Source organism: Nicotiana tabacum, chromosome 4 (genome assembly GCF_000715075.1).
Source record: "Nicotiana tabacum cultivar K326 chromosome 4, ASM71507v2, whole genome shotgun sequence".
Lineage (NCBI taxonomy): Eukaryota > Viridiplantae > Streptophyta > Magnoliopsida > Solanales > Solanaceae > Nicotiana > Nicotiana tabacum.
The window spans coordinates 40,903,508-40,964,455 of NC_134083.1; the positions used below are offsets into that span (position 1 = coordinate 40,903,508).

Consider the following 60,948-nt stretch of genomic DNA (forward strand, 5'->3'; position numbering starts at 1 on the left):
AGCAATAGTTACCGTCCGAGTGCGCCTACTAGCACTAGCAGACACAATTCGGCTGTTGGATCAAGTCATCCTGCAAGTTCTGCAGATAATCATGTAAGCAGCATTTTTTCTGTTTGATTGAGTTTTACTGGTTGGATGCTTGTTCTTTTTCATCTTCAGCTCTTGATAACCACTTAAACCATGAAGGGCTCATACTGAACCAATTTTGTCAAATATCAATTTACATTGTTTACCTTTTCAAATGGATTTTGATTCTGTTCTTTTTTCCTTTTTTGATGTTTTATTTCCATATTTTGACATAATTCAGAATATTTTATTCTAACAATTTGTTTCACCTCTCATGATTTGACAGCTTTGTCCCATCTGCATAACCAATCCAAAGGACATGGCATTTGGTTGTGGACACCAGGTAAACTTGTACAGATTCTCAATTTCGTTCTCAGGTAGCAGTAGTAAAACTACATATATTGACAGAATCTCGTTTATTTGCAGACATGTTGTGAATGTGGGCAAGATCTGCAGTTGTGCCCGATCTGTCGGGACAGCATTCAAACTAGGATAAGACTTTACTGAATCACTTCTTATGGCGGAAGAATAATTTGCTGCTATTCTGAAAGCATCTGATTCTTATGTTTACTGGGAGCAGTTTCTTAAATTATATTCTTGCTGATGGATCTCAGTTTGTCAGCAGTATCTAATGTCTTTTTGTAATTAGAGATGTTACATTTCAGTATTTTGCCCTGTACATAGAATTTCTGGTTTCTATTTAAGGCTACTCATTGTTCATTGAAACTGGTACTCAATGTGCAAAGATAATTTCTGCTTTCACCTGTGTTCAATGACAAACTCAATGACTTATCGGTTGCATTGCTTGAGGAATAGTTTCACACAAATTTAGACGAATTGCTTCTAGATTGAGTAGAAAAGGGATATATGGAAGTTATCTCTTCTCTGTGCATCATTATGTCCATCATTTCTTATGTGAGATTCGACGGTTATCAAGTTTCTAAGCCTCTTTTTTTCTGTATATTTTCCTATATAAGTCATCTTGGAAGTCACAATTTTAAATTGAGGTATAAACTTTCTGGCAGAATGGATGAGTCTTGACTCTCGAGTGTGTAAACGAATGTTTGGTGCTCCCTCTCTTAGTGGATGAACACTGACACACAAAAGGTTCGTGTGGCAAGAACTACCTAACCATTTTGATAGACTACGATTAGTTGAATATTTGACTTCGATTAGTAGGATATTAGTATTTGATTGCTCATTTGCATGACTTTCTGCGTAATTCCCTATATAAACACTTCCTTCAAAACCATAATAATGCATTCAACACAAATTTCTCTTGAGCTTTTTCTCTCATGGAGCAGCACTCGCAGATTCTAGTCTACTGCTGCGTCACTGCAGCTCTTTTACTGCACTGTCTTATTTCGTGTAGAGCAAAAGATGTGTTGCCCCTCTCTGCAGGAAAAGGGACATGGAAGCTACTGCTGAACAACACGGGAGTAGTCGGTGTGCATATGGTTTTAACACATTGGAACACTGTGATACTATTTGATCGGAGTGGGTCGGGCCAATCAGGACTGCAGCTACGTCATCTGTTCAATGGAACAAGATGCGAGGGCACTCGCGATGACTTGGCAGACTCAACTTGCTATGCTCATTCTGTTGAGTGCAGCATTTCTAACAACAATGTTAGGCATTTGAATCTCATCTCTGATACTTTTTCCTCTTCTGGTTCCATCTTGTTCAATCAGGTGGCTTTGGAGGTGCTTCGCGATGAATTCACTACTTTGAGCCTTGTGAAAGTGGTGTTACTTGTGATTGGAGGGTGGGGAAGAAACACTTGTCTGAAAACCGTTGGTTTGCTTCTAGCCAAATTCTCCCCGCGGATGACAGGATCATTGTTGTTGGAGGGAGAAGGTCCTTTACGTATGAGTTTGTACCAAAGATATCGACAAATGAAAAGGCTTTTGATCTTCCTTTCTTGCATCAAATTTATAATGGAAATGAAGGTGGAAACAATCTTTATCCTATTGTTCACCTTTCTTCTGATGGCAATTTGTTCATTTTTGCCAACATGGATTCCATTCTTTTCAACTACAAGCAAAACAAAGTTGTAAAGAAATTCCCAAAGATTCATGGGTTGGGGTCAAGGAGTTATCCAAGCACAAGTTCATCAGTTATTCTTCCACTGGATCACAAAGATGGGTTCTGCAAAGTGGAGGTAATGTGATATGCGGAGGGGCAGCTTCAGCGGCGAATGCAGCTGCTTGACAAGGCAGATTCTTGACAGGTCTAAGCAGTTGCGGAAGAATGGTGATCACTGGACATAAGCATCAGTGGAAGATGGACTCTTGGCAGAAGGTTTTCTGTTCTGAAATCCACTAGAATCGCGAGAATGTATCGTTCATCAGCAGTACTTCTACCTGATGGAAGTGTACTAGTTGCTGGAAGCAATCCAAATAATCAATACATTTACAAAAATGTAAGTCACCCTACTGAACTCCGGTTACAGGCATTCGTCCCGGATTATATGGACAGGAAATATAGTCATCAAAGGCCTCATAATGTGTCCATTGATAGCAATGGCAAGGAAGGAATTGCCTATGGTGACGAATTTATGGTTCGTTTTTCGCTGGGGAGCAAGCCTAGTAAATATTTACTAGCTTTTAGTACATATGCGCCTCCGTTTACAACTCATTCCTTATCAATGAATCAAAGGTAGTTGAGACTAAGGTGCAAACATATGGTAAGGGATGAGAATGGATGGTGGAATGCTACTGTGGAAGCTCCTCCCTCTGCTAATGTTGCACCCTCTGGATTTTATTTGCTTAGTGTTGTTAATGAGGGAATTCCTAGCATTTCTGAGTGGGTTAAGTTTACGAAAGCTGCTTCAACTTGAATTAATCATCTGGTTTCCCCCTACAGTGTACTACCTCAGAGAAATGGAAAAGGACAAAGGGAAGTTATAATCCTATGGAAAATGATATATACAGGCAACCAAAGAAAACAGAAAAAAATAAACTAAGGTTTCTAATGCTGATACACCATTCAGAAATTTATTTTTGTTTTGGTTAGGAATGATTTATTCTAGTCAGTTCATGCTAATTGATCATATTACCTTCTTATTAGTCATTACTAGTTTTATTATTCATCAATGAAATATATTACTCTTCTTTGCAAGTATTATTCATGAACTTGTAAGAAATCTCCAATAGCTCCAACTACAATTATTTTAGAAATATTTATTTACTTTTCAAAAAAAAAATTATTCAGAAATATTTAAAGTGGGTTTTAACTTTAAAGGTTGACACTAGTTTGAGAAGGTGAGATTCGAAATGATATCAATCTATATATATAAAGTTGGGACGATAGGAGATGAGTTGGCCCTATTTATCTAATTTTTACTTTTTTTTGGGCTTTTATCCCTTTTTTCATATTTGTGTGCTATTTTCTTTATACAATATAATATCCGCCTATTAATGAAAGAAACGGTCCCAACAATGAATGTTACGGACCGTTACAACCTTCTCTATTCCACAATTATGGTCCATTACTACTATATGATAATGATAATATATGTTAAGAATGATAAACTAAAGATGTAGATCCATAAAGATGATAATTTGATAATGAAGAAACTCGAAGAGCAAATGAAGATCAATGAGAGGTGTTTACTTTTTTCTTCTTCAAGAGTTTTTGTTTGAATTTACGAAATAATGATAAGTTTAGTTTGCGATACCATTATTTATCTATTACTTTGATGACTCTGTGGTTGGCCAGCTTTGAAGTCTGGCAGATATGGATATTATGTTCCAAGCTCTCAAGGTAAATTTTTTGCTCTTTGTCTTTCTTTCACTTTTTATTTTGTAGTTATACGTTATATTAAGGTTTTTCCGATTTAAAATTGAAGGAAAATGTTTTATTATTAATCTCGGAAAGCTATCTACAACTATCATAAATCTCCACACAATAAAATAAGCTATTAATATCCATATTTATAATAATACGAAATCTATTTCAACTAGAAACAGGAAAGCATATTCCAATATTAATTCTAACTACAAATCATATTTAGATATGACATGAATTAAATAAATCAAATCGTAAATAATTAAGGTTTCCTACTACAACTTTGAATTAGTTTTCCAACATTCTCCCATAATTCAAAGTTGTATACTTCTGACTTTTTTGTTGTTGTTGTTGTTGTTGTTGTTGTTGTTGTTGTTGTTGTTGTTGTTGTTGTTGTTGTTGTTGTATTGGAGAATTTTTCTCCAACTTTCACTTTTGTTGAAGCACATGTCTCCAACGCTCGTTGATGTACTTTGCCACCAACTACCAATTTTGTTGAAGCACCTGTCTTCAACACCCGTTGATGTACTTTGTCACCAACATCCAATTTAATTTGTTGAAGCACCTGTCTTCAACTCTCGTTGATGCACTTTGTCACCAACACCCAATTTTTGTTGAAGCACCTGTCTTCAACTCCCGTTTATGCACTTTGTCACCAACACCCAATTTTGTAGAAGCACCTGTCTCCAACTCACATTGATGCATTTTGTCACCAATCGTTGATGCACTTTGTCATCAACACCCAATTTTGTTGAAGCACCTGTCTCCAACTCACGTTTATGCACTTTGTCACCAACCGTTCTGTTGAAGCACCTGTCTCTAACTCCCATTGATGCACTTTGTCATCAACACCCGATTTTGTTGAAGCACCTGTCTTCAACTCCCATTGATGTACTTTGTTACCAACCGTTGATGCACTTTGTCATCAACACCCAATTTTGTTGAAGCACTTGCCTTCAGCACTCGTTCATGCACTTTGTCACCAACATTCAAATTTGTTGAAGCACGTAATCAACTTCCAACTTTTTAAACCTCTCTCCAACTTTTAGAGAAGAGTTTCTTCCTCTTGTGCCATATTTGTTTGCACCTCTTTAAACTTTCTTTTTTTCTTGAATCTGTTTTGAAAATTTTCATCGAATAGTTTAATTCTATTGACAACTATCTATAATTTTGCCAACATATTTTTGGCCAGACGAGCGGCACGCATTGCCTAGTGCCGCCCGCTCACAGCAGAAGCTATTTGATTCTCTCACAAGATCGTAGAAACTCTGTTACCAATTTGAAAGAAAATATTTTATTATTAATTTCTGAAAGCTCTCTACAACTATCACAAATCTCCACGCAATAAAATAAGCTATTAATATCCCTATTTATAGTAGTATGAAACTTATTTCAACTAGAAACATGAAAGCCTATTCTTATATTAATTCTAACTACAAATCATATGTAGACATGAAATAAACTAGCAAATACCAAATCCTAAATAATTAAGGTTTCCTATTACAACTTTGAATTAATTTTTCAACAAAAATACTAATCTGCCTATGATATAGTTAATCATCAAAAAATTGCGTCACGAATGTGGGTAATAATAAATGCATAGACAAACCCGATATCAATAATCCTGTTGGTGTCTATATGTCATATGTGTTGCTAAATTCATATGATTATAAAGTTCAAAACTTACCTATGACTCTGTCGATTTACAAGATCAATCTCACTTTTCTCACCCTTGTCTTCAATCATTGTTATGTATTAGGTGCCATTTACTTTTGTCCTAGAATTTGTTTTCGTTTGTTTGTCAAATTTCTTTTAATCTTCCTGAAATAATTTTAGAAATTATCCTTGTGTACTTGCGTTTTCTATCTTATCTTTTCTTTTTGATTTTTAGGTACATTCCTCGGCCCTTTCCCGGTTTGGAATGCGAATGCTAAATGGTGTTGCTTAGAAGCTAACTCTTTCTTAATAAAAGTGTCATGCCCCAAACATGGGGAGGCATGGCTGGCACCCGGTGCCTTATTGGCACGGGCGAACCACTCAGTAACTCATGATCTTTCGACCAAGATTAGAACATGCATAGGTCGAGTTGGCTAAACCTATTTTTCTGTAACCATCATGGGCCAACATGGCCACAACTCGTAATGTATTACAATAAGTAGGAAACGTTGTATCAATGAACTATTTTTCTTAAAACATGAATATATACGGGCCATCAAGGCCTCTGACATACTGTACAAAATGAACCTTTTTCTACAAAGCCTCTAAGATTATTCGACATCAAAATATGGTCGGGACAGAGACTCGGCCTATCCATAAGTCTATAGCAAAACTCTGACACGATAATTTATAGACTCGGTTGCACTCCGAATAAAGTGGAGTCTTACCAATCCTTTGCAGAATGCTAACCTCGTCTACTATGAAAGCTTGTCAAAATGATTATCTATACCTGCAAGTATGAATGCAGCGTCCACAACAAAAAGACGTCAATACAAATAATGTACCGAGTATGTAAGGCATGTAAATCAGTATATAAAGGACATAAAAGAAACATGGAATAAAGGACTCAACCTGTAAGTCTGGATAGCTTTGTAAATCATGAAATATTTATAATATCATGCATATGCGTATAAACGTCATATCATGCATACGTATATGCGTACATAACATCATCAAGCCTCTAAAGACATCCCGTCACATCATCTCGGCCACTGTGGGCAAAATCATCAACGTATATCAGCTGATCAGGTAGTGGTGCGTATATAACGTCGTAACCTTTTTCCATACCCCATATACATATAATATACGCGTATATAACGCCATCTGGTCAGAGGTCAATATACATGTATAAATAAATGCAATGCATAATGAAGTGAGTAAATAAGATCTCTTGGAATGTCATGAGACCCATGAACAAACAATATGATAGTAGGACACACGGGGAATCAAGAACATAGGCACACCTAGTACTTCTATGAATAGAGTCATTTATGAAAGTTATGCGTTTGCTCGTTTCGTTTGTATCATATGGATCATGCCAAAAGGAAAGAAGGGACAGCCTTAACATACCCGGTCTTAACCCACTGGCTCAAGAGCTCAACTCGTATCCGCTAAAGGAAACCGACATGAGTATAATCATTATGTTCTTCGTATTCCACTTAGTCGTAGGACTTAGTATCTTTTTGTTGAGAAGGAATGTAATTTACCTTCTAGAAAACGTTGCTGCCCATATTTTCCTAAAGAAAATTTTCTCCACTTTAAGAAGTTAAGAAAATGTATATAGTGTCTCTATGTATATATATATATATATATATATATATATATATATATATATATATATATATATATATATATATATATATATATATATATATATATATATATATATATATATATATATATATATATATATATATATATATATATATATATATATATATATATATATATATATATATATATATATATATATATATATATATATATATAATACCCATTTGCTTAGTCATCCAAACCCCATTACACGTGTATAGATATAGTACACCTATCTCTTATAATCATTGTGTATGTATATATATGCCACCTAGTACATAAACCAAAGAGTCGCCATTTGGCTTAATTAAGAACCCTATTTAGTGACACGTTGGGAGGTCCATTAGGCTAATTCACAATTTCCAAATAAGCTTGTTAATTTTCCACTAAACCAATAATTCAAATAATTAATTATAGCACACCATTCACTTAAATACTAATATACTTCATATACCTTACTATCATGGTCATGTAATATAGCACTATTCCATAAATATGAGGTATTATAGCTTGGACCGTATTTCATCCCAAAATGTCAAATTTCGGCGATACTCAATTTCTTTGATTCGTTTGCCCCCTGACCTTGATAACACTTACTTATCACTTGTTTGAAATATCATAAATACTTATAACCTCAAAAATAGTCTTATCCTTGAACCTATATCAATTATCTTACGACAAATCCAACGTTCAAAAGTACGGGATGTAACATCCTTCCCCCCTTTAGAAACATTCGTCCTCGAATGTTAACTCTTAGATTTTTACGAAAATATTTGCCAGAGTCTCCTGTGTAAACTAAACTAAAACCCAACCTCTATCTGAAGTCTGGACTATTCACAACCTTTTGTACTTGAGTATCTCATATCTTCTTCACCTTTACCTTACTTACCTTTCAATTCACATCGTATCTTCTGTCGCTTTCAAACCTCCGTTCCACATAGGTAAAAATTACATTCGCGTCTTAAAGCTCTACTGTGATACCTACACCTCTGATTGATACAAAATCCGGTGAAAACTTTATACTGACTTCTTACGACTCAACTCTATGGCACGATCTGGAAATAAAAGAAGGATAACATTTCCTAAATTCCCTATAGCCTCTCAATTATAAATATGGTGCGTAACACACCCATAAGTGGGACTATACTAGGCACGCCTTTGTAGACTCCGTAGGACACGACTTGCTCTGATACCACTTTTGTCATGCCCCAAACCTGGGGAGGCGTGGCTGGCACCCGGTGCCTTACAGGCACGGACGAACCACTCTGTAACTCATGATCTTTCGACCAAAACTAGAACATGCATAGGTCGAGTTGGCTAAATCCATTCTTTCTGTAACCATCATAGGCCAACATGTCCACAACTCGTAATGTATAACTATAAGTGGGAAACGTTGTATCAATGAATCATTTTTCCTAAAACATGAATACATATGGGCCGTCAAGGCCTTTGACATACTGTACAAAATGAACCTCTGTCTACAAAGCCTCTACGATTATTCGACATCAAAATATGGTTGGGATAAAGACCCGGCCTACCCATAAGTCTATAGCAAAACTCTGACACAATGACTTATAGACTCGGCTGCACTCGGAATGAACTGGAGTCTTACCGATCCTTCGCTGAATGCTAACCTCGTCTACTATGAGGGCTCGTCAAACTGATTATCTATACCTAAAGACTGCATGGGCCAACTCTACACTGCTTCAATCTTCTTCGAATCTACCTTGATCCCCTCACTCGACACCACATGACCCAAGAAAGTGTCACGCCCCGAACCTAGGAGCGAGACAAGCACCCCGTGCCTCACCTAACCTGGCGTACCAAATTGCGACTAAGGGACTCTGAACACATAATGTCATACTTTGGCCATGGGGCCACCTTGCAAGACAATTTGCGAAGCAAAATATAAAACTGAATGGAAACTAGCACTAACTAAATATCAATATAAAGCTAGGCCGACAAGGCCGTCATAGCTACTACAGCTGACAAACCACCAATTTATACAAACCCAACATACTGCACTAACCAACAGGATATGCCTACAAGCCTCTACTGATAGATGTACTGTGATCGGAACAGGGCCCCGACCTACCCATAACATATATACAGATATACATAAGATGTACACAAAACTCTAGTCCTGGCAACTCCGAAAGACGTGGAGCTTACCGATCAGGCGGAACTCGGAAAACACCTACTGAGGAGGTCTACCCGTCTGTCTGTCTGAACCTGCACGCATGAAATGCAGCGCCCCCAAAAAAGGGACGTCAGTACGAAATAATGTACCGAGTATGTAAGGCAATAAAATAACTGAAATCTGAAACTGAACTGATAATATGATAACTGAAATTAACTGGGAGTCAAAGATGATCTGGAGATATACTTACCTGCTGATACTGACTCAACTCCTTCAATATAGTAAGTAAAATAATTGTACGGCCTTATAAGGCTCGGTATATATATAACTGCTCTGCCATAGTAGGCTCGCTCATAGGCGCTCGGCCATACTAGGCTATGTATCTCGGCCATGCTGGGCTCGCTCATAGGCGCTCGGCCACAGTAGGCTCGGTATATAACTTTCCATCTGATCAGAGGTTGCCCAATAGGGGCCTGCCCATCGATTATAGCTCGATGGTAATGAAAATACTGTAATACTGTATATATAGGCTTGCTGCTCTCTTGACTGAAAGAAGACAATACTAAAATTGAATATAGAGTCTCGATAAGGAATAATATTGTAACTTATGAGACTAGAATAGTGTGAATAAATTCATGAATATGAACTTCTCTTTTGTCTCATTACTAACACATGTAGCTACGAGATCATGCCAAAATAAAAGAAGGCTTAGCCTTAACATACCTTATCACAATCTTTCCAATCACCAAGTTGAACTCACCTCTTCGCACATTAATCTACAAGAATGATAATAATACTATCGTTAAGTTACGAAAGGTACAACTATCGCACAACGAACGACAAACCTATTTTGTATTAAAACGGGCAGCATCTCCCCTATAATATGCCCTTCCTCCAACTTCAAGATAACACCAACAATACAAGAACAGAACAATAACAACATATATACATCATTTTCCAGCCCTATATACACCATCAAATACTACAAAACAGCCCAACACACCCCAATCTCTTCGTACACAAAACGACCACCGTAGTAGTGTCAAATGACCCGAAAATGTTATGACGAACGACCAGCCAACCACCCTACATTTATATGGTGTTTATAAACCCTCTTCCTCCTCCAAAACTCCACAAAATAGTAATAAAACACGCAGCCCAACAGCAACACAAAACAGTCCACAAAACAGTCCGCTACAAGTGAATAACTTGAACTCACGGCTTCCGATCACCATCCCGTGAGTTCTTACAAGTATAGAACGACTTACCATGAATTTACAGAAGAAAAAAATGGATGAAAGAGAGCAGTAAACTCACCTTATTTGTTGGATAACTCAGCTCCTATCTTGGTTCTTCAAACTCTAAGTCTTACCTCCAATTGGAACTTGAAAGGGAGAGAAAATCAATTAGGGTTTGTGGAAAATTTTTGGGAGGATTCTTTGCAGAGCTTATGTCTGGTTATTATGCTCTATTTTAAGTCTAATATATGAAGAAAATAGGCCCTTAAAAGGCCTCTTTGGACGACCCGAAATGGCCCATTTTTGGGCTTTCATTTAAGCAAGTAGGTGACACACCTACTTGTCACCTAGCAGCTTGCGCAGTATCGCAAATATGCACATATCTCTCTACTCCGATGTCGTATTGACAAATGGTTTAATGCGTTGGAAAATAGACTCATATATCTTTAATTTGGTGGGTGGAACACCCCATAACTCTAAGTATATTGGGAGAAAATCGCAGTTACATTTGACCCAAAGTTTCAGTAAAACTTATGAATGTAACTTGTGATGACTTTCATCGACTTTTGTTCCACAACTCGCTTGACATCAAAACATAACACACGGATGTCATACAAATAATAAAAATCATAACATAATCTCCTTATCATGTTAATCACCCTAGTCTCACCCCAAAGGTACATGTTATAACATTTCCAACTTGTCGACTTTCGATGAAACATTATTTTATTTAATTGCTTTAGCTTCTGAACTGTCCAACCCTCTTTGTACTTGTTGTTCATGATCTTCAATATTTGTAACCTCAGAGGTAACATGATTAACTTACTTTATATACTTTTAAATATTATCTCATTTTTTTTGTCCTACATTAGTTTGCTTACGACGCATTTTTACATACGAAAATATAGGGTGTAACATCACTCCCCCTTGGGAACATTCGTCCTCGAATGTTTACTCTTGGAGACTTTGGAAACTTTTTCCAGAGTATCCTTCGTACACTAGGTTAAAACCAACCTGCACGTAGCCAGAAACATACTATGCATGCCACACATGGCCAATCTTTATAAATAGCAGCAATTTGCCTCACCGACCGTAAATCATAAATATTGAAAGTGAAAAATAAAAGCTTACCTGATGACCTGCTAGCCTACATAGAGCTATGTTGTAGCGTCCCATCTCGAACCATATCTTCATTTTGAAATAGGTGGGGGTATTTAGACTTCATTTCTTCCTCCGATTCCTACGTCATCTCTTCTACATTCTTGCTCCTCCATAAAACCTTTACGGAAGCTACCTCCTTATTTCGTAGATTGCGGATTTGTCGGTCTAGGATGGCAACTGGAATTTCCTCGTATGACAAGTCCTCTATAATCTGTACATCATCCGTGGGCACCACTCGGGTAGGATCACCAATGCACTTCCGTAGCATAGATACGTGAAAAACCGGATGGACAGACTCCAATTCTGAGGGCAACTCTAACTCATAAGCTAGTTGGCCCACTCTCCGAATGATCCTATAAGGCCCAATATACCGTGGGCTAAGCTTTCCTTTCTTGCCAAACCTCATCACGCCCTTCATAGGTGATACCTTTAAGAATACCCAGTCATTAATCCTGAACTCTAAGTCTCGTCGCCGCACGTCAGAATATGACTTCTGACGACTCTGAGCTGTCAACAGTCGCTCCCGGATAACCTTTACTTTCTCTATGGCCTGCTGAACCAGGTCTGGCCCATGTAACCCAGATTCTCCAACATCAAACCACCCTATAGGAGATCTGCACTTACGCCCATACAAAGCCTCGTACGGAGCCATCTGGATACTGGAGTGGTAACTGTTATTATATGCAAACTCGATAAGAGGTAGATGTTCATCCCAACTTCTTTTAAAATCCAACACACATACTCGTAACATATCCTCGAGCGTCTGAATTGTGCGCTCGGCTTGTCCATCAGTCTGTGGATGAAAAGCTGTGCTGAGATTCACCTGAGTCCCTAGACCTCTCTGAAATGACCTCCAAAAATGTGCTGTAAACTGAGCCCCACGGTCAGATATAATAGAAACTGGTACTCCGTGTAGCCGCACTATCTCCTTAATATATAACTTTGCATAATCTTCTGCTGTATATGTAGATCTGACCGGTAGGAAGTGAGCTGATTTCGTGAGCCTATCGACTATCACCCATATGGAATCGAACTTACGATTAGAATGAGGTAAACCCATGATAAAGTCCATGTTTATCGCCTCCCATTTCCATGTCGGGATCTCTATAGTCTGCATTAGCCCTCCGGGCTTCTGGTGTTCTACCTTCACTTACTGGCAACTAGTACATTGGGCGACAAACTCAGCAATGTTCTTCTTCATATCATTCCACCAGTACATATCCTTAATGTCATGATACATCTTTGTCGATCCAGGGTGGATGGAATACCATGAATAATGTGCCTCTGACATAATCCTGTCTCGTAGCCCTGCTACATCTGGAACACACAAACGACCCTTGTATCTGAGAACCCCATCTCCCTTGAGCTCTAACAATGGCTTCTTCTGCTGCGGAACTCGCTCTCTCAACTCGACCAACTCTGGGTCCTCGTACTGCCTTTCCTTGACTTCAGCTATGAGGGATGATTTTGCAGTGTTTTGGATTACAACTCCACCATCCTCAGAATCTACTAACCGAACCCCCAACGAAGCCAATTGATGAATATCTCTAGCTAATTGTCTTTTCTCGGGCTCTACATGTGCTAAGCTACCCATAGATCGGCGACTTAAGGCATCTGCTACAACATTAGCTTTCCCTGGATGGTAGAGAATGTTAACATCGTAATCTTTCAATAACTCAAGCCATCGCCTCTGTCGCAAATTCAACTCTTTCTGCTTGAAAATATATTGTAGGCTTTTATGATCAGTAAATATATCAACATGAACACCATATAAATAATGCCGCCATATCTTAAGTGCATGGACAACCGCAGCTAACTCGAGGTCGTGGGTCGGATAATTCCTCTCGTGCTTCCTCAACTGCCTTGAAGCATATGCAATTACCTTCCCATGTTGCATCAGGACACATCCTAACCCGACACCTGATGCATCACAATACACGGCATAACCCTCTAGACCCTCTGGAAGTGTTAGAACTGGAGCTGAGGTCAACTTGTTCTTAAGCTCTTGGAAACTCCGCTCACAAGCCTCTGTCCATTGAAACTTAGTTTCTTTCTGTGTCAACTTCGTCAATGGTGCCGAAAGGGAAGAAAAACCCTCTACGAACCTCCGATAGTATCCTGCTAAGCCTAGAAAGCTATGAACCTCTGTCGGAGTGGTAGGTCTAGGCCAAGATTTCACGGCCTCAATCTTCTGAGTGTCCACCTTTATCCCTTCATCTGATACAATATGCCCCAAGAATGCTACAGACTTCAACCAGAACTCACATTTAGAAAACTTAGCATACAACTTATGATCACGGAGGGTTTGGAGTACCGCTCGCAGGTGGTCCGCATGCTCATCCTCTGAACGGGAATAAACCAGAATATCATCAATAAATACTATCACGAACAGATCTAAAAATGGTCGGAATAGGCTATTCATCAAGTCCATAAATACAGCGGGTGCATTAGTCAACCCGAAGGACATGACAAGGAACTCGAAGTGGCCATATCGGGTCCTGAAGGCTGTCTTCGGAATATCTTTTTCCCGAACTCTGACCTGGTAGTACCCCGACCTCAAATCAATCTTGGAAAAGCATCTAGCTCCCTGCAACTGATCAAACAAGTCATCGATCCTTGGAAGTGGATACTTATTCTTAATAGTTACCTTGTTCAACTGCCTATAATCAATACACATCCTCAGCGAGCCGTCTTTCTTCCGCACAAATAGTACCGGTGCACCCCAAGGTGAGGTACTGGGCCTAATGTAACCTTTCTCCAGCAAATCTTTTAACTGCTCCTTCAACTCCTTCAATTCGGCAGGTGCCATTCTATACGGAGGGACGGATATTGGTTGAGTTCCTGGAAGCAAATCGATGCTAAAATCAATCTCTCGCTCTGGAGGAATACCTGGAAGCTCATCTGGAAACACATCTGCATACTCTTTGACTATGGGAATAGACTGAAGTGTAGGTATCTCAGCATCTGCATCTCTAACTCGCACAATATGATAAATGCACCCTTTTGCGATCATTTTCCTCGCCTTCAGATAGGAAATAAACCTACCTCTGGGTGTTGGTGTATTACCTACCCATTCAAGGACTGGCTCACCCGGAAAATGAAATTTGGCTACCTTTGCTCGGCAATCAACTGTGGCATAGCAAGCTGCCAACCAGTCCATGCCCATGATAGCATCAAAGTCCATCATCTCTAGCTCAACTAGGTCAGCTGAGGTCTGACGACTACAAATTATCACCGTACAACCTCGGTAAACCCGTCTAGCAATAATCGATTCTCCGACCGGTGTAGATACCGCAAAAGGATCACTTAGTATTTCAGGCACTATACCAAACTTCCTCGCGACAAATGGGGTAATATACGATAAAGTAGATCCTGGGTCTATCAAAGCATAAGCATCGTGAGAGCAAATGGTTAATATACCTGTCACAACGTCTGGTGAAGACTCCTGGTCCTGTCGACCCGCTAAAGCATAGATACGGTTCTGATTACCACTTGAACTGGAACCTCTACCTCTGCCTCGACCTCTACCAGCCGAAGACTGAGACTCACGCCTTGAAGGATGCACGGACATAGACGATTCTGTTGCTGAACTCGCTGGTTGTGCCATTCCCCCAGAATCTCTATTTGGGCAATCTCGCATCATATGCCCCGGACGCCCACATGTATAACAAGCATCAGAACCTGCTCGGCATTGACCCAAGTGTCCTCTACCACAGATGTCACACCGCGGAGGAAATGACCATGTCTGCGCAGAACCTCGTTGTCGCTGCAAACCCGACGCCCGTGAGCTCTCACCTGGTCCTGACTTAGTATAGCGGTCATACCCGTAACCCTGTAACTGAGGTGGCGGAGGCCTAGGTGGCCGTCCGAAGTACTGGGTCCTATAACTACCCTGAGATTGCTCCTGAGACCTGGGAAATCTCATCCTCTTACGTTGCCCTTGCTCAGCCCTCTCTGTACCCTGCTGCCGACGCCTACCCCTTTCTATATTTTGGGCGAATGCCTGAATCCGGGAGATATCCATACTATCCTGCAATGCAGCGGTGGCACATGCCTCGGTTAACTCTGGGGCTAACCCTGCTATAAACCTGTGAATCCTATCCCGCATAGTAGAAACTATGGATGGTGCATATCTGGCCAATGAGTCAAAACGGAGACTATACTCTCGAACACTCATATTACCCTGCTTGAGGGCTAGAAACTGATCGACTCGAGCCTGTCGGATCTCCCGCGGTAAGTACTGGTCAAGGAAAGCATCTGAAAAATTCTCCCAAATAGGTGGAGGTGTATCACGTCCCCTGGACCTCTCCCATCCCTCATACCAAAGGATGGCTATATCTCGGAGTCGAAAAGCTGCTAGCTCAACTGCCTCTTTCTCCGTGGCATGCATAACACGAAAGATCCTGTGAAGCTGATCTATGAAATCCTGCGGGTCCTCCCTCTGATCTGTCCCCGTGAACTCTGGGGGACTCAAAGCAATAAACTCTCGGACCCTTGAACTCCCAGACCCCTCAGAAGTTCCTGCATTAGCTGATGCCCTAGCATATTGCTGGGTAGCTACCAACTGTGTTAACAAATGCACCGCACTCCTTAAGTCCTGATCTGATGGAAGTGGAGGGGGAACTGGATGTGCGGTTTCCCTAGGAATCTCCGTAGTTGGTGGAGGAGCCGGTAATGGCTGAGTAGGGGTATCCCCTTGAGCCTCAGACTGGGCCCCATCTACTGGGGGTACCCTGTTGGTCCCCTCACCTACTACTGTATCTCTCCTCTGGCTAACCGTAGTCTTCCTAGTCAACGTCATCTGTGCATGCAAACACCAACACATAAGTTTAATTCAAATTTCCTATAACTCAGTTCTATAGCACGATTTAGATTTCAAAGAAGTGTAACCAACTCCTAAATGCCCTGTAGTTCCTTGCTTATATAATGTGGTGCACAACACATCTATAAACAAGACCCTACTAGACACGGCTTGTAGACTCCCTAGGACAAAACTGCTCTGATACCAAGTTTGTCACGCCCCGAACCTAGGAGCGAGACAAGCACCCCGTGCCTCACCTAACCTGGCGTACCAAATTGCGACTAAGGGACTCTGAACACATAATGTCATACTTTGGCCATGGGGCCACCTTGCAAGACAATTTGCGAAGCAAAATATAAAACTGAATGGAAACTAGCACTAACTAAATATCAATATAAAGCTAGGCCGACAAGGCCGTCATAGCTACTACAGCTGACAAACCACCAATTTATACAAACCCAACATACTGCACTAACCAACAGGATATGCCTACAAGCCTCTACTGATAGATGTACTGTGATCGGAACAGGGCCCCGACCTACCCATAACATATATACAGATATACATAAGATGTACACAAAACTCTAGTCCTGGCAACTCCGAAAGACGTGGAGCTTACCGATCAGGCGGAACTCGGAAAACACCTACTGAGGAGGTCTACCCGTCTGTCTGTCTGAACCTGCACGCATGAAATGCAGCGCCCCCAAAAAAGGGACGTCAGTACGAAATAATGTACCGAGTATGTAAGGCAATAAAATAACTGAAATCTGAAACTGAACTGATAATATGATAACTGAAATTAACTGGGAGTCAAAGATGATCTGGAGATATACTTACCTGCTGATACTGACTCAACTCCTTCAATATAGTAAGTAAAATAATTGTACGGCCTTATAAGGCTCGGTATATATATAACTGCTCTGCCATAGTAGGCTCGCTCATAGGCGCTCGGCCATACTAGGCTATGTATCTCGGCCATGCTGGGCTCGCTCATAGGCGCTCGGCCACAGTAGGCTCGGTATATAACTTTCCATCTGATCAGAGGTTGCCCAATAGGGGCCTGCCCATCGATTATAGCTCGATGGTAATGAAAATACTGTAATACTGTATATATAGGCTTGCTGCTCTCTTGACTGAAAGAAGACAATACTAAAATTGAATATAGAGTCTCGATAAGGAATAATATTGTAACTTATGAGACTAGAATAGTGTGAATAAATTCATGAATATGAACTTCTCTTTTTGTCTCATTACTAACACATGTAGCTACGAGATCATGCCAAAATAAAAGAAGGCTTAGCCTTAACATACCTTATCACAATCTTTCCAATCACCAAGTTGAACTCACCTCTTCGCACATTAATCTACAAGAATGATAATAATACTATCGTTAAGTTACGAAAGGTACAACTATCGCACAACGAACGACAAACCTATTTTGTATTAAAACGGGCAGCATCTCCCCTATAATATGCCCTTCCTCCAACTTCAAGATAACACCAACAATACAAGAACAGAACAATAACAACATATATACATCATTTTCCAGCCCTATATACACCATCAAATACTACAAAACAGCCCAACACACCCCAATCTCTTCGTACACAAAACGACCACCGTAGTAGTGTCAAACGACCCGAAAATGTTATGACGAACGACCAGCCAACCACCCTACATTTATATGGTGTTTATAAACCCCCTTCCTCCTCCAAAACTCCACAAAATAGTAATAAAACACGCAGCCCAACAGCAACACAAAACAGTCCACAAAACAGTCCGCTACAAGTGAATAACTTGAACTCACGGCTTCCGATCACCATCCCGTGAGTTCTTACAAGTATAGAACGACTTACCATGAATTTACAGAAGAAAAAAATGGATGAAAGAGAGCAGTAAACTCACCTTATTTGTTGGATAACTCAGCTCCTATCTTGGTTCTTCAAACTCTAAGTTTTACCTCCAATTGGAACTTGAAAGGGAGAGAAAATCAATTAGGGTTTGTGGGAAATTTTTGGGAGGATTCTTTGCAGAGCTTATGTCTGGTTATTATGCTCTATTTTAAGTCTAATATATGAAGAAAATAGGCCCTTAAAAGGCCTCTTTGGACGACCCGAAATGGCCCATTTTTGGGCTTTCATTTAAGCAAGTAGGTGACACACCTACTTGTCACCTAGCAGCTTGCGCAGTATCGCAAATATGCACATATCTCTCTACTCCGATGTCGTATTGACAAATGGTTTAATGCGTTGGAAAATAGACTCATATATCTTTAATTTGATGGGTGGAACACCCCATAACTCTAAGTATATTGGGAGAAAATCGCAGTTACATTTGACCCAAAGTTTCAGTAAAACTTATGAATGTAACTTGTGATGACTTTCATCGACTTTTGTTCCACAACTCGCTTGACATCAAAACATAACACACGGATGTCATACAAATAATAAAAATCATAACATAATCTCCTTATCATGTTAATCACTCTAGTCTCACCCCAAAGGTACATGTTATAACATTTCCAACTTGTCGACTTTCGATGAAACATTGTTTTATTTAATTGCTTTAGCTTCTGAACTGTCCAACCCTCTTTGTACTTGTTGTTCATGATCTTCAATATTTGTAACCTCAGAGGTAACATGATTAACTTACTTTATATACTTTTAAATATTATCTCATTTTTTTGTCCTACATTAGTTTGCTTACGATGCATTTTTACGTACGAAAATATAGGGTGTAACACACGGCATCACCCTTCAATTTGTAAGTCTGGATAGCTTTGTAAATCATGAAATATTTATAATGTCATGCATATGCGTATAAATGTCATATCATGCATATGTATATGCGTACATAACATCATCAAGCCTCTGAGGGCATCCCGTCATATCATCTCCGCCACTGTGGGCAAAATCATTAACGCATACCAGCTGATCAAGTGGTGGTACGTATATAACGCCCTAACCTTTTTCCATAACCCATATACATATAATATATGTGTATATAACGCCATCTGATCATAGGTCAATATACATGTATAAATGAATGCAATGCATAATGAAGTGAGTCAATAAGATCTCTCGGAATGTCATGAGACCCATGAACAAACGATATGATAGTAGGACACATGGAGGAATCAAGAACATAGGCACACCTAGTACTTCTATGAATAGAGTCATTTATGAAAGTTGTGCGTTTGCTCGTTTCGTTTGTATCATATGGATCATTCCAAAAGGAAAGAAGGGACAACCTTAACATACCTGGTCTTAACACACTAGCTCAAGAGCTCAACTTGTATCCGCGAAAGGAAACCGACGTGAGTATAATCATTATATTCTTCGCATTCTCCTTAGTCGTAGGATTTAGTATCTTTTTGTTGAGAAGGAATGTAATTTACCTTCTAGAAAACATTGCTGCCCATATTTTCTAAAGAAAATCTTCTCCGCTTTAAGAAGTTAAAAAAATGTATATAGTGTCTCTATGTATATATAACACTAATGTGTAGCACCTTATATATATATATATATATATATATATATATATATATATATATATATATATATATATACAAAAAGCCAACAAAGTAGTAAAATATATCTAAAAGGGGCCTTGAACCACTTACACATGTCACTAATAGAATACCCATTTACTTAGTCATCCAAACCCCATTACACGTGTATAGATATAGTACACCTATCTCTTATCATCATTTGCACTTGTGTATGTATAGATATGCCACTTAGTACATAAACCAAAGAGTCATCATTTGGCTTAATTAAAAACCCTATTTGCTGCCACGTTGGGAGGTCCATTAGGCTTATCCACAATTTCCTAATAAGCTTGTTAATTTTTTACTAAACCAATAATTCACATAATTAATTCTGGCACACAATTCACTTAAATACTAATATACTTCATATACCTTACTATCATGGTCATGTGATATAACACTATTCCATAAATACGAGGTATTATAGCTTGGACCGTATTTCATCCCAAAATGTCAAACTTCGGCGATATTCAATTTCTTCGATTCGTTTACCCCCTGACCTTGATCACACTTACTTATCACTTGTTTGAAATATCATAAATACTTATAACCTCAAAAATAGTCTTGTCCTTGAACTTATGTTAATTATCTTATGACAAATCCAACGTTCAAAAGTACGGTATGTAACATTCTTCCCCCTTTAGAAACATTCGTCCTCGAATGTTAACTCTTAGATATTTACGAAAATATTTGCTAGAGTCTCCTGTGTAAACTAAACTAAAACCAACCTCTATCTGAAGTCTGGACTATTCACAACCTTTTGTGCTTGAGTATCTCATATCTTCTTCACCTTTACCTTACTTACCTTTCAATTCACATCGTATCTTCTATCGCTTTCAAACCTCCCTTCCACATAGGTGAAAATTACATCCACGCCTTAAAGCTCTACTATGATACCTACACCTTTAGTTGATACAAAATCCGGTGGAAACTTCATACTGGCTTCTTATGACTCAGCTCTATAGCACGATCTGGAAACAAAAGAAAGGTAACATTTCCTAAAATTCCTATAGCCTCTCAATTATAAATGTGGCGCACAACACACCTATAAGTGAGACTCCACTAGGCACGGCTTTGTAGAATCCGTGCTCTAATACCACCTTTTTCATGCCCCAAACCTGGGGAGGCGTGGCGGGCACCCGGTGCCATACTGGCACGGGCGAACCACTTTGTAACTCATGATCTTTCGACCAAAACTAGAACATGCATAGGTCGAGTTGGCTAAATCCATTCTTTCTATAACCATCATGGGCTAACATGTCCACAACTCGTAATGTATAACTATAAGTGGAAAATGTTGTATCAATAAACCATTTTTCCTAAAACATGAATACATACAGGTCGTCAAGGCCTCTGACATACTGTACAAAATGAACCTCTGTCTATAAAGCCTCTAAGATTATTCCACATCAAAACATGGTCGGGACAAAGACTTGGCCTAATCATAAGTCTATAGCAAAACTCTGACATGATGACTTATAGACTCGGCTGCACTCGGAATGAAGTGGAGTCTTACCGATCCTTCGCTGAATGCTAACCTCGTCTACTATGAGGGCTCGTCAAACTGATTATCTATACCTGCAGGCATGAATGCAGCGTCCACAACAAAAGGACGTCAGTACGAATAATGTACCGAGTATGTAAGGCATGTAAATCAGTGTATAAAGGACATGAAAGAAACATATAATAAAGGGCTCAACCTGTAAGTCTGGATAGCTTTGTAAATCATGAAATATTTATAAGGTCATGCATATGCATATAAATGTCATATAATGCATATGTATATACGTACATAACATCATCAAGCCTCTGAGGGCATCCAATCATATCATCTCGGCTACTGTGGGTAAAATCATCAATGTATACCAGCTGATCAGGTAATAATGCGTATATAACGCCGTAACCTTTTCCCATACCTCATATACATGTAATATATGCGTATATAACTCCATCTGGTCATAGGTCAATATACATGTATAAATGAATGCAATGCATAATGAAGTGTGTTAATAAGATCTCTCGGAATGTCATGAGACCCATGAATAAACGATATGATAGTAGGACACATGGGAAATCAAGAACATAAGCACACATAGTACTTCTATGAATAGAGTTATTTATGAAAGTTGTGCGTTTGCTCGTTTCGTTTGTATCATATGGATTATACCAAAAGTAAAGAAGGGATAACCTTAACATACTTGGTCTTAACCCACTGGCTCAAGAGCTCAACTCGTATCCGCTAAAGGAAACCGACGTGAGTATAATCATTATGTTCTTAGCATTTCCACTTAGTCGTAGGACTTAGTATCTTTTTGTTGAGAAGGAATGTAATTTACCTTCTAGAAAACGTTGCTGCCCATATTTTCCTAAAGAAAATCTTCTCCACTTTAAGAAGTTAAGAAAATGTATATAGTGTCTCTATGTATATATAACACTAATGTGCAACACCTTCTATATATATATATATATATATATATATATATATATATATATATATATATATATGAAGCCAACAAAGTAGTAAAATATATCTTAAAAGAGGCCTTTAACCACTTACACATGTCACTAATAGAATACCCATTTGCTTAGTCTTCCAAACCTCATTACACGTGTATAGATATAGTACACCTATCTCTTATCATCATTTGAACTTGTGTATGTATAGATATGCCACCTAGTACATAAACCAAAGAGTCACCATTTGGCTTAATTGAGAACCCCATTTGCTGCCACGTTGGGAGGTCCATTAGGCTTATCCACAATTTTCTAAAAGCTTGTTAATTTCCCACTAAATCAATAATTCACATAATTAATTCTAGCACACAATTCACTTAAATAGTACTCCTCCGTTTCAATTTAGATGAGGTAGTTTGACTTGGCACAGAGTTTAAGAAAAAAAAAAGACTTTTGAAACTTGTGCTCTTAAAAATTTAAGAGGTAAACGCTTTGTGGGGCCATGACATTTGTGTGGTTATAAAAGCTTCTCATTAGGGGTAAAATGGATAAAATGAAGATTTTAAAGTTGAATTATTTCCAAATTTAGAAATGTGTCATTTATTTTGGAACAGACTAAAAAGGAAAGTATCTCATCTAATTTGAAACAGAGGGAATAATATACTTCATATACCTTACTATCATGGTCATGTGATATAGTACTGTTCCATAAATACGAGGTATTATATCTTGGACCATATTTCATCCCAAAATGTCAAACTTCGGCGATACTCAATTTCTTCGATTCGTTTACCCCCTGACCTTGATAACACTTAGTTATCGTTTGTTTGAAATATTATAAATACTTATAACCTCAAAAATAGTCTTGTCCTTGAACTTATGTCAATTATGTTACGACAAATTCAACGTTCAAATGTACGGGGTGTAACAAAAATAATAGTATAAAAATTGATATGTACTTACTTTAAAGAAAAGGAACCAATTCATATTTCGTTTGATGGAGTTTGATTTTATTTCCAGCATATTTCACATCTTATATTCAGGTTAATATTTTTGCTTTCTTAAATAAAAGAAACTTTGACGTTGTTCTAAAATTAGATTACACTCCGTTTCTGACCTTTTAGAATAACGATAATGTATTAATTCTCTTCAAATATTAGAAATTTTCTCATTCAATAAGAAGTTTCTTCAACGAACTATTCAAACATTTATTTCTATAAATTAAAGAGATCAAAATTCTTGATTCTTTTCTTACTTTACATGCTTATTAAAGAAAAATAAAAAATAGTTTCACCTATATTAATCTAGTAGAATTTGAAGAATCAAAAAGAATAAGTAAGATTTTTTGAAATATTTTACTATATATTTTAAAATGCAATAACGTGTTCTATTACTGTGCGAAGCGTGGACAAATTAACTAGTAAATGAATAAGCTTAATTGTGAGATTTATGAGAGAAAAATATTGACCTTGACAGTTATATATTGTCTCGACTTCAACTTCTAGTTTCGATCAAATTTGAAAATTATAATAAGGCGTAACAACTATCGTTCAATTTACTTATTATCATAAATATATGAGTTTTTAGTCTTACACTTGCTATATTCAAAACAAATATAGTAATGTAAGCATGTTACAAAATCGTGAAAATACTTGAGCATGTATGCCAAATTTTTTTTAATAGACGATCGTGTCTGAATTATGATTCAACTACTTAGCCCAAACGAAGAAGATGAAAAGGATAAAAATTCATGATTCCGCTACTATAGCCCATCACACTCTTGAATCTTATAGGAATTGTTCTTAAATGCCTTGTTATTTTGCTCTTAATTATGCTTTTACTTCAGTACATATGTGTCACCTGTAAATATATATATATATATATATATATATATATATATATATATATATATATATATATATATATAAAGAAATGAAACAGTATAAAACGGAAGCTAAAAACATACGAGTAATATTCTTCTGCAATATGAGGTAAATAAAAAAAAAAGCGCGAGACAGTTGGACGTTATGAGGCGGGGGTTGGGGATGGCGGCTGAGGCTAAAGATTAAAATCCCAAAAGATCTCAAAATCTAATTCCATATCCAGTATTGTTTGGTTAACATAAATAGCCCCTTAATAAAACCCATTGAATCAGTATCAACAATTTTTGAATAATGGATTCTGTAATACCATTGAGAACCACCACAGCAACGGCGGCAACTGTAGCGACGACGGTAAGACCCCGGTTCTCTATTCAACCCCTTTCCAATCCCAGACCCAACAAACCCGCATTCTCCCTGTCAGTTCCATCATCTATTTTCATGTCCCACCGAGCTCGAAATCTGCCGCAATGTTCACCCGTTCGAGCTCAACAGGTAGCCTCAATCATTGATTTAATTTTGCTATATATTCGGTTTTAATATTTTGCAAATTGCGTATTGAATTTTGGGCTTGTTAAAATTTTTAAAAAACATGTCTTTTTTCCATTATGTTATGATGTCTACATAGAGTTTAGGACCTCAAATTAATGTGTTCCCACATGCTTCTCTTTTATTTACTTCAAAGTTTTGGAATATCAACATTTCATTCTGATCGAGAGTTAACCTTTGGCAAGATTTCCATTCGTCAATTTTTATTTGCAATATTTGATAGCATTACAAGGATATATGAGAAAAGCCTTTCTTGTAAAGATCATTGTACTAAGATAAGGCATAATTGATTTAACTTGAAGGACGGATCAGCGGTGGCTTCAGAATCCACCATTCCCGAAGGAGATGCTCTCAAAATCAAGGAGTGGGAAGCAGAAAGATTCAAAGACGAAATTGCTACAAGTGAGGGTATAAGAATCAGAAGGAGGCCGCCATCAGGACCTCCTTTGCACTATGTTGGCCCTTTTGAATTTCGGCTGCAGAATGAAGGCAATACTCCACGTAACATACTTGAAGAAATTGTCTGGAACAAGGATAAGGAAGTTGCGCAGGTATCTCTTGGACTAGAGTCTCAATTGCCGCCTGAGCGTATCTATGCTATTATGTTCCTATTTCATTATATTCTACGAACTAAAAGGCGATTTTTGTTTGCCAGATGAAAGAGAAGAGACCTCTTATTGTATTGAACAAACTGCTTAGCAGTGCTCCACCTACCAGAGATTTTCTAGGAGCTCTGAAAGAATCATATTCAAGAACTGAGTTGCCTGCTCTTATTGCTGAAGTGAAGAAGGCTTCTCCAAGTAGAGGTGTTCTTCGCGAAGATTTTAATCCAGTATGTGCGTCATATCCCTTTCGTATCAATTGAGTCTATAGATCTTGTAAGCGTTTTAGTTTGACAATTGACATTACTTAGTTTCTCATACCTTCTACGTTGAGCTAAGAAATATCTGTTAGGAAACAGGGTAAAGTTCTGATTTTAAGTAAAACAATGTTGAAACACGTCGAAATATGTTATCTTTTCTTCTTTTTCTGTGAAGTAGTTCTTGATTGGTTTCACTTCGGTTGAATTATACAAGGACTCTTATGTTGAATAATTGTATTCTACAGAACTATATGTAGTTACTACGAAATGTGTTAATGATTTTAAAGGGACTTGAAGTGACATAAAGTTATAAACTAAATCAACAGGAAAAACAAACTTCCAATATTCTTCTCAAATAAAAGTGATAGTCATATTTACGGCAAATTCTGATCCTTCTTGGCTGTCTACCAGCAGCCAAGCAAATGAGAAAAAGATGGCATTGTAAGACATGTATTTAGAGCTATATTTAATTAAAAGGTTTCATTTAAGTTGGTATTTTTTCCGATGGATGAAAATCTAGAAAAAGAAATGAAAGTTAAAAAGAAGTTACTATCAGATTTTCCACCATTTTGATATAATTTTGCTGCTTGCCTTTGCAATGAGTTATTTACTACCACAATAATTATCATTAGAGTTCATCATGTACTTTCAAAACAGCTGAAATGAAGGTAGTTTGCATACTGACCTATGCATCTGTATGGTGACAGATAAATAAGCGAATAGTTGCTTTTCATCGTTGACTGGATTGATTATTTTGAAACTGGTAAGTAGTAAAATTATAAATAACAAACAACCAAGCACTAAGACAGTGTTTGTGAATTACAAGAGTTGAGGTCCCCCAATACAAAAAAAGAAGAAGGGATCCTAACTGATTCAAAAAGAAGCTCTTTTCCTGTAACGAGCTAATGAACTCTAACAAGCTGTCTTCATCATTTACATCTTGAATGTTGCACCAGAAAGTTAAAAACCATAAACATATGTACTTTAATAACTGTACCAGGTTGTCTTTCCCTTCGTTGACTAGTTCAAGATCATCTCTTGGTGTGTGTTGGTGTAACTTCTGCATAATATGCTATGCTGATTCCTTTATTTCAAGCTCTTGGTACTTCAATGATCTAACAGATTCCCTAATTTTTATAGTATCAACTAGCAAGTTTAACTCTCAGTCAGCTAGGTTCTTCTGTGTAAATTTAGGGGGGTTGGGGTAGGGGGTGGGGCAGAACAAAGGAAACTGATTATACATCTCCGTGCATTTACATCTAAAGGAAAAAACACTACTAATGCTGAGTGGCCAATCAAAACTATCTTCGCTTGTTTTATGTTTCTTCTTCTTTACTCTGAAGAAATCGAACATAGCATCCCTTCATTTTCTTGGTCAGCGCTGTAAAAGTTGAAAAGGATGTGACAGCATCATTTATCAAATTAATATATCACGTGGGCTAACTTTTTAAAATAATTTCCCATTTGTATAAAATTACAAAACTTAAGCGCCCTAAAACAAATTATAGAGAAAAAAGAGGGATGCATACGTAACCAATTTCCATTTTAGCATTAAGCAAATATGCTCTTGCTTGCTCCTCTATGTTGTGAAAAGTTGAAGTATAATTATAGTGACCTAAGTGAACCATTCTTCCTTTAGAGATTTGGTCTTCATCTGGGACTATGTGTTTTCAAGACTAGAACAGTCAGCTCGAGAAAATAGGGTGCTAATTTAGTCCGATGCAACCCCAGGGCATCATTCAGTGGCAAAGTTTTACACAGATTGTGGTAAGCCCACATCATGTGTTTGAGTCTTGCTTTCAACCAAACCTCGTATTTACGTGGAGACAGGTAGAGGGCCAGATCCACTATAAAACAACAGATTTCTCGGTTATCAAGAATTTAGTAAAATGCAGGTTTAGGTACATCAGATTATTTTCTTCTTCCACCATATATAGGGTTTCAGATTGAATCTCCTTTAGACTTAATAATCTATAAAGATCTTAATTAATAAAAATCTTTGCAGGCCTTTGTTCAAATATGAAATTGCATTTTATTCATGGACTCACACTTAGCTCAATCCATTGACAAAGAAAGCCATCCATTGAGTCAAACCCCTTAAAGAGCGTTCAAATGTTTCAGTTGCAACTTACCCTTGTTGAAATATTTGAAATTGGGGATTAACCTTTCAATGTTTTTGCATGACAGGTTGAGATCGCCAAAGCTTATGAAAGAGGTGGAGCAGCATGCCTTAGTGTTTTGACAGATAAAAAATATTTTCAGGTAAAGGTTCAAATTGCCAATACGGATAATGTTCTTTCTAGTAATTAATGGCTTTAGGGGATAGTAAAATTACTATCTAGTAACACCGCTATCAGAGTCATTTACTGTAAAAAAATAAATTTCATAATGTAAATGCAATGACCAAAATAAGGTGAAGGTATGATCACTCTTAAGATAACAATGTTGAGATTAGTTTCTTCCTATGATTTTCTAGTAGGAATCTTAAATTGTAGTTGAAGTATTTGGCAAAGTTGCAAGCATTTTGTTCCTTCTGATGCAAAGGGAATCTAATCAGGAATGTTCAAATATTTTTATCCTTTTTCATCAATTGAAAAAAATATTTGTATCCTTTTCCTAATAGGGCCTTAAATTGTAATTGAAGTGTTTGAAAAAACTTGTGAATATGATATGTTTATGTTACAGTTTTCTGTTCTGATAAAAAAGGATAAACCAACCATCCCATTTAAGCGAATGACTAAACACCTGATTAGCAGTTGTGGAGGTAGGTAATTGGGATGCATAATGGAGTTGTTTAGGAAGTTGCATCAACTGTGACAATTAGCCTATAGACTATACTAATTCTTGGTGTATTATGGAAGTGCTTAGATGCAGATTGTCAAATGATTTTCCAATTGTTGATTATGATTTTCTCTTTCTTTTTGTGAATTAGGGAAGCTTTGAAAATCTAGAGGCTATAAGGAATGCTGGAGTAGAGGTATGCAGGTTCCCTCATAGTTTTTTGTACAACCTATAATATTTCATAATTGAGTCCTTAACAGTTTTTCATTGAACTCCAACTTTGCAGTGCCCTTTGTTGTGTAAAGAATTCGTTATAGAAGCTTGGCAACTGTACTATGCTCGGGTTAAAGGTGCCGATGCAGTTCTGTTAATTGCTGCTATTCTACCAGATCTTGACATCAAATATATGATTAAGATCTGCAAATTACTTGGATTGACAGCACTAGTTGAGGTAAATTGTTACTATCTCCACTCCTACTTTTCGACCATTCCATGAACTGAAAGGCAAATAATTCAAAATCTACGCATCGGTATTTTTACAAAAAATTGTATTTATCTTTCATTGACGAAAAGGAAATGTCAGCTTCCATTTGTTAGAGGCAGTTGTTATGTTTCATGGATATGAAAGATATTTGGTATAAGTTATTTTCTTCATGAAAGATTGTTTTCAATATGCATATATTGGTTTTTGGATTTCTATTTATTCTTATTATAAACTACAAATCCTTTATTGATGTTAATATCTTTCTGTCATTGCAAGGATTCTCACTTTTCCAAAAAAAACGAGCTTCTCTTTCTGTATCTCTGTTTTATTTCGTTTCCTTATAATAACCATTTCAACTTCTTGCGCTTCTTCTAGGTGCATGATGAGAGGGAAATGGATCGTGTCCTCGGAATTGACGGGGTTGAGCTTATTGGCATCAATAATAGAGACCTTGGTAAATTGCATAATTAATTCTACACCACCAATCTACTCGTTTCTCAATGCAATACATGCTGTCAACTACTATAAGGAGACAAATTTAACACCAAAGGCTAACATGACCCTCTTGGGTTTGGGTTGTCTTTGTGTGTGTGTGGGTGTTTTGGGGGGGGGGGGGGTTAAGATGTAAACTAGCTCTATAAGGAAATTAAACAAAATGAACTCTGGATAAAAAGATCAAGGTTCCTACATTAAGTAAGAGATTCTAAATCCCTGTTCACTTCCATAGAAAGTCATGCTTTCTGGCTACATATGCTAGGGAAAAATGTACAAACATAATAAATAAAGTTATAAGCAACATGTTTGATCATTGTACTCTTCAATTGTCTACAACTTGCCAACTAAATCAACTTCTTCTATTACCAGGAACTTTCAAGGTGGACATTAGCAATACCAAAAAGCTTCTTGAAGGAGAGCGTGGAGAAAGGATCCGTGAGAAGGGCATAATTGTAAGATCTTCAATACATCATGTTAAGCTGTTATTTTAGTATTTTCTCTCCCAATAAGTTGTGATGTTAATTTCTACTTTAATTCTTCAGGTGGTTGGGGAGTCTGGACTATTTACTCCAGCTGATATTGCTTATGTACAAGAAGCCGGTGTCAAAGCGGTAAGCTGCCTTAATAATTTTGATATTCATAATAACGGCAGTATATAACTATTCCAAAACGGACACTAGAGGATAGTAGTGTTATTTCCTCGAATATGATTTTGCCTAGGTCCTTCTGTCTTCATTTGAAAATTATGTTTATCACCATCTACCATGATACATTCATTCTGATCAATACAATATTCTGATTTATACCCTTTGTCTTTGTCAATTATATATGATGATAGCGTTTTTTCGCATCTCTGTAGGTTCTAGTTGGAGAGTCACTTGTAAAACAGCCAGATCCTACTAAAGGAATAAGTGAACTTTTTGGTAAAGACATCTCCTGCTAAGATCCAGCCAGTTGACTCGGTTACTGTTCCTTTCCGGAGTTAATCTTGTTGAGATTCTTCACCTCAATTTTGTAATCTCTCACTATTTTGTATTGTTTGTCACCGGCTGGCACCTCTGTAAGATGTAACATATAGGTATCTCTCACCAATTTGTATTGTCCGTCACCTACTTGCTTTTTTGAAGATGTAGCATATAGATAGCAGTCTGAATGGAAATGCTCATGTTTCAGGATTCCTATTTCCACACATTTATCTTTCTATTTGATATTACATTTAGACTTCAGAGTGTTTGAACAGGTGTTTTGGCTTCAGTTCAAAATATCAAACGGGTTCCTCTGTAGGGATTTATGTTTTATTTGTAAGTTTAATGATAGGCATTGTGATCAAGCGTGTCATCCAAAATCTTTATTCTTAGGCCTGCAATTTGTTTTGCATCATAGTGCTACTTCGTCTTATATTCGCCGCTCCAACATCATATAATGATAAGAAGGTAGAAAACATAAATTCCTTTTTCAAGCGAGATGCAAAATCCTTCACGCTGTAACAGTAAATGGGTAAAATAGACATTGGATTTATTCTTGTGCTGCATCTCCAAGAAATTAATTATAATAAGGTACGTAGCAAATATAAATACTATACTTTTGGAACGTGCACCTTACTAATTTCATTTGGCGTATCTCGTGCATACTATGACAATAGACAATCACCACAAGTTACTATACTATTTTTATTAATAATATAACTTTTAATGACCCTTCAGAATTCAGATATGGGGGTTGTGCGCAGCTTCATCTAAGTTGAACGTCTTTTTTTTTTTTTTCTTTCTTTCTTTTTTCCGTTTTGATTTTAGTGTGTCAAGAAGCATGTGATTAATTATTTAGTATTAATTCTTGTAAGGATCTATCTAGATCAGGCAGATGATAATAATAATTAATTAACTTCAGTTTCAGCTCTTATGGTAGAGAATAGTTTGAACTGCTTAGATTTTAGAGTCACATGTACATGTGTTATAAGAAAAATAAAATAATTTCTCGTGTAAAAATAATACTTCAGTGACGTTTGACCATAGTGAGTACAAAAGATGAAGCTAATTGTAATTTGTAACCCTCCGTAAAAAGAACCTAAAATATTGCATTTGCTGATGAGATTGGACAACCTAGTCTCGATTCTCTTGGCTGCTAAACTCATGGATTGCTTGATTTTATCGAATGGTTGGTAATTATAGGGGAAATAACCTTCGATGATGACTCATACCCATGTCAATCCCACTTGGATTGGTCCCAAATCATTGACTCGACGTTTAATTCATCTAATCTTGTCCCAAATCATTTACTTAAAAAAAAAAAAAAAATCTGTCTGCTGTTTCCTCCAACATCAATCGCTTTCAATAAATTGTCCGATGGCATGTTTTTTTCCTTTCCTTGCTACCCTTGGCTTTGATATTTTTCTCCTGAATCACCCATATAAATACCTCTTAATAGAGTTCTCAGTAGAGCTCCCAATTAATATCTTAGTCTCAATAGTTTCAGTTTCTTGAATTATCAGTTACATCTATCCACTTTACATCTAGAGGAGTTGCTTAGGATTTTGGCATTGTCATTTTCGTTAGCACTAAGCTAGGCTTTTTTGAATATGTATTCTTCTACTTGTGCTACTTGGAGTTGTGTATCTTATTATTAAAGTTTCAGTATATACTAAGTTCTGCAGCTTTTCAAGTAGAGTTGCTGAGGAACAATTAACAAGCATGACAATAACAGGTGGTCCAATAATTAAAGATGAATGTCTCACGGTGCGTGGCAAAGTTGTCTTAACTGGGGTGCCAGAAAATATTGTCATTACATCAGCAAGCTCCAGTTCTGCATTTCTGGGAGCTAAATCAATGACAATTAGTTCTCATCACGTCTTTAACCTTGGAGTTCTTGATGAGTAAGTATCTCAATAATTGAAAATATTCGTAAAACTGCTAGCATTAAGGATTTGATCTGCCAAAGTTATTTTCTTTTTACTTTTTGCAGGGATTACAAATTCTTATGCCTCTTTATTGTGAAGATTTGGTGGATGATTCCCCGTGTAGGAAAAATCAGGAAGCGAAGTTCCAATGGAAACTCAGATGCTTCTCCTGGAAGTCGGAGAAGAATATGTTGTTTTGGATGAGGATGATTCTGCGGACCCTGTTCCTGAAAACTGTTGAGAAACGTTCCTGAAAACTGTTGGGAAACGTGTGAGGCTAATAGAAGAGAAAAATATTTGAAAGAGAAGCAATAAATTGTACAAGACAAGACAAGATTTACGTGGTTAAGCAATTTTGCCTACTTCACGGCCACACAAAGAATATCTCTTTATTAATTGAAGAGAGAAAGAAGAAATTGAGGGATGATTTGCAAATGAAAATGCATATCCCTTTTATAGGCATTTGAATGCCTTGCTGAGGTAAGCGCTTAAATCATAGGAATACCGATATAAGCGCTTACATCATACGAATGGCGGTGTAAGCGCATACATCATAAGAATGCCGATGTAAGCGCTTACATTATAAGTTCATCTCTTTTTGATTTTTCTTTCTTTTGTTTTGTCCACTTTTCTTTCTTTCACATACAATAACAAGTTTGCTACTATCAATCTCCCCCTCAAACCTATGTTACATCAAGAAAGAAATTAAAATAAAGATTTGCTATTCTCTGGTGGCGTATTCACCCTATCAATCTTGAAGGCTAACTGAGGCAGTGCACAACCTCAGTTTGTCAACACCGACAACTTTGGTCAACATGTCTGACAGATTCTTTGATACTGATATCTTCTGCAGGGAAAGAGTTTCTTCACTTATCAACTCTCGGATATGATTGTTTATCCGAAAAATGGATAGAGTTGAATTTATATGTAGCTCTAAAGATATGTGGTATAACTTGGTACAAATCGGAAAAGTAAGTAGAAATATATCGAATATTGACTGTAAAAAGAATAAAATACAAACCAAATTGAATGGAAAACGATATACGAACAAGCAAGACGAATCAATGTACAAAGCCCAAAAAAGGATAATCTCTCTATGAATATCAATAATCTTTTCAATATGGGAGTGTGTAGATGTCTTGGTCTCCCATCTACAGAAATGATAGCCACTCTTCTTATAGTGGAGGGATCCTACTTTGAATATAATTAAAAATACATAGTGAGAATACCATGATAGATTAATTACTTATTTTTTCCTTAATTCCCGCCGAGATTCTCTCCCTTACGACAGCTATAATAGCTCTTGTCTCTTAGCTCTATCTTGGCCAGACCTGGTAGTGGTCGATCTCTAGGTTTCGAGCTCGATATTGACTCGGGCTCGATATTAACTCGGGTTCGGTATTGACTCGGGCCCTGACTCTTGAGCTCGATAACACTTCTTCATATCATAGCTCGATATTGACTTTGATTTCAGTATTGATCGGTCCCTAAATCTTGATTAATTATACGAAAGTCGAAATCGATTTTGACTGTATACAGATAGTCCTATCGTTACTCGGGAAGGATGTGGCGAGAAACGACATGATTTTTCAATGATATGACTAGATATATACTGACGTTTGCATCGAGCTCGATCATGACGTACGCAATAGATGTCCCATCGGTTCAGTTATCAAGGCAATAAATGTGAGTCAGACGATGGTCGACCACTGTTGATTCTGAACCGCCATTGCCTAATCTATAAATAGCCCTTCTCTTCACTATTTTTCATTTTCAGATTTCCAACCTTCAAATCTTCTATGTTCTTCATCTGCAGATCTGTGACTGTCACTGCAAATTTCTTCTGAAAACACCAAATACTTCCGATCTTTGTCCACAGAAAGTTAGATGGCCAAAAAATCTAAAATCATTCCGCAAAAAGAGGTCGTTTCTTCATCACGACCCGCCGGTGGCGAGGATGTGGAGGAGCCTTGCCCTGAGGAATTCATTCCGATAGGGTGTTCAATTGTTGGTGATTTTAAAATTGAAAAACCCTCTCCGGTACCGGGCCGATGTGAGCCGATGTCAAGGTACCAGTGCACAATCACCGAGAAAGTTCTCAAGAAGTTAAACAAGAATGCAACCGGGATGATAAGCACATAGTATTCCCATCGCCTGATGAATCAATTACTACCCATGTGAAAGGGTTCTTAAGTGTTTACACTTATCCTTTCACGGTGGGTCCTTTAGACCCCGTCATCGTCACTTTTTGCAAGAGATACGACGTGACCCTAGGCTAGATCCATCCTTATTTTTGGAGGATAGTGATTCTTCTCTAATTTTTCTCGAGAAAAATTGAGGGGCGTATCTTCACCCTCGATCACCTTATGCGCCTTTATAGTCCCCGACTTTACCGAGGAGGTTTAATCAAGCTTGCTCGCCGAGCAACCAAAGCGTCTTTCTCGAGTATTGATGAAACCCATGGCCGGGGTTGGATGGGTCATTTTGTTCGAATCAAAACCTCGGACCTGATCCCTGTTGATGACCTGCCGTTCCTTGAGAAATGGGACATGAACCGTGAGCAATTGTTTCCCTTTGTTCGTTTTAATTTTGAGACTGCCTTTCATTTTCTTGATCTATTTTTTGCCCTTCTTGTCACAGTCGTAGCTCGGATGCTGGAACCGATTCCGGACCTTAAACAATGGTTTGAAGGTCTGGTGTCACAGAGACCGTACTCCAAGCGCGCTTGGGTAGAATTGTCAAAGGGTCGATGGGAGGCCCGTAGTCATGGTGAGTCTCTTTCTCGATTTGCTTGTTGTTTGTTCTTCTTTACTTATTTATCCTCCTTTTTCCTTTGTAGGACTCGGGAAGGATGTTATCATGAGGCCCCTATCTGGTGATGAAGAGGTTCCTGTACCGAATCAGGTTAGAGAAAGGAAGAGAAAAGATGTACCGAGTTCCCCTAGTTTGGAAAAAGAAAAACCGGCTAGGAAATCTCGCAAGCCAAAGGGGGGCTCCGGTGTCATGCCTTTGGAACTGATTAACCAATTAAGGGACAAGCCCGAAGAAGGAGAAGAAGATTTAGCCTGTGTACGGGCTAATGTTGTGATACAACAATCTTCCGAATCGGCGGAAGTGAATAACGGCATCCTGGCCATAATCCCAGAACAAGAAAATACTGAGACTATCCCGTCTCGAGCTAAGATGATTGAAGGGGAGGTCGAGGGTAGGACTTCTCGGGCAGCAGAAGATTCCTCGAGGGATGAGCTCGGGATAATTGACATTAGCGGATCCCCTCACATTTCGGATGCTATGATCTCTGAGGCTAGCATGTTGGCAGGTCGGTCCTTCGAGGGTATTTAGGAGCCGACCGATATCCACAGTTTTCTGGATAGGCTCGAGTCGGCTGCCTCGGAGGAGGTTATTGGTTTTGGTGGAATATCGATACCAAAGAAAGCATCATGGTCAAGTTCTGCTGGGTCTTCATCGGTTCAAAAACTGGTGGACCGATTCCCGACCCCGAGTGTTGATCCCGATCGTATGTGGAAGATAGTGCTCTCCGTGCCTGAGGATACCCGAATTTTCTCTCCCCTCGTGGGGATTGCTAGTTACCTTCGGTCCTTGGTGACCGAAGAGTATCAATCAGTGATGAATGCGGTAGGGCCCTCCTATCATTTTAACGAGGCTCAGCATGCTTTGAATTGGGTAACTCTGATGGCATCTCTACTGTTTCTTTTTTACTTAGAGTTGTACATAATTCTAACATTTTTCCTCATGTTTGTAGGCTTCGATGTTGCATCACGAGGCCTTCCTCCGAATCCGAGAGGAACATGAGGCTGAGGTTCGGAACCTCACTAAGAAGAGTGGCTCTTACAAGCTTCTTAGTGAAAAACTTCGAGCAGATTTGACAACAGCTCGAGAAGAGCACAAGGAGATGGTTGAGCAGGTATTCTGAATTTTTCATGATAGTGAAGATGATAATGAGATAACCACTAACAATCCGATTATGTAGGTTTGGTAGAGGATCGAGCAGATTGGACGGCTTAACTCACAGGTAGATGGGCTATTGGATGAGGCGGAAGAATTTAAAATGAATATGGATATCCTTGCCTCGAAAAGGAAGCCGTTCAAGATCAGTTAGAGTTGTATGAGGCCCAACTTTTTTCTGCGAAAGAAAAGGCCTCGGGGCTGATCGAGAAGATGAAGGAGCTTCAACATCGGTTGGATTTGGCTATTTCTGATAAAGCGGGTTTGGCTGATGAACTTGAGGTGGCCATATCTGAGGTCATCGAGGCCAATAAAAGACACGATGCTAAAGTGGCCTAATTCAGGATCGATGTTGAGGTCAACCAAGCTAAAGCCAAGAGCATGGTCGAACACGCTAAATGGCAGGCTCGACGAGAAGCTCTCGAAGAGGTCAATGCTCAGGGTTTTGATGTTGGGGCCGAGATTGAAGTTGCCAGGGCGGAGGAAGACAAAGCTCGAAAGCTGGCCTTCCCTGAGGAAGACTCTGATAGCTCGAGCGAGTCTGAAGGTGAGGAAGATGATGAGAACACGGTCTCCGATAAAGATCAAGCTATTTAGGACCTTAGGTAGTTGTTGTTTTTTCTTTTAAGGCTGTTTTCGGTTTTTGTAAATAACTTCCTTTAGGCCGAGTTGCCTTTGTGCAAGATTTGTATATAAACTTTCTCCCTTTGAAGCAAAATAGCCTTTTAAGTTTGATATATAGTCTCCGATTCGGGGAAATAATTCGAATCTGAACTGCATAGCCTTCGGGCTTTGTGGATAGTCCCCTCATTTATTGGGCTCGAATTAAGGTAGCCTTCAGGCTTTAATGGTTGAATGCGTGTTTGTTCGAACTCGAATTTAACGTAGCCCTTAGGCTTTATGAGTGAGTGTTTACTCGAACTCGAAATAAGGTATCCCTTGGGATTTGTAGATAGTCCCCGAGTGAGAATGGTTGCTTGAACTCGAAGTAATATAGCCCTTGGGCTTAAAGGTCGAGTGAGTATTTGCTCAAACTCGAATTAATGTAGCCCTTAGGCTTTATGAGTGAGTGTTTACTCGAACTCGAAATAAGGTAGTCCTTGGGCTTTGTAGATAGCCCCCGAGTGAGAATGGTTGCTCGAACTCAAAGTAATGTAGCCCTTAGGCTTTAAAGGTCGAGTGAGTGTTTGCTCAAACTCGAATTAATGTAGCCCTTAGGCTTTATGAGTGAGTGTTTACTCGAACTCGAAATAAGGTAGCCCTTGGGCTTTGTATATAGTCCCCGAGTAAAAATGGTTTCTCGAACTCGAAGTAATGTAGCTCTTAAGCTTAAAGGTCGAGTGAGTATTTTCTCAAACTCAAATTAATGTAGCCCTTAGGCTTTATGAGTGAGTGTTTACTCGAACTCGAAATAAGGTAGCCCTTGGGCTTTGTAGATAGTCCCCGAGTGAGAATGGTTGCTCGAACTCGAAGCAATGTAGCCCTTAGGCTTAATAATCGAGTGAGTGTTAGTTCGAACTCGAATTAAGAGTAGCCCTTAGGCCTATGGTTGAGCGAGCGTTTGCTCGAACTCGAATTAAGAGTAGCCTTTAGGCTTATGGTCGAATGAGTGTTTGCTCGAACTCGAAGTAACGTAGCCAGTAGGCTTAATGGTCGAGTGAGTGTTTGCTCGAGCTCAAAGTAAGAATAGCCCTTAGGCTTAATAACCGAGTGAGTGTTTACTCGAACTCATAGCCCGTAGGCTTAATGGTCTAGTGAGTGTTTGCTCGAGCTGGAAGTAAGAATATCCCTTAGGCTTAATAGTTGAGTGAGTGTTTGCTCAAACTCGCATTAAGAGTATCCCTTAGGCTTATGGTCGAGCGAGTGTTTGCTCGAGATCGAAGTAAGAATAGCCCTTAGGCTTAATAGTCGAGTGAGTGTTTGCTCGAACTCAAATTAAGAGTAGCCCTTAGGCTTATGGTCGAGTGAGTGTTTGCTCGAACTTGAAGTAATGTAGCCCGTAGGCTTATTGGTCGAGTGAGTGTTTACTCGAACTCAAAGTAATGTAGCCCGTAGGCTTAATGGTCGAGCGAGTGTTTGCTCGAGCTCGAAGTAAGAATAGCCCTTAGGCTTATTAGTCGAGTGAGTGTTTGCTCGAACTCACATTAAGAGTAGCACTTAGGCTTATGGTCGAGTGAGTGTTTGCTTGAACTCGAAGTAATGTAGCCCGTAGGCTTAATGGTCGAGTGAGTGTTTACTCGAACTCAAAGTAATGTATCCCTTAGGCTTAATGGTCGAGTGAGTGTTTGATCGAACTCGAAGTGATGAGTAGCCCTTGGGATTAGTAGTCGAGTGACAATGATATTTCTAACTCGAAATAAGAATAGCCCTTAGGCTTAGTGGTCGAGTGAGGATTTGCTCGAACTCGAAATAAGGTAGCCCTTGGGCTTCGTAGTCGAGTGAGAATGATTTCTCAAACTCGAATTAAGAATAGCTCTTAGGATTAGTGGTCGAGTGAGGATGATATTTCGAACTCAAAATAAGAATAGCCCTTAGGATTAGTGGTCGAGTGAGGATTTGCTCGAACTCGAAATAAGGTAGCCCTTGGGCTTAGTGGTGCTTGATCTCATTGATTTTTCGGTTGGCAGTCCTCGATTTATGGGGTAATGGTTGGCCCTTAAGCCTGTTTGCATAATATACCACAAAATAGAGGAATTGTTCTGGGATATGAGATATCAGTAAAGAAGAAATGTTTCTTTATAAGTCATTATACATGTGTTCATGTTTTGCGCCAGGGCTCGGGCCAACTACATAGGCATGGCTCATTTGACCATTTGGCCCATACAATTTTTCTTGTCGAGACCCTGTTGCCATGAAGTAACGAAGTAACTTCCGTACACCGAACTTGATAATCATCGTTGATATATTCGATGACAACACCCCCAGTATTTGAGGTTGATTGTAAGGAGGCCTCAGATACTGTTGAATTGTTCCAAGTTAGCACGATCAATGGTTGTCTCATTAAAAACCTTGCCGAAAAACCCATTTGGGACAAAAAACGGTCTAAGGGAAAAAGAGTGCAACGCGTGCTTTCAGGCCTAAAGGCTTCGAGTTGAATAATCCATCCCTGTCTCTGGTCGAACACCTGCAAGGGTTAGTTTTGAAATATAATTGAACATGGGAGGGTCGTACCTTAGCAGTAGTATCATTTTAGGTGTGACACGTTCCAATTGCTTGGTAGTTGATTGTCGTTTATCACACCGAGCTTGTAGGATTTCCACTATACGGCAGGTATCGGTCCCTGATCGGCCTTTGTTCTCGGTTGGTGTCCCTTTTAATAGCAGGCCCAGAACCCAACCAGTCGTCTTCAACTCTGATCTTCGATTGATACCGATTGTGTACATCGGCCCAGGTAACAGCTGGGTACTCGATCAGGTTCTTCTTCAACTGTCATGAAGCCATCGAGCTTCGTTCGTTTAGACCTTGAGTGAAAGCTTGAACATCCCAATCGTCTGTGACCGTCGGTAGATCCATTCGTTCTATTTGGAAACGAGATACAAATTCCCTTAGCATCTCGTTATCTTTTTGTCTTACCTTGAAAAGGTCGGACTTCGTGGTTTCGACCTTTATGGCCCTAGCGTGTGCTTTTACGAAAGAATCTGCAAGCATAGAAAAAGAATCGATAGAGTTAGATGGTAAATTATGATACCATATCATCTCCCCCTTTGATAGGGTTTCACTGAAATGTTTCAATAATACAGATTCGATCTAATCGTCTTCTAGATCGTTCCCTTTAATGGAACATGTGTACGAGGTGACGTGTTAGTTGGGGTCGGTTGTTCCATTATATTTAGGAATTTTGGGCATGCGGAACTTCTTGGGAATCGGTTTCGGAACTGTCCTGGGGGAAGGGCTTTTGTACGAATTTTTTGGAATCCAAGCCTTTCAATATCGGTGGTGCCCCCGGGATCTGATCAACCCTGGAGTTATATGTTTCCACCCTTTTGTCATTTGATTCAATCCTTCTTTCTCCCGACTCTATTTGTTTAGTCAGTTCCTCGAACATCTTAACAATTTCGGGATTAGTCCCCGATTCTTGCTCATTTGACCTTACTATAGTTGGCCCCGTTTTGTGGGTGGCTTCTTGGGGTGGACTAGGCTCGAGTCTGGTCGGTGACTGGGTTTGCTCTGCAATTGGGCTATTGCTACTTGTTGAGCTTGTAACATCTCGAAAATCATACGCAAGCTGATTTCGTTTTCCTCAGCGTTTTGGGTATTTCGAGCTGCAGATCGAGTTCCACCATGAATGTTATTTTCAGGGTTAGAACGTTTGTTTGCCTCGATGGCCGCATGTGAATTAACGTCTATTGGCTCTTCGACCCGAGCTCCATCGGGATCGATGAGTGGCCTTCCACCCCCGGGGGGTAAGTTGTTGTTCTCATCTTGAAGGCCAGCTTTGTTTTCGATAGGTAGGGCCATTAATTGAGAATTCATTGTTTTTAACCTGAAATTCAAAGACACTTCCAAGAGCAAGTGTAAAATAGTGTGTTTCACAGAGATTTGTACCAAATAACTACTATTATCCTTAGCCCCATAGTGGGCACCAAACTGTTTACCCGAAAAACGGATAGAGTTGAATTTATACGTAGCTCTAAGGATACGTGGTATAACTTGGCACAAATCGGAAAAGTAAGTAGAAACATATCGAATATTGGCTGTAAAAAGAATGAAATACAAACCAAATTGAATGGAAAACGATATACGAACAAGCAAGACAGATCAATGTATAAAGCCCAAAAAAGGATAATCTCTCTATGAATATCAATAATCTTTTCAATATGGTAGTGTGTAGATGTTTTGGTCTCCCTTCTACAGAAATGATAGCCACTCTTCTTATAGTGGAGGGATCTACTTTGAATATAATTAACAATACATAGTGGGGATCCCATGATAGATTAATTAATTAGTTTTTTCTTAATTCCCGTTGAGATTTTTTCCCTTAGTGCGGCTATAATGGCTCTTGTCTCTTAGATCGATCTTGGCCGGACCTAGTAGTGGTCGATCTCTAGGTTTCGAGCTCGATATTCACTCAGGCTAGGAATTGACTCGAGCTCGATATTAATTCGGGCTCGGTATTGACTCGGGTCTGATATTGACTTGGGCTCAGAATTGACTCGAGCCCTGGCTCTTGAGCTCGATAACACTTCTTCATATCATAGCTCGATATTGACTTCGATTTCAGTATTTATCGGTCCCTAAATCCTGATTAATTATATGAAGGTCGAAACCGGTTTTGACCGTATACAATGATGATACCTCAACTGGATATGGTTCGATCTTGCATTAAACACTAGATTCTTGGCAAGATGAATTACACTCGGGCTATCACTGAAATATTCATAATTGTCTTGCTCTTTACCTAGCTCTTTAAGAAAATTCTTGAGCCAAGTCATCTCTTTTCCAACTTCTGAGATTGCCATGTACTCTGCTTCAGTGGTAGATAGAGCAACACTTTTCTGAAGTCTAGACATCCAGCTAACAGCAATACCACCCAAGGTGAATACGTAGCATGTGGTAGTTTTTCGACTATCCAGATCGCCGCCTAAATTGCATCAGCAAAACCTTGTAAGATAATATTGCTCCTTTTAAAACAAAGTGTCATACCTGAGGTGCCTTTAAGATATCGTAATATCCATTTTACACCTTCCCAATGCTCCTTTCCTGGATTTGACATGTATCTACTGACAACTCCAATTGCATGGGCTATGTGAGGTCTAGTGCAAACCATAGTATACATCAAACTTCCTACTGCTTAAGCATATGGAACTTTGGACATGTACTTCCTTTCTTCATCTGTCTTAGGTGATTGGTCCTTCGACAGATTAAGATGGCTTCCGAGTGGAGTGCTTCTGGTCTTTGCATCATGAAGGTTGAACCTGCTTAGTACCTTATGTATGTACTTTTCTTGAGATAATTTTAAGGTTCCTTCAGACCTGTTTCTGCTAATCCTCATCCCAAGCATTTGCTTAGCTGGTCCTAAGTCTTTCATTTCAAACTCCTCTGCCAGTTGTTGCTTAACCCTGTTGATCTCATTTATGCTAGATCCTGCAATTAGCATATCATCAACGTACATCAGTAAAATGATATAGGATTTATCAAAATTTTTGATATAACATCAATGGTCCATCTCACATCCTGTGAAACCATTATTATGCATGAATCCATCAAATTTCTTGTACCATTGTCGGGGTGCTTGTTTTAAACCATACAAACTCTTCTGCAACTTACACATAAGGTTTTGTTTACCAAAAATTTGAAAACCTTCAGGTTGCTTCATGTAGATGTGTACCATGCAAGAAAGTAGTTTTAACATCTAGCTGCTCCAAATGCAAATTTTCTGCAGCTACGATACTTAGCACCAACCTGATAGTAGTTAATTTGACTACATGAGAGAAGATCTCGGTGTAGTCAATCCCTTCATTCTGCTGAAAGCCTTTTACTACTAATCGTGCTTTGTATCTCTTCTTACCATCACGCTCTTCCTTAACCCTGTACACCCACTTGTTTTGCAATGCCTTATTTCCTTTTGGTAATTCTGTAAGTATCCATGTTGTATTCTTTTGAAGAGAATTCATCTCTTCTTTCATGACTAGCTTCCACTTATCAAAGCTTATCACCTGCATTGCTTCAACAAAATTCTCTGGTTCTCCAGCATCAGTCAGAAGTAAATAGTGGGGAGAGAGAGAGAGAGAGAGAGAGTTAACCTATCTGGAGCATTCGTGACTCTTTTAGATCTCATTAATGTAGGTTCAGGATTAACTGATCCCCGAATTTGATTCAAGTCCTGACTCCAGATCTGGTTCTCCATCTGATTCTATCTCTGGTTCTGGTTCTGGTTCTGATTCTGATTCTGATCCAGATTCGGCTTCTAGTTCGGCATCTTTAATTTTAGATCCAGTTGTAGTCTTTCTAGCCACTTCATTTTTTGAGATTTCTTCTAAGTCAATTATTTCAGATGTCTGCTACTGGTGCTGGTTGGTTCTACTTCAAGCTTGTCTTTGTACATCATATTTTCATCAAATGTGATATTTTTGTGTCTTAGGATCTTTCTATTCTGATCATCTCAAAATCGATAACCAAAATTATCATCACCATAGCCAATAAAGAAATATTTCTTGGCATTAGGATCAAGCTTATCTCTATCATTAGAGTTTACATGCGCATAAGCAACACAACTAAATATTTTCAGATGTGAGAGAGTTACCTCCTTTCCTGTCCATACCTCCTCATGAATTTTAAAATTCAGTGGTACAAAGGGTCCCCTATTTATGAGGTAAGTCGCCGTGTTAACAGCCTCAGCCGAAAAGTACTTCGGCAATCCAGAATGTATTCTCATACTTCTAGCCCGTTCATTCAGGGTTCTGCTCATCCTCTCAGCAACGCCATTTTGTTCTGGTGTTCGAGGAACTATCTTGATCATTCTGATACCATTCTTAGAGCAGAATGCTTTAAACTCTTGACTATCATATTCTCCTCCATTGTCAGACTTCAGACATTATAACTTATGACTTGTCTGATTTTCAACTTCACCTTTCCATCTTTTAAAGGTAACAAACACATTAGATTTATTTTTCAGAAAATAAACCCATACCTTTCTTGTGGAATTATCAATGAAGGTGACATAATAGTGTGAGCCTCCCAGAGAAGTTACAGATGCTGGTCCCCACACATCTGTATGCACTAGTTCCAGTTTCTCTTTCTTTGGTGTCCTTCCCACCTTTGAGAAATTAACTCTCTTTTGTTTCCCGTAAATGCATTCTTCGCACAAACCTAATTTAACATGCTATAGGTTTGGCAGCTTTTCTTTGGATGCCAATAACTTCATTCCCTTCTCACTCATATGCACGATCCTCCGGTGCCACAATGTTGTATCACGATCATGATCAATTGTTGTTATAGTATCTTGTTGTATTGTAGTTGCATATAGTGTTCCCTTCTTGAAGTCTCGTGCCACAACCAAATTTCCTTTGGTTATATTTCACGATCCGTTACCGAATGTTGTTGTATATCCTTCACTGTCAATTTGACCCATAGATATCAGATTTTTCTCGAGGCCAGGAATATGTCAGAAATTTTGCAATTTCCATAGCGTGCCTTATGAAGTCTTTATATGAACTTCACCTTTCCCGACAATGTCTAGAGATTCGCCGTCTGCTAGATAAACTTTTCCAAAGTTTCCAGCAATATAATTATGCAATAATTCTTTGCATGATGTAGAGTGAAAGGATGCACCTGAGTCGAGAATCCAAGATTCAACTGGACTGTCTGCACAACAAATTAGTGCATCACCGACTTGTTCAACAATTGCATTTGTTGAATTATCATCCTTGTATTGATCGTTCTTCTTCTTATTTGGCTCTCTACACTGACTATTGTAGTGGCCCTTTTTGTCGCAATTCCAACACATAATGTTTTTGTGATTTTTGAATTGCCCTCTTCTCCTTGACTTTGATCTGCCACGACTATGACTTTGTCCTCTTTGGATGTTTCTCCCCTGCTTTTGGTATTCAAGGCAGATCCTGGGGAGTCACTTGATTCTTTCCGGCGAATATCTTCGCTTAGAACCAAGTCGTTAAATATCATCCAATTTGAGTTTGGTACTTTCCGATGAACTGCCAACTGCAGTTACTGTTGCAGACTAACTCTCCGGTAGAGATGATAGTAGAATCAATGCCCTGATTTCGTCATCGAATGTTATATTGACATAACTCGACTGAGTTAATATTACATTAAACTCATTGATATGTTACGTGACAGATCCACCTTTTGTCATCTTTAAGTTGAACAATCGACGCATCAAATAGACTTTATTTGAAGCAGATGGCTTCTCGTACATATTTGATAACGCTTTCATCAGGCTTGCAGTGGTCTTGTCGTTAATGATGTTAAACATCACCTTTCGTGTTAGCGTCAAGCGAATCACACCAAGAGCTTGGCGATCTAATATATCCCAATTTATTTTGGCCATAGTCTCTGGTTTTACCTCGGGCAGAGGTAAGTGTAATTTTTTCTAGTACAAATAATCCTCTATTTGCATTTTTCAAAATCCAAAAATTTTACCATTGAACTTGTCAATCTTAACTTTCCCCTTCCAATGCCATTTTTCACAAAAAGATTTATGTGAATAATGCATGTGAATAGTAATGATGATCAATAGTGTCGCACTATTCTTGTAAATAGTACATGCACCAGTACCGTACTTTTCTACCAGAATCGCACCGTGCTCTGATACCAGTTGTTGGAAAACGTGTCCGGCTAATAGAAGGGAAAAATATTTGAAAGAGAAGCAATAAATTGTACAAGACAAGACAAGATAAGATTTATGTGGTTCGACAATTTTGCCTACTCCACGGCCACACAAAGAATAGCTCATAATTAATTGCAGAGAGAAAGAAGAAGTTGAGTGATGATTATCAAATGAAAATGCATACCCCTTTTATAGGCATTTGAATGCCCTGCCGATTTAAGCGCTTACATCATACGAATGCCGATGTAAGCACATACATCATAAGAATGCCAATGTAAATGCTTGCATCATAAGTTCATCTCTTTTTGATTTTTCTTTCTTTTGTTTTGTCCACTTTTCTTTCTTTCACGTACAACTTCAGGTTTGCTACTATCAAAAACAAATTTTGTTTATCACTTGTAATGCTCAAATTTTGGTGTCTTGGGATTATGTTTGAAAAGCACAAGGGTACATTCAGTCACATCGAGAACAAAAAGGTAACAAGAATTAGAAGATAATTAGTAAGCTTTGTTAATTTAGTTAAAGGGCTTTCAGCTGAACTTGTTTTCTGTTCTAAATTCAGATTCTGACCCGCTTAGATTGGTTTGGATGGTGCACTTGGGATGTTTCTATAAAGAAGTTAATCCAACTGGTATCAAAGCGGGTCTTCAAAGGTTTGATTATTCACTGCGCTTATGAAATATCTCGCTCTTCAAATGGAATATGCTGCAAATTTTCCTCTCTCAGTAATATAATTTTGATTCTGTTTTTGAAGTTTCTTAGAAGGAGGATGTTCACCAAAATTCTTAATCATAGATGATGGATGGCAAGATATAGTCAATGGATTTTAAAAAGAAGGCGAACCACTTACTGAAGAAATACAGTATGTTCTTTTCTATTCTCAGTTCTTGAAAAACCTTCAAGCTTCTTGAATGAGCAAAAAGTACTCAATGCCTATTTCTTTATTTATAGGTTTGCCACTAGATTAGCTGATATTAACGAAAATAGCAAATTCAAGAGCTTAGATTTAGATGGCTCGTGCACAAATCTCAAAGAGCTCGTTGATACCATCAAACAGAAATATGGCCTGAAGTAAGATCTAAAACTGAATGTAATTTTAATTTTTGTCAATTTTATGCTTTCTAACTAGTGAACTTACTGATTAATACAGATACGTCTATATGTGGCATGCTTTAGCTGGTTACTGAGGAGTTCTTCCTACATCCGAAACTTTGAAAAAATACAATCCCAAGATCGCGTATCCGGTTCAATCCCCTAGAAACTTAGGAAATATTAGAGATATTGCCTTGGACAGCTTAGAGAAATATGGAGTTGGAGTAATAGATGCTCAAAAAATCTATGATTTCTATAATGATCTCCACAATTATCTTGCTAGTTGTGGAGTTGACGGCGTCAAGGTTGATGTCCAAAACTTGATGGAAACATTGGGTTCTGTATTTGGTGGACGGGTGTCACTTACTAAGAAGTATCATGAAGCTCTTGATGAATCTATTGAGAGGAACTTCAAAGACAATAACCTGATTTGTTGCATGTCTCATAATTCAGACTCTATTTACAGATTTATCTTCTATCCGACCTATCTCATTTTCAAATTTCATCAGCACCAAATTATGTCTTGACTGTTTTAGTGTATTTTCAGTTCAAAGAAGAGTGCAACAGCTAGAGCATCAGAAGATTTCATGTCTAATGAGCCGACCTTCTAGACCTTACATGTTACAATAGTGGCTTATAATAGTCTTCCACTCGGGGAAATAGTAGTGCCAGACTGGGACATGCTCCACGTAAAAATTCCCGTGTTAATACCATTTACGTCATATACAGCTGGAATTTATAAAAATTGAAGTAGAGTTCTCTGAAATGCTAATACTTGCTCTTTCATGTTGTAGAGCAATCACAACACTGCTGAGTTCCACAGTGCAGCAAGAGCATTAGTGTAACGACCCGACTTGTCGTTTTAAGAATTAACGCCCCGTTCAACGAATTAAGATTTTGAGCAGCTTCGTATTATGTGTATTGACTTGCATGCGTGGTTGAATTCAGTTACCGGATGATTCGGGGTAATTTAGGACACTCGATCCCTAAAATGGAAGCTTAAGTCTTGGGATTTTGACCATAGTCGGGAATGTGTGAAGATGACTCCGGAATGGAGTTCCGTCGGTTCCGTTAGCTCTGTTGGGTGATTTTGGACTTAGGAGCGTATTCGAAAAATTATTTGGAGGTCCGCAGTGGAATTAAGCTTGAAATGGCAAAGGTCGAATTTTTGGAAAGTTTGACCGGGGTTGACTTTTTGATATCGGGGTCGGAATCCGATTCTGGAAATTTGAATAGTTTCGTTATGTCAGTTATGACTTATGTGCAAAATTTGAAGTCATTCCGGATTGATTTGATGTATTTTGGCACAAGATATAGAATTTGAAAGTTCAAAGTTTATAGATTTTGATATGAGGTGTGATTCGTCGTTTTGATGTTGTTCGATGTGATTTGAGGTCTCGAGCAGGTCCATGTTATGTTATGGGACTAGATGGTGTGATTGGATAGGGTCCCAAGGGACTCGGCTGAGTTTCGGGGTGGTTTCGGACCATTTCTAGGCCATTTATAGCTGCTGGTGTTTAGCTACAGTAGTGTGCTATGCGATCGCGTAGAATTGGCCGGGATCGCGAAGCACAAAATGTGGGAAAATGGCCGGTGAATCGCAATCGCGAAAGGCCTTTCGTGATCGCGTAGAGAAACTTTTCTGCTGCACTAACCCGACTTTGGAAACTTATATCTCGCAATCTATAAGGAATTTAGAGATGATCCAAAAATAAAAGTTGTAGCCCTTTGTGTCTAGTTTTCAGAAATTTAAACTATTTGTAATTTGGAGGTGTGTACAAAAGTTGATGGTGGATACACTACAGGCTGTCCTGGAAGAGTTTGGAAATCTCTGCTACATAGGGCTAAATTTGGAAGCTTATATCTCAAAATCTATAAAGAATTGGGAGATGAGAAACAAATGAAAGTTATAGCCCTTGGAATCTAGTTTTCAGAAAGTTAAACCATGCATCATTTAGAGTTTTGTACAAAATGTTATGACCATTATACTAGAGGCTGTCTGGAAGAGTTGGGAAGTTTGTTCTTCGCAATCGCGATTGGTTTTCCGCAATCGCGAAGAGCAATTTTGGGGCTGAAAAATTTTGTGCTCCGTGATTGCGAAGAGTAAATACCTGGGCAGTAGCTATATTTTGAGATTTCGGCCATTTTAAACATATTTGGAGCTATGGAGCTCGAATTGAAGCGATTTTTGAGGCGATTTTCACCATATGGATTAGGGTAAGTATTCTATATCCCAAAGTGTTTATATTTCATGAATCTATGATTATATTCATCGTTTAATTCAGATTTTAATGGAAGAAATCAGGACTTTTGTAAAATCTTCCAAAAACGAAAATTTAAGATTTGGAGGTCGAGTTGTTATTGGAATTCGATAAAATTGGTATGGTTGAACTCGTATCGGAATGGGTGTTTGGATTTCATGAAAATTATGTCGGGTTACGAGGGGTGGGCCCCGCGTTGACTTTTGTTGACTTTTTGGAATAAATTTTTAAGTCGATGTATTATTATCCAGAATTATTTTCGATGAATTTTAATGAAGTTATATAATTAATTTGGATAGATTTGAGCGATCCGAAGGTCAATTCAAGCAAGAAGGTGATTTTGGAATATCGGCATAACTTCAAAAAGGTAAGTGTCTTGCCTAACCTCGAGTAGGGGAAATACCCCTTAGATATTGAGTATTATGTGCAAATTGTGTAATTGAAAACCATGTACGCGAGGTGACGAGTACGTACTTGGTTTATATGTGCAAATTTCGTTGATTAAAATCCTTAAACAACCTTAGGTATTAAATTGAAAATTATTGACACTTATTAAATCCTCTATTTGTCATGCCTAGATCCTTGTTTGTTGAAATTATTTTATGCGATGATTTGGTGTGATTGCCATCTTGATTTTATGTGAAATATTATTTTATTGAGTGTTCACATCCGGATATTTTTGTTAAGAATTTGTGCACATTATGGTCGAGCCATGGGCTCCTTATTGTGAAAAATAATGTATTGTTGATATATGTGGCAAGTTATAATATTTGGGCACTTGATGTGCAATTTATGATATGTTATAATATTTGAGCACTTCATGTGCAATTTATGATATGTTGTAAGATTTGAGCACTTGATGTGCAATTTGTGAAATATTGTAATATTTGGGCACTTGAGGTGCAAGTTGTATTATGCTGTGATATTTGGGCACTTGAGGTGCGATTTGTGAAATATTGTGATATTGATACGCATGCGGTGAGATAAGGGTAGATTAAAATACGTGGCTAGTAGGGAAACTACTAGAAGTCATGTGGTGATATAAGGCCAGGGTATTGAAACGCATGCGGTGAGATACAGGTGATTTGAAATGCGTGGCTAGTAGGGGAACTACTAGAAGTCATGCAGTGTGATAAGGATGGCTAAAACGCGGGATGTTATTTCGAGAAAAATATTTTCGTTAAAAATTAAATGTGAAGGCTCCCGCGGTGATATAAAAAAATGAGATATTGTGAATTTATTTATGATTTGGGACTACGAGGCGGTACCTCGGGAGTGCCCTGTTGATATTTCTTTATTTATGTTCTTGTCTTGGGTGATTTTGTTTCATTTAATATGTAAATTTTTGTCTTCTTCCGTGATCTACTAGTTGACTTTATTATTATGTATTTTGTGCTCCTAGTTGTATTGTGTTGGCTTTGGCTTTTTAGCACGAGACTTTGAAGAAGTATATTTCTGATTTTTCTTACTGATTTTTGATGATTGAGTTAATTTAAATAAAAGAAATTATTATTATGTTTTAAATAGTTTTACAACCAAACCAGTAGTTTATCAGATGCTTTCATTTAAATGCAATGTTATTTTCTTCACCCAAATGATTTCTAAAAATAAATTCAATTCTATGTTGATTTCTTACTTGATTTAAAAATTCTAAACTCACTTTAATGGAAATAAATTGATCATGTGGATCTTATATACATTGAGGATATTGGCATGTGAATTATTCGTGCAGTTATGATATGAAATGAGGGCACGGGGTGCCGAGAAATTATGATGATTTAATTATGGGCACGAAGTGCCGTGGAGATATGAAAATGGGCTGAGACCCGTATTTTTATGATTATGAAATGAGGTGTCACATGGTGACTTTTTAATTGAAGAACTATATTCAAAATATTTATTTGGAAGGATTTTTATTTTGAAAGTATTACATGAAAGAATTATATTTGAAAGATATTTATTTGAGAAAAAATATATTTGAAAGAGAGTAATTTGGTAGAATTATATGTGAAGGTTATTTATTTGAAGAATTTGATATAATTGGGTGTACTTGTATTTTTTATTTGTTGAACGATATTAAATTGTGTTTGTTGTCTTGCTGTGCATATCACTGGTTATTTTATGATATCCTTATTGTTATCTGTTTCCTACTATCTTGTATATTATATTGCACAGGCTATTAGACTAGTGAATGTCTTGACTGTACCTCGTCTCTACTCCACTGAGGTTAGTCTTGATACTTAATGGGTACCGACCGTGGTGTACTCATACTACACTTCTGCATATTTTTGTGCAGAGCCAGGTATTGGAGATATCGGACTTGAGCAGAATTAAAGCGGGACCGTAAGGATTTAAGGTAGAGCTGTTTGGTCGTCGTAGTCCCTTGGAGTCTTTTTATTTCATTGTACTGTTTATTTTTAATCAAACAGTATTATATATTCGGTCCTCGTGATCATTCCATGTATTCTGTTAGAGTTCGTGACTCGGTACTACCAGTCTTGGGAGGTTGTATATTCATATTTATTCCGTTGTTAGTTTTGGTTACTTATTTAATTAAAACAAATGGCTTCAAAATATAATAGAAATCAGCTTACCTAGTCTTAGAGACTATGTGCCATCACGACGCCTGTGGTGGGATTTTAGGTCATGACAAGTTGGTATCAAAGCTCTAGGTTCATAGGTTCTACGAGTCACGAACGAGTTTAGTAGAGTCTTATGGATCGGTATGGAGATGTCTGTACTTATCTTCGATAGGCTACAAAGCTAGTAGGAAAAATTCACTTCTTTCATTCCTTATCGTGCGGCATTTATTCAACTTGAAGCATATATCTTATGTTCTTTTTCATCCACTCGTATATGAAATTGCGCACTCGGTATCAACTATGCGCCAACGGCTTTTGATACTACAGAGGGGTTATAAGGGCGCCAGGGTTTTTCAACCGTTGTTACAACGTGTCATCCAGATCGAGGATGCGGAAGTATTTAGAGATTACTCAGTTGTGCACATAGGGGTGCAGCAGGTTCTGACATCCGGTTAATAAGTATGATCTCAAAAAGGTTTAATTAATTGCCTAATCATCACAATTGTGGTAGGGTCACGAGGTGGATGTAGATCTGAAATAGTTGGTGGTATTAGAGACTATGTAGTTCGTATGGGATTTCTATTTAGAGAAGGGTACATACGCAACCAAGGCACTGGAGGAAGCGAGTTTAACTGTCATGAGGATGACATGCGCCAAATAAACGGCTTGAGGTGTCTTATGACCGGTGTCCTACGAGCGATGAAGGTTAGTATCGTGGATCATCGGAATGTATCCTGTGGCTTCGCGCCAAGTGAGGGGAGTCCACTATCAACGATCAGATTGCGGGGTCATATGCTATATCAGTTGGGACCTGAGATGTATTTATGTGGTATTTTAAGGTTCTTCAAAACTTGTATATGATTAAGAGGTGAGATTGTATAGGATGATGCTGGAGCTTACGGTATTTCTGTGTCCTTAATAATTCTACATGTTAGTACCAGCGGGGTCACAAAAATAATTTCAGAATATTCGAGGTCCTACAGTAAGTTCTTGCAATGCACCACCGACACAGGATTCCTGTAATGGTTATTTCAATTATGCGGCACATACTCAGTGCGAGAAGCCGAACCCGCAGAGGGGTTGTTATGAGTGTGGTGACACTAGGTACATTATGAGAGATTGTCCCAGACTTGGGAGGGGTGGATTTCATCAGAGTACTTCAGCTACAAGTTTTATTCCACTTAATACTTCATATGCACCGTCAGCTAGAGATGAAGGACAGGCGGGTAGTGGGCACCTAAGAGGTGGAGGCCCGATCCATTGATATAATCACTATGATTTGGCTGAGGCCGATACACTATATGGTGTCGTTACAAGTACGATCCTGATTTTGTTATAAAAGGATATTTTCCTTTAATTTGATTCGGTTCTAAATATTGAGGTGAGTCCTCATATTATGCTCCGCTTATGGGTGAGTTTTGTAAATTTGTGACCCATTTATACATTTATCCCTGTTGGGAGATTTGAAGATGTGAGTCTGTGTTTGTCATTTTATTTTTGTACACCATTGAGGGCTCTAAGTCCAAAAGTAATTAATATTATTCATTACAGTGGGTTTAATGTGTTTCGAAATGATCGATTCCAATTATTATGAATTATATGCCCTACCGGTATGAGGGTTCATTATGTGTTGTGAAAACTATTTACGAAATTTATTGAAAAGAATAAAGAAAGAAAATTGAAAATTTCAGTTGGCACAATGTGCAAAATACTTGGGATACGGAGTTGAGGACGAGATCCTCGCATTTTTATATAATGTAAAATATTTAAATCGGGCTACAAGCCGCGGTAGGAGTATATAAGGACGAGGTCCTTGTGGTGAAATACTTATGAGTTCAAATTCTCCCTTTTGTGAAGTTTAAATTGTACTATAGTATTAATAAGGAGTCATGCCTGATAGGCTTATGTGATAATTCTTTTATGTGTTTATGTGTCATAATTGTGCTCTAATTATTGGGTTTTAGCCTACGAGGTGAGTGCCAGGGTGGCGTTAAATATAACTCGTTAATTCGGGTAAATAATTATGAGGTATTCATGCCTCGCATTTGCTGTTAGTGTTACGAGAAGTTGAAATGAGATTTTGGTTAATATGAGGTTAATTGGCGATGTTGTAATCGATTATGAACAACTATTAAGACCAGATATGTGGTGATGGAAATACATATGATGTACTTCATGTCATGATATCATTATAATAGTGCAATGCTTGTAATGCTGAGATTAGTGTTATTGATATATACCTTGTGGTGTTTTATTAGTTTGTGGATGTGTTGTTAGGAGTTGTTTTGGTGTTACTCCGGCAGGTGGATATGCCCATTTACAGGGGAACTCTGCCGAAATTTCTGAAAAATAAAATAATAAAAATTTTGAGAGTTAGAAAAATTTGAGAGATTGTTATGTGCAAAAAAAAAAATATATATATGTTATGTATTTGAGGGAGAATGATCCTAAGCGGGGGAGAATGTAACACCCCGGAGTACTTCAACACTATCAAGAAAGTTGATGTGTGAGTAGGCACGAGTTGCTATAGTCAGTTGAGACTAATATAGTGCGTCGAAGTGAAAATCAGGCATTTTGAAAATGATTGGAGAGTTAAGGATTTTGCTTTAAAGCTTATAAGAATGGAGAAAAGAAATAATCTCAATTGAGATGGTGTTGTCGGACCCGTGTTAAATTGCGGGAATGTAGAATCACCCATAAGTATGTGTGTAAGAATACACTCAGTAATTCAAAGTCCTCAGAAAGATTCTTAGCACGTTCGAGGACGAACGTTTGTTTAAGAGGTGGAGAATATAATAACCCGACTTGTCATTTTAAGAATTAACGCCCCGTTCAATGACTTAAGGTCTTTAGCATCTTCGTATTATGTGTATTGACTTGCGTGCATGGTTGAATTCAGTTACCGGATGATTCAGGGTGATTTAGGATGTTCGGTCCCTAAAACGGAAGCTTAAGTCTTAGGATTTTAACCATAGTCGAAAATGTGTGAAGACGACTCCGGAATAGAGTTCTGTCGGTTCCGTTAGCTCCGTTGGGTGATTTTGGATTTAGGAACGTGTCTGAAAAATTATTTGGAGGACCGTAGTGGAATTAAACTTGAAATGGGAAAAGTCAAATTTTTGAAAAGTTTGACCGGGGGGTTGAATTTTTGATATCGGGGTCGGAATCCGGTTCTGGAAATTTGAATAGCTTCGTTATGTCAATTATGACTTGTGTGCAAAATTTGAAGTCATTCCGGATTGATTTGATGTGTTTCGGCACAAGATATAGAATTTGAAAGTTCAAAGTTCATAGATTTTGATTTGAGGTGTGATTCATCGTTTTGATGTTGTTCGATGTGATTTGAGGCCTCAAGCAGGTCTGTGGTATGTTATGGGATTGGATGGTGTGATTGGACGGGGTCCCGAGGGGCTCGGGTGAGTTTCAGGGTGCTTTCGGACCATTTCTAGGCCATTTATAGCTGCTGGTTTTTGGCTACAGCAGTGTGCTATGAGATCGTGTGGAATTGGCCGTGATCGCGAAGCACAAAATGGGGGAAAATGGCCAGTGAATCGCGATCGCGGAAGGCCTTTCGCGATCGCGTAAAGGACATTTTCTGCTGAACTAACCCGACTTTGAAATCTTATATCTCGCAATCGATAAAGAATTTGGAGATGATCCAAAAATAAAAGTTGTAGCGCTTTGTGTCTAATTTTAAGAAAGGTAAACTATTGGTAATTTGGAGGTGTATACAAAAAGGTATAGTGGATACACCACAGGCTGTCCGAGAAGAGTTGGGAAATTTTTGCTGCATAGGGCTGAGTTTGGAAGCTTATATCTTAAATTCTATAAGGAATTGGAGATGAGAAAAAAATGAAAGTTATAACCCTTGGAATCTAGTTTTCAGAAAGTTAAACCATGTATTATTTGGAGTTTTTGACAAAAGGTTATGACCGTTATACTAGAGGCTGTCTGGAAGAGTTGGGAAGTTTGTTCTTCGCGATCGTCATTGGTTTTCTGCAATCGCGAAGAGAAATTTTGGGGCTGAAAATTTTTGTGCTTCGCGATCGCGAATCATTTTCCGCGATTGCGAAGAGTAAATACTTGGGCAGTAGCTATATTTCGAGGTTTGAGCCATTTTTAACATATTTGGAGCTATGGAGCTCGGATTGAAGCGATTTTTGAGGCGATTTTCACCATATGGATTGGAGTAAGTGTTCTATATCCTAAAGTGTTTATATTTCATGAATCTATGATTATATTCATCGTTTAATTCGGATTTTAATGGAAGAAATCAAGATTTTTGTAAAATCTTCCAAAAACGAAAATTTAAGATTTGGAGGTCGAGTTGTTATTGGAATTCAATAAAATTGGTATGGTTGAACTCGTATCGGAATGGGTGTTCGGATTTCATGAAAATTATGTCGGGTTCCGAGGGACGGGTCCTGCATTGACTTTTGTTGACTTTTTGAAATAAATTTTTAAGTCGGCGTATTATTATCCAGAATTATTTCCGATGAATTTTAATGAAGTTATACAATTAATTTGGATAGATTTGAGCGGTCCGAAAGTAAATTCAAGCAAGAAGGTGATTTTGGAGTATCGGCATAACTTCAAAAAGGTAAGTGTCTTGCCTAACCTTGAGTGGGAGAAATACCCCTTAGGCATTGAGTATTATGCGCAAATTGTGTAATTGAAAACCATGTACGTGAGGTGACGAGTGCGCACTTAGTTTATATGTGCAAATTTCGTTGATTAAAATCCTTAAACGCCCTTAGGTATTAAATTGAAAATTATTAACACTTATTAAATCCTCTATTTGTCATGCCTAGATCCTTGTTTGTTGAATTATTTTATACGATGATTTGGTGTGATTGCCACCTTGATTTTATGTGAAATATTATTTTATTGAGTGTTCACTATTCCAGATATTTTTGTTAAGATATTGTGCACATTATGGTCGAGCCATGGGCTCCTTATTGTGAAAAATAATGTATTGTTGATTTATGTGGCAAGTTATAATATTTGGGCACTTGATGTGCAATTTGTGATATGTTATAAAATTTGAGCACTTGATGTGCAATTTGTGATATGTTGTAAGATTTGAGCACTTGATGTGCAATCTGTGATTTGTTGTAAGATTTGAGCACTTGATGTGCAATTTGTGAAATATTGTAATATTTGGGCAATTGAGATGCAAGTTGTATTATGCTGTGATATTTGGGCACTTGAGGTGCGATTTGTGAAATATTGTGATATTGATACGCATGCGGTGAGATAAGGGTGGTTTGAAACGCGTGGCTAGTATGGGAACTACTAGAAGTCATGCGGTGATATAAGGTCAGGGTGTTGAAATGCATGCGGTGAGATACAGGTGGTTTGAAACGTGTGGCTAGTAAGGAAACTACTAGAAGTCATGCGGTGTGATAAGGATGGCTAAAACGCGGGATGCTATTTCGAAAAAAAATAATTTCTTTAAAATTAAATATGAAGGCTCCCGCGTTAATATAAGAAATGAGATATTGTGAATTTATTTATGATTTGGAACTACGAGGCGGTACCTCGGTAGTGCCCTGTTGATATTTCTTTATTTATGTTCTTGCCTTGGGTGATTTTGTTTCATTTAATATGTAAATTCGTGTGTTCTTCCGTGATGTACTAGTTGACTTTATTATTATGTGTTTTGTGCTCCTAGTTGTATTGTGTTGGCTTTGGCTTTTTAGCATGAGACTCTGAAGAAGTATATTTCTGTTTTTTCTTACTGATTTCCGATGATTAAGTTGATTTAAATAAAAGAAATTATTATTATGTTTTAAATTAAATAGTTTTACAACCAAACCAGTAGTTTATCAGATGCTTTAATTTAAGTGCAATGTTATTTTCTTCACCCAAATAATTTCTAAAAATAAATTCAATTCTTTGTTGATTTCTTACTTGATTTAAAAATTCTAAACTCACTTTAATGGAAATAAATTGATCATGTCGATCTTATATACATTGAGGATATTGACATGTGAATTGTTCGTGCAATTATGATATGAAATGAGGGCACGAGGTGCCGGAAAAATATGATGATTTAATAATGGGCACGAGGTGCCGTGGAGATATGAAAATGGGCTGAGACCCGTATTTTTATGATTATGAAACAAGGTGTCACATGGTGACTTTTTAATTAAAGAATTATATTCAAAATATTTATTTGGAAGGATTTTTATTTAGAAAGTATTACACGAAAGAATTATATTTGAAAGATATTTATTTGAGAAAAATTATATTTGAAAGAGAGTAATTTGGTAGAATTATATGTGAATGATATTTATTTGAAGAATTTGATTTAATTGGGTGTACTTGTATTTATTATTTGTTGAACGATATTAAATGGTGTTTGTTGTCTTGTTGTGCATATCACTGGTTGTTTTATGATATCCTTATTGTTATCTTTTTCAGTATTATTTTGTATACTATATTGCACAGGCTATTAGACTAGTGAGTGTCTTGACTGTACCTCGTCTCTACTCCACTGATGTTAGTCTTGATACTTACTGGGTACCGACCGTGGGGTACTCATACTATACTTCTGCACATTTTTGTGCAGAGTCAGGTATTGGAGATATCGGACTTGAACAGAATTAAAGCGGGACCGTAAGGATTCAAGGTAGAGCTGTTTGGTCGTCACAGTCCCTTGGAGTCTTTTCATTTCATTGTATTGTTAATTTTTAATCAAACGGTATTATATATTCGGTCCTCGTGATCATTTCATGTATTCAGTTAGAGTTCGTGACTCAGTACTAACAGTTTTGGGAGGTTGTATATTCATATTTATTCCGCTGTTAGTTTTGGTTACTTATTTAATTCAAAAAAAAATGGCTTCAAAATATAATAGAAATCGGTTTACCTAGTCTTAGAGACTAGGTGCCATTACGACGCATGTGGTGGGATTTTGGGTCGTGACAATTAGGTGGCTGTGCAGTTTATGTGAGGTAAGTCACTTGGATGATTCTCATTAAGATGTCGAGGACAAGAAAATTAAAAGGCCTAATGCACTTCATTTAACTTTTGATATATCGACTATATTAAATTTCAGTGACAAGCCAGGGAAACATGACTTCAACATCCTCAAGAAACTAGTTTTACCTGATGGATCCATCTTAAGAGCAAGATATGCTGGTTGACCAACTCGAGATAGCTTATTTGTTGATCCAGTCATTGATGGGAAAAGGTAATTCTCATATTGTTAGTTACATCCATTGGTTTAGTTAAACAAAAGGCAAAACCTTGATCAAGTTTTTCTAATACAAAAACTAATCTTTTTCTACAATTAACAGCCTGCTGAAGATTTGGAATTTGAATAAGCGTACTGGGGTAATAGGCGTTTTCAACTGCCAAGGAGCTGGAAGTTGGCGACTGAAAGAAGCAACTCCAAATGCACACAACTCAACAGCAACAGAAAAAACACAATTTTTGGCCATCTTAGCCCTCTTGATGTTGAATTCCTTAAAGAAATTGCAGGACAAAACTTGAGTGTAGACTATGCAGTATATGCTTTTAATTCAAGCAAGTGCCTCATTTGCTTAATCATACCAGTAAACTGGTAGGCAAAACACAAATGCTGATGCTCAGGCTATTTTGATTTTCAGGATCTCTTTGCAAAGTACCAAACAGAAAAAGAATAAAGGTGTCTTTGGGTGTACTAAAATGTGAAATATTTACTATCTCACCGATCAAGGTAGTAACTGATAAAGCCACTTTCTTTGTTTCTTATTGCTCAATGTTTCTAAAGCAGCTCTGACATGAAATATTTGAATGTTATATACCAACAGGACTTGGGTGAAAATATTGAATTTGCTCCAATTGGTCTGATTGACATGTATAACTCAGGAGGAGCAATTGAAGATGTAATGTACAGTTCCGATGATCTTCCAGATCGTGCAGTAAACGTGAAAACAAGAGGATGTGGTCAGTTTGGAGCATATTCAAGCACAAAACCAAGTTCATGTAAAGTGGACATGAACGATAATGATTTCACCTACAATAAAGAAAAGGGACTATTGGTGATAAATCTGAAGGGTGATTGCCACACGAGAGATATTAAAGTGGTCTATTAAGATGAATGACCTTTGTACGTGAAGAAACTGAAGAGCTTTTCCACATAGTAGTGGAGAGAAGTTTTAGGAGGTTAACAAAGGGAATGTGTGCAAAATAATTGACTGCAACTTCTCTAGTTTAGTCCTGGAAATGATCTTGTTATCATGTTAAGAGTAATGCTGCACTTTTTCATCCTTGTGATCGATTGGCTGCTGGGATTGGTTTCTCTGCCAATTTAGCTTGTTATTTATTTGCAATTTAGCCAATTCAGTTGACTGTATGTAAGCAGATCATGTTAGCAGCATTCGTTGAGTTTTATTATAAGCTCTTCTGTAATTGTTTCACTGATATCAATACGATTCAATAACTTTTGGTTCTTCATTTTCATTCTTCTTACTATGTTCTTTTCGAGGTTCTTGATTCATCTTGTGACTGATCTTAATGTTGTATATTTTCCTCGAAAAACTTTCAATGCTGCAGCGCAAATGCTGGATCATTTTGTAAATGATTCAACGTGTTGCATTAAGTGGAACCTTGAGTTTCTCTTAGAAGAGGATAAAAGTAAGATATGTGTGACGATCCCAATTTTCCTCCGTAGGATGTCGTGACGGCATCTAGTATCTAAAACTAGGTAAGCCTAACAAACATGCGGAATAACTGAAATGATAATTTAAATCTCAAAAACATCAACAACTATATCAAATAAAATCTGTAACTCAACATGTACATCTCCCAAAACCCGGTGAGAATATAAGTCACAAGCTCTAGATACAGTATTGAACACTCCTATACGTCATTGTCTATAAAGATGTAAAGAAATAAGAAAAGAATAGGGTAGAAGAGGACTCCGAGGCCTGCGGACGCGGGCAGGTATACCTTGAAATCTCCAAAGACAAGTAGCTCAACATGCTAATACCGAGGCTGATAGGATGTATCTAGATCTGCACAAAACATGTGCAGAAACGTAATATGAGTACACCACAACGGTACCCAATGAGTGCCAAGCCTAACCTCGATAGAGTAGTGACGAGGTCAGGTCGAGGCCCTATTGGAGATAATAAGAAGCAAGACCGAAAATATAATGATATATTGAAATAACAGGGAGGGAAACAACAAAGAAATTACAGAAAGTAACAACACGGAAATCAAGGAAGCTAATAAAATCACGAATGGAAAACAAGGATTTTACATGTTAAGGAAACAACAATCAAATAATACAGCAAATAGTGAAGATCAACAAGGGCA

General features: G+C 38.0%; 2 protein-coding genes, 1 long non-coding RNA gene and 1 pseudogene across 6 annotated transcripts in view; all 4 read left to right on the top strand.

Moving 5' to 3' along the window:
• LOC107793203 (E3 ubiquitin-protein ligase RGLG2) overlaps positions 1–828 on the top strand; it is a 6,127-nt gene extending 5,299 nt beyond the window's left edge. For both annotated transcript variants that reach the window (XM_016615500.2, XM_016615501.2), the window contains 3 exons: positions 1–93; positions 353–409; positions 493–828. The exon at positions 1–93 is cut by the window's left edge and continues 88 nt beyond it. In XM_016615500.2, coding sequence (XP_016470986.1) covers positions 1–93; positions 353–409; positions 493–573 — 231 coding nt within the window. In that variant the 3' untranslated portion in view covers positions 574–828. The remainder of the gene's footprint in view (positions 94–352; positions 410–492) is intronic.
• Positions 829–1,260: 432 nt separating this feature from the next.
• Positions 1,261–3,010, top strand: LOC107793202 (aldehyde oxidase GLOX-like; annotated as a pseudogene).
• Positions 3,011–24,515: 21,505 nt separating this feature from the next.
• Positions 24,516–30,790, top strand: LOC107794948 (indole-3-glycerol phosphate synthase, chloroplastic). Its single transcript, XM_016617506.2, has 10 exons — positions 24,516–24,883; positions 25,240–25,488; positions 25,593–25,769; positions 27,987–28,061; positions 28,732–28,776; positions 28,867–29,031; positions 29,440–29,518; positions 29,929–30,011; positions 30,102–30,170; positions 30,419–30,790. The coding sequence occupies exons 1-10, from the start codon at positions 24,683–24,685 to the stop codon at positions 30,500–30,502; spliced, it is 1,227 nt and encodes a 408-aa protein (XP_016472992.1). The 5' UTR covers positions 24,516–24,682; the 3' UTR covers positions 30,503–30,790.
• Positions 30,791–46,071: 15,281 nt separating this feature from the next.
• LOC107794945 (uncharacterized) lies at positions 46,072–60,073 on the top strand. 3 transcript variants are annotated; one of them, XR_012708642.1, is made up of 11 exons: positions 46,072–46,180; positions 46,267–46,357; positions 46,459–46,566; positions 46,656–46,775; positions 46,855–49,013; positions 49,357–49,424; positions 58,214–58,598; positions 58,703–58,837; positions 58,944–59,172; positions 59,256–59,344; positions 59,439–60,073. It is a non-coding gene; the product is annotated as an uncharacterized LOC107794945 (long non-coding RNA). The 3 variants fall into 3 exon arrangements; XR_012708641.1 differs by having other exon boundaries at positions 58,214–58,273; XR_001650015.2 differs by having other exon boundaries at positions 58,214–58,837.
• Positions 60,074–60,948: the final 875 nt, after the last annotated feature.

Coding starts and splice junctions, on each gene's coding strand:
- LOC107794948 (XM_016617506.2), top strand. CDS start 24,683: ATGGATTCTGTAATACCATTGAGAACCACCACAGCAACGGCGGCAACT. Junction 24,884..25,239: donor CACCCGTTCGAGCTCAACAG/GTAGCCTCAATC, acceptor TTTAACTTGAAG/GACGGATCAGCGGTGGCTTC. Junction 29,519..29,928: donor CATCAATAATAGAGACCTTG/GTAAATTGCATA, acceptor TTCTATTACCAG/GAACTTTCAAGGTGGACATT.